Here is a 71,047-nt window from a genome sequence, read left to right on the forward strand (position 1 = left end):
GAACCAAATATTAAAATAGTTAAATATTCTTAAAATGGTAGCAAAGATATGTATTTTAAATTTTAACTTTAAATTTTTTTACTATTTTTTAATTTTGTTGACATTGGCGTTGCGGATGCTGAGGACGAGGAGTTCCGGATTGGAATGAAATACAGTTCTAGAAAGTCGGTCGTCGCAGCAATTAGAAGTTTCACTATTGCTAAAGGAGTTGACTATGAGGTGTACGAGTCTGAGCCACAGATGTTCTATGCAAAATGCAAGATGTACGGGCGTGGATGTGACTGGCTTATCCGAGCAAGCTTGATACGGAAAAAAGGTTGTTAGGAGATACGAAGATACAACGGTAGGCACACGTGCACGATGGGAACGATTTCATAAGATCATTCTAAGTTGGACTCAGATACAGTTGCTGATGCTATAAGGCCATTGGTCGAGACGGACCCGTCAATCAAGGTGAATCTATAATTGCGGAAGTCCAGTCAAGGTTCAACTATACCATTAGTTACCGAAAGGCTTGGTTGGCAAAGCAGAAGTCCATAGCCAACGTTTTCGGTGGTTGGGATGATTCTTACCAAGCCTTGCCATGGTGGCTCTCGGTCATGGTGTAGAAGATTCCTGGTTCAGTTGTCCAAATAGAAACACGACCACTGTACAACGGGAATGAGGAGGCGCAAGGTGTAAAAATACTTCAACGTGTATTTTGAAGTTTCAATCCATGCATTAGGGCATTCAGGCATTGCAAGCCCCTAGTTCAGGTTGACGACACACACCTATACGAAAAATACAAAGGTACACTTCTAGTTGCTGTTGCACAAGATGGGAACCAGAACATTGTGCCTATCGCATTGTGCCTATCGCATTCTGTCCATCCACTGACAGGCTCTCCATCAATGGGTAGGCCGAATATATTAGCGACATCTTCTAATGTCACTGTAACCTCACCGATCGGCAATACAAAGGTATGGGTCTCAGGCCTCCACCTTTCAACCAAAGCAGCTAATATGTGGTAAAATCCTCTTATGACTCCAATTCTAGAGACGTGGTATAATCCCGTGGCGCGTAAGTAGTTCTCTACCATCGGATTCCACGTCTGTGACGGATCCAGTTTACGCACCAACAAATTCCTGTTAGGCTGCATCAACAAAGATATCTGTTACATTAATTAAATAATAATCCTTATAAATATATTAATAAACATTCACATATTTATTTTAATATCTTATTTATTAAAATATTCAACATACCTTATCTATTTATTTATTTATTTATTAAAAATTTAAATTCTTTATTTATTATAATATTTATTTATTAATAAACGTATTCTTTTAATATTCATAACAACAAAAATTAAAAAATATTAAAAAATTACATATTATAAAAACTATTATAATATTATTAAATATTTGTAAAATATTTATAAAATATTACGAAGGAAGGAGTAGCAGAAATTATTTTTGTTAAGGTTTATTTCATAAAAATTATTATAATATTATTAAATGTTTATAAAATATTTATAAAATATACACAATAATAATATTTTCATTACAAAATATATATATATTAAAAAATATAAATACATATAAAATATAAATACATTTTAAACACAGAAAAAAATTAAAATTTACTAACTTACATAAATGGGATGATCCAAATAGTTGATAATATGCTCTTCAGGCGTCAAATAATTACGTATCATTTTTTTTAACTCTTAAACTAAAACTTTTTTCTTTTTACCGTATAAACTTAGCTCACTAATACTCACTACTACTCCTCAATACTAATCACTATCACTCACATTCTCCTACACAGATACACTTCTTTCTTACCTTCTCTCTTGTTTTCTGTTTTATGTTTGAAGCGTAGCCATGGGAGAAGAAGAGTGAGCAATATATATGCATGATGGAGGACACTTGCGCTGGTTCTCGGAGGAGGGGGTCTGCCCCTGCATGTAGGCAGGCCTGCACCACGCCCCCCACGTGCTGAGTCAGCAGCATTAGAACTCTGCGGCGTCACGGTCTTGGAAGCACCTCGCCACGGGTGGTGACTCACCACGCCCCTAGCGTGTTGAATGAGCGCACGCCACGTCGCTCTCTAGCTAATGCACCACGCCCCTAGCGTGTTGAGGGTGACCTCCACTCTCCGGTAATTCTTCTCCTTAGCCAATATCTGGCCAAAACATCACCCATACAAGCATAACAAAAATAATTTCTGTATTAAAGGAGAAGAAATTATTAACGCAATTTTTTTAATTAAAAAAAAAAGAAGTTAGAGCTCAAAAAAGAGGTAGTTATCTGTTACAATTGTCTTTTACTCAAAAACTTAAGTGGACCCCACATTGGCAGCAATGAAATCCAATCAAGTGTCAACAAAGTAAACTCCTTCTTCTTCCTTCTTCATTCTTCAGAATCCCCAATTTCCCAGAACCCTAAAATTTCTCTCTCTCAACACTTCGAATTTCACAACCCAACTGTCCCAATTAACAGTTGTCCCAACCTCCTCTTATCCCCAAAATTCCATCTTCTCTTTTTTTTTGTGACTAAAAAAGTAAAAACCCTTATTTTTTAATTATTATTATTATTATTATTCCCAAATCGAACCAAACAAAATTTCAAAAAATAAACCCTCCAAAAATAGAAAAGACAAAGCCAAAAAAATAAAAATGGCATCTAAGACGCTTCTTCCGATATCTATGAAGAACAAAAGGGGTGCAATTGCTTTGGATCATTCACCTCCATTTTCCATTTCTTCAATTCCAAGTCGCACTCATTCTTCTCCTTATTCTTCTTCTTCTTCTTCATCTGTTAATGCAACGACAATAATGGTGGTGAAAGGAATTGAAACCGATGACGCTGCTGCAAGGCTCCTTCAACGTTCTTCATCAGCATCTTCTTCTTCTTCTTTAGATGACGTCACCAACGTAAAGACCGTTATGCCCTCCAAGCCAAACATTCCAAAGGCGTCGAGCTTCAACAACGGTGGTCAGAAGAGGAGAAGGCGCAATGCGAGTGAGGATTCGTTTCCTTCGATCTCCGATGGTGGTGGTGGTGGCAATGGCAAGGGAAATGGAAATGAAATCAGAACCGTCGATGGTGATCGTCGCGGTGGTGGTGGTGGTGGTAGAAAGTTTTCGTCTTCTTCAATTGGTGAGGAAGTTAGGCATGTTGCATCTGAAACATTTCTATTGACAAGGCTTTTCTTGACGATGCTGGCATACCTTGGGTATGATTCTCAAATCTTAATCTAATCTATTGTTTTGTTTGTGTGTGTTTTTCTTTCGTTATATGTAGAATTTGCATTGAAAAGGACTTGAATTTTGATGAATTGTCTATGGATGTGGTTTATGAGTTGAAGAAATGGCGATAATTTGAAAGAAAAAATGATATAGTAGCTGATCCTGTTGGTCATATGTGGAACCATAAACATTTTAAGTCCAATGATTGAAAGGGATTTAAGATTTTAATGGTTTGTTGGTTGGCATTGTTAATGATAGGATGTGGTGATGGTGGCGTCTGATTGATGTAGATAGGTTTCCCTTGGTGAGAAAAGCCATTGTGCTTGTTTCTCTGTTATATGTTGCAATTGCTATCTAAAGGGTATGGAATTATATCACTAAATGTGTGTCCATGTCAATGAATTGATCTAGTGGATTTGTGTCCATGTGTTGAACAAAAAATCAAAAAAGAAAAAGGAAAATTGGCATGATGTTTAAGCATTTTGTCTCCATGATTTGGGAGTTTGTATACTTGGAAGCATATATGCAGGAAAACTGAGATTTGGAACTGTGAGATTTCCATAAACTAAGTTTTCGAGGCTTGTATTATCATATGGAGTACCAAGGCAGAACTAGAGTATTGATTAGCGTTATAAACTTTTTATAATTTGCATGATTGGTTTTTGTCTTGTTCGCTTATTTTCAGTAGGTTATGGTATTCATAAGTTCACACTTCACAGGTTCTGCTTAGAATGAGTGATTATTGTGCAGTTCCATTGACTTAGTAGTTCATACTTGTTAGGAATTATAATATTGTGAATTGATAGCTAACAAGTTATGGTTAAAATGCTAGGTTGAGACTTGAGAGTTTAACTAATTACCTATATTTTGTAATGTTTGTTTGACATAGATATTTTAAAATAACAAGTTTTCGATGCATTCTGATTTGCTATTTTTATTCAGGATAGGCTACAAATGGATCATACAATTCCTTGCACTTGGTTGTTATGCAGTTATGATTTTCCCAGGAGTTATTCAAGGTTTAAATTCAGTAATATATATATATACTTGTTTGAATGCATTAGTATGTCTCATAATGATCATCATTGGAGCATAAGTGTTTTTTCTTTTGTTTTTAGTTGGTTATTACTATTTCTTCTCCAGTCAGATACGCAGAAGCATAGTATACGGAGATAAACCACGAAATCGGTATGCTATTTATCCCCCCCCCCCCCCCCCCCCCTTTTGCATTTGTAAATTTCAATAAGTGATGTAAGTTTTATTAATTATTTTTGTTATCTTTTACAGGCTTGACTTGTATTTACCAAAAAATAGCAATGGTCCAAAACCAGTTGTCGCATTTATTACTGGTGGAGCCTGGATTATTGGGTATGTGATGTTCATGCTCCATTTAAATATTGACTAAACTGTTTAATCTCTAAGTTATTGAATTCTACTAATTTTATGGTTTCTTCTTGGAAGGGTTCATGTGTTTAGATTGTTATATACACCAACTCATTTCTTTCAAGTTTTGATGTTCTTGTATTTTTGCAGCTACAAAGCATGGGGTTCTCTTCTAGGAAAACAGTTATCAGAGAGAGATATCATTGTGGCATGCATTGATTACAGGTGATGGATTAATCTTTCGAAGTTATCTCCTCCATTTCTTTTTTCTTTTCCAGTAATGCAGTTGCTTTAATGGCTACTAATTTATCATACATTATCCAATGATTCAATAGCTTTTTCATGATATACCAAGATTCTGTAGGACCTGCTATAACTTGGTATTAATTGTAGAACATTGTGTGTTATTCATTATGATGAAAATAATTGGCCTTTCCAGAAATTAGTTATATGCTTGTAATGGTTCCTGAATTCTATGTGAACTCTTCTATGTTGTTCTTCTTTTTGGAGAAAACTATGTTACGCCTTAACACAACATCATGCTTGCTATGTCTTCATTCTTCCTGTTTCACTGTTACCTGACATATCATTTTACTTGCAGAAATTTTCCTCAGGGAACCATGAGCGATATGCTAGCCGATGCTTCCGAAGGAATCTCATTTGTGTGCAATCACATTGCAGAATATGGTGGTGACCCTAACAGGTTAGTGTTAAATAATTCCAAAGTTCGTTCAAAGTTACTGGATTGGTTCCAGCAACTCTTGAGGGTTGAGGCGCTTCTCCACAGCGAGTTGTATGCTTTATGATATATAATTTACCTAATGACATAAATGGTTAAATGCATTTTTCATGGCTCTTTTTCTGTATAGAATTTACCTAATGGGGCAGTCAGCTGGGGCGCATATTGCCGCATGTGCAATTGTGGAGCAGGCAATCAAAGAGGCCGCCAAAGAAGAGGGTATTTCCTGGAGTCTTTCTCGGATCAAGGCTTATTTTGGATTGTCCGGCGGGTATGTACTTTTATAAAATCATTATTATAAACAAAGATTAGTGTTTGTCATTCATCAACACAGCACACTATGTCGAATCATTGTTGGCTTTGTATTATTCATTGTCTTATTCAGTCCTTTCTTTCTTCCCTCTGCTTAAACGCCATGATCTTCAATAAATTCAGTACTAAGATTTGCATCATTGATCTTTTTTGTTTATTTTTTATTTTCTACATTAAACAGGTATAATGTGTTTAATCTGGTAGATCATTTCCATAACAGAGGTCTCTATCGTTCCATATTTTTAAGGTATGTACTTAATTAGTTTTCAAGTGAGTTAAAATGTTTAACATGAACCCCTCTGCTTTTGTTATGTTAGAGATTCGAATGATGCCTTTTATGTTGCAGCATAATGGAAGGAGAGGAAGGCCTACGACGCTTTTCACCAGAAGTAATGGTTCAAGATCCAAACATGGCAAATGCTGTTTCTTTGCTACCTCCTATTGTTCTTTTTCATGGCACTGGAGATTATTCGATACCATCAGATGCCAGGTTTGAGCTTGAGCCTTTTTCAAAAGGTGTTTTAAGTTTGCGAGCTATTAGAGACATACAAATTCAACAGCAGCCATCGAATTCGCGAGATATGCTATATGTTACAACTCTTTTTTATGTTTGATAACGGACTAATTCGATCGAATTAAAAGAATTGTAATGCTGTATGAAGCTCATTTAAAAGAAAAAGCTAAAAATTGATTTTCGGGCAAAATAAGATGATCCATACACACCCTTAATCACTACTTGTTTGCTTCTTTTGAGTTATGAAATTGAGTATTTTCTTTCTGAATTTGCTATTGTTTTTCACAGTACATCATTTGCTGAAACTCTTAAAAAACTTGGAGTCAAAGCTGAAGCAATTCTCTATGAAGGGAAGACTCATACAGATGTGTTTCTTCAGGTAACTGACTGGTCGAGTCCACCTTTCGGCATTTTCACAGACAAGCTTTGCCAAGTATTTTCCTTCAGTTTCCAAGATAACCATTTATGTGATCTGCTTCTGATCTGTACCTTTCAGGATCCGATGAGAGGTGGCACGGATGCCATGTTCGAAGATCTTGTCAGCTACATTCATGCTAACGATCCTGATGCACGCGCCAAAGATGCCTTGGCTCCTCCAAGGAGACGCCTCGTACCCGAATTCATGTTGAAATTGGCTCATATTGTTAGTCCTTTCTAGCTAGCAAACATTCATTTGATTAGTTTGTGTTTTCATTTTGTTTTTATTTCTAATGTTTCCTGTTTTCAGGATTTTGTGAAGGAAAAAAATGATTGTTTTCTGTTTTCACTCTTGTTTTCTCTTTTTTCTTCACAAAATTCTAAAAGCAGAAAATATTAAAAATAAAAATAGAAAACGAAAACGCAAGCCGAATGCACAACTTCCATAGTTGATTTTGTTCTCCCTTCTTTTGTAAATAACCATTGTTATGACAACCTAGGTTGTTTCTCAATTAGATAGGATTAGCTCCCTATTGGTTTCAAGATTATTGAAACCCCCAAATATGAAATAGTTGAGGGAAGATTTCTATAATTCTATCTTGTAACTTTAATCCAAATCATAGTTATCATTTTGAGGATTTAATATTTTGTTTCACTAACTGAATCAAATCTTTGAAGTGTTGTGTCTACTCATACCCTAATTTGAATAATGTTTTTTGATTTGTAATATATTATCATGTAAATTAAAAGAGCCAATGAGCTATTTTTTTTACATATATGAAGTGAGATATCATATTATATTAACTTAGGCTTGTTTAAGTGAAGTTCATATTTTATTTAATGAAAAATATTAAATGAATCATGCATAATATTTTGTAACTAAATTAGAATGATGCAATGACTACATCATAAGTACCTAAATCAATTATCATTCTTCACCTACCAAGATAGCACCCATGAAGAGTTCCAAAACTATAAGCAACAAGAAACTTGAACGATAAAATAAACTAAAATCATCAACCAAAATATACTGCTTTAGGCAACTGAGATGAAATTGTGACAAATCAGCAACCAAAATAATAAAAAAGAAAAAGATTTTGGGGGGGGGGGGGAGGGGAGAGAATATCATTTAGTAATTATTATAGAATGTATATTGTTGAATTATATATTAATATTTTGATGGTGAAAACTCAGGTGCATCAACTTTATGTGAAGTTAATAGTTGAAAGACGTTAAATGATTTGACTGATTTGACTAAATTTTTATTTAACGGCTTTCAGTTATTAGATTTACGTGAAGTTAATTGTACTTGAGTTTCCACTTATTTTGACTATTATATTCATTTTCTGTTAAAGAAAAAAAAGTATGGACGTTGCTAGGAGTTTATGCAATTATATTATTATTTTTATTTTTGAAATAACTTGTTGGATTGAACTATTGAATTATTGCAAATTGTTAATACAATCTACATCATTACTTTTTTAATTAAATAGTGTTTTTTGTGAAAAATAAAAAATATTGACTATTATAAAAGCACACTGTATGTATAATCTTCATGTGTCCAAATTTCAATTAAGATTGAAATGTGTTATTAGGGGTGTATATGGGGCGGGTCACATCGGATTTGGCTTAATCCAGACTTGACCCGAAATATAGATTGGGCCTAATTTTTAGACCTTAACCTGATTTTAGACTCGATGAAACCTATACATTTTCGAGTCGGGTGAAAATCGGGTAAAAACCGGGTCTTTAACATGTAAAAATCACCTAATTTCCGACCATTATTTCACAATTTACATAGTAAAATTCACTTAAAAAAATATAACAAGAACCAACCATTCTCTAAAATTAAAGCATAACCATAATCAATACTAATATTGTCTAATAATACCAAATATTTAAATCAATACAAATAATACAATATTATGCATTAGTCTAAAGTCTTATGCATTTTAAACATAAAACATTAACTTATAATCTTATAATGACTAATAACACAAAATATTAAGGTTTACAATATTTAAATTCCACATAAGAATTACCATCATCTATCACTAATAACACAAAATATTAAATGTGTATGATGACCGGGCCACCGGGTCGAGTTCGGGTGACCCGAACTATGACACGGACCCGACCCGAAATAATGACCGGATCTATTTTTGAGACTCTTATCCGACCCTAAACCTAATAAAATCACACTAAATTAGCCCCTAAAACGTTTGGGGCCGGACCGAGTCTTCGGATCGAGACGGGTCATGTACACCCCTATGTGTTATAGTCAACCTCTAAGCCAATTAATTTCAAATTAATGATCTTATTTGGCTTATGACAAAATTGCACTATTGAAATTTCCAAGCAATATGAGTTCTTTAATTTAATCCCAATCAAATATCATAATTTAGAAACAACAATGCAAAAAACATCATTATTATTGTCTCCTATACCACCTAATTGCTTCCAATGCAATCAATGGCATAGAGCACTAAAAATGTAACAAGATTTAAAAAAAAAAAAAGCATAGCTTCACCAATAAATTTTGTTGATCCTTTTTTGTTTCTACCCTTAGCATAGTGAGTCACTCATGCAAACAAAACCACGTGTACTTGTTTTATATGCTAAGCATGCATAGTGGAGCAAATTATGAGGCTACCAACAGTGCATCAAAGTTTGTCTTGCCAACTTCTTTTCCCATGTTCACATTAGGTATTTTCATTACATCTACACCTCTCTAAGTTCTAAATCTTCCTAATAGAATGAGACATCTTAGGTAATTGATATTAGTATAAGTGGTAAAACCTTGAAGGGATTTAGAAAGTTAGGGAGGATATCTGAAGAAAAAAGGAATTTTTGTTGTTGTGTCTATTAGGCTTTGTTCGTTTATAAACAGAAGACACTGAAATATAAATACAGAGATATAAAATTATATTTGACAAGTGAAATATGAACAAAGATATTATTTTAAGATACTGAATTAGTATATTTTATGTCTTTTCTGATAGAAATAATATAAGATATTGAACACAGTGACACAAATTATTTTTTATTTTTTCTTTTATCATCACTATCAAATTTTATAATTATATTCGTACAAAGAAGAATTATAAGATGTGCTAGACATGAGGAGGGTTGGTTTAAAGCAACTTTTTTCTTATGAAACAAAATCCAATACCTTGTGTTTATTTGATGCAATCTATCACACTCTATAAGCTAAGATATGCTGAATTGCTCATTGTGTGTGAACATTCTAGCTAGATAGCAATGGACTTTATGATTATATATGTTGAATATCATATATTCAGAAATCACAACCACCCCACTAGTGCAAAATTAGGCCCCATTTAAAGCCTTTAACTACACTATATATACATGCTTCTCCTAAGCCTCAATTCAATGTACTAATATCAAACTAAGCTAGTGAGTGAGTGAGTGATAATACTATATATTGAAATTATGGAGTCATCAATGATTAGTAGAGCTACAATTGTGACATTGATGGTGTTGTTATTAACATCAAATAATTATAAGAATGTAGAGAGTGCTGGAGAGTGTGGAAGGACACCAATAGGGTCAGCAGCTGCAAGCTTAAGTCCTTGTTTGGGTGCAACAAAAGATGTAAGGGCAAAAGTGCCACCAGCATGTTGTGCTAGGGTTTCTGCTTTGCTTAGAACCTCTCCAAGATGTCTTTGTGCTGTGCTCTTGTCACCATTGGCCAAACAGGCTAAGATCAACCCTGCCACTGCCATTACTGTCCCTAAGAGGTGCAACATTAGGAACAGGCCTGTTGGAAAGAAATGTGGAAGTAAGTTTTTTTTTTTTTTAATTTGATGAAATTTATTAATGAAATTCAATGAATTTTTTAATTTTATTTTTAAAAAGGGTAGAGTATATTTTTTGTCCTTGAAGTTTAGCAAAAGTTTTAAAAATATCCTTAAGTTTTATTTTGTTTCAATTTTGTCCCAAAAATTTTCGATTTATATCAAATATACCCTCGACGGCTAAATTTTCAAAAAATTTAAGACCAATCTAACAATAATGCATGGAAATTATTCTTGATTTGTTTGTGTTGAGGATTGTTCTTATGAAATTGTTGTTGATTAGTCTTAAATTTTTGAAAAATTAGCGGTCAGGGATATATTTGATGCAAATCGAAAACTTTTGGGACAAAATGAAATTTAGGGGTATTTTTGAAACTTTTATCAAACTTCAAAAATAAAAAATATACTTTACTCTTTTAAAAATATATTTTTTTTAGAAATTTTGATGTGAGAAACTTTCAGAGTCAGTATTTTTTAATATTTTTTGTCATCATTTGATCAGTATAAATACTAAATTGTCTATATATAACAAATCAATTTTATTAATTCATATATGCAAATTTTAAAAAATATGAGTACAAACTATATTGATTTATGTATGTAAGTTCTGATAAATATAGGTACAAATTATATGTTTTTTATGTAAATTAAAATTTCTATAAATATAGATATAAATTATTGCTAATTAAGTGCTAACAAAAAATATAATATTTGCCCGCCATATAGTATTATTGTTTTGATAATAACATATTTGTTACTTTTTTGTAATTATATTTCATAAAATATAACACTAAACATTATTATTGTATAGATAATATAAAGTTATAAACTCTTATAAAGAAGACTGAGGTGAGATTAATGTTAATTTGATAATATAAAAAGGAATTACGATAAATTTTACAAAATCTTAAGAAAAATTAGTGTACGAATATTCCTAAAAATTTGTATGCTGGATCATAATTATGAAATAAATCTTAAACATCTTATTTGGTAATTTAAATAATAGTCATACATTTTTAGTTGTTATATAGGATGTTGTATGAAACAAAAATTCTGTTACCTATTAATGCTTAATTAATAAGAAAGCATGCATGGAAGCAAGATACTATTACCTATTATTTAATTACATATTTCAATAGATTAATGATTAAATATATGTTTGATATTAATATTATGATGATATAGCTTTCTACATAAAGTATTGATTTGTTCCACTTGTAAATTACTGTAGTAGCAGAAATTTTGATTTGTTAAATGTGTTGGATTTTCATTATTCTACACAAACATTATATGTGTGCAAATTTTACAAGTTGATTTAAAAATTAAAAAAAAAAAAGTAATATACTTATTAACTGTCTGACACTGGCATAAAATAATATATGGGATAGATGCTGATAATTATATATTCTCTGAACACTCATATTGCTTTGGAAAATAGTTAAAATAATTAACTAACATATTCTCCTTTTTATTTGCAGGATACACTCTTCCTTAAAAGTAAGTATCATCCTGAGAGAATAATTATTAATATTATATATGATTATGCAGTATTTAGAAGACTATAGAGATCAATAATAAGTGGTGTATAATGTCATATATATGACACTATATCAACTAGGGAGGGTATTATTGCCAAGACCTGAGAGTATTTGTATTACATGGTTGGATGTTTAATGTGTCTTGTTTGTTATAATTAATATGTAATGTTTAGTATTTACTGGTATCTTGTTGAAAAATGTTATATATGTACCATTTCTTCGAATAAATTAAATTTATATTGCATAAGTTTTTTTTCTTTTATTTATTGAACTTCCATTAATTAATTTTTTACTCTCCTAAATAAGTATAATTTGAGTTAATATTTAATTTGATTTTTAAATTTACATACAAATTTTAATTCTTAAAATTTTAATTATTTTTATTTAATTTTAAAATTTTATAAATTCACATTAATATATGAGATAATTTTTAACATATAAATATTAATGGAGTACAAATATAAACGGTCAGATATCACATTAAAACTTGTAAAATTGTGTAGTTTTAGTTTTAGTATTTAAATAGCCTCAAACAGTCTCGTATTATTTATTTTGGGAGAAAATATTTTAATAAACATAATTTTCAATGTTGTTTTGGGACTATTTGAGTGCTAGAACTAAAATAATATTTTATAGAGTTCAACATGGTATTTGATTGTTTAGGTCTTCCATTAACGTTTGTCATAAAAAAAATTTTTAAGGACTTATATGAATCATGTTTGTAAAATTTGGAGACTAAAGAAACGTAATTGAAATTTTAGGAATTAAATTGAAATTGGTTGGGAACAAATTAAGAGTTTGTTTGGAAGGTTAGGAATTATAATTCACTCAACAGTTGATTTTTTTTGTTTCGGAACAATTAAAAATGGGAATTGGATCTTCTTAATTTTTTTTCTCACTTGAGAGGATAAAATACGATCTCTCGCTATTAATTTTATAAGTTAGACCAAAAAAAATATCAAAGAAAATTTTTAAAAAGTCTTAGATTACATTTTACTTCCTCAGTTAAAAAATAATTGAGAGGATTTATTCTCGTAAAAATAAATTATTTAAATTCATTTGAAAATTTTAATTTTCATTGTTCCTTTTTTGTAAATCAAATCAAAAAAGATTTGATTTTTAAATCAATTCTCACACTTTTCAAATTTAAATTCCATTCTATTAATCATAATTTTGAAAATTGAACTAGATTGGTTGGTTCAACTAAATTAACCGAAAATTGATCACTAAACCAATTTAATCAGGCTCATAAATTGTCTGACAAAAAATTGGTCAAAGAACCGAAAGTTAATCGATGAACTGTCAGAATCGGCCAAATCTTAAGAAAGATTTCCGGTTTGATGTTCTCCTCCAAACGGTGCCATTTACACCTTTTGGGGAAAAAAACACTAAATCCCCAATGCATCCCCAGCCCCAGCCCCACTCTTGTGTCCTCTCCTCTCTGAAACTGAAAAACAAAAGGGAAAATTAAAAATTGAAAAAACAAAGAACCTAGTCTCGCAGCCCCGCAGGCGTTGCCTGTAGAACCTCCGGCGCCGTCCTAGGAAGCTCCCTTGCCATCGTGGGAAGCTCTCTCGCCGTCTTATGGAAGTTCTGTGGCCATCGTCGCCTCCTCTATTCGAACACTCTCTCTTTCTGTGTTCGCCGGTGTTGCGGTTACTCCCCTTCCTCTTGATTGCTTTCACCTTCCTATATTCTAAAAAGAAGAAGAGCCTTTCTCACTGCCATAATTCAAAGCATTTATTTTCATTGTCTTCCTCTTCGATAAGTCTCAGCTGCATATCCATAGACTCTAATCTAATGCTTGATCTCGTATAGATTCGCATAAACAAATTAGTTAGGGAGAACCAACACACGCAAGTATTATTTATTAGTGATTTGGGTGGGTTTCGTGAAAAATAGATTAAGTGAAAAATAATGGTTAAGATGAGAGATTCGGGGTAAGTAAACTTGTGAGGAAAAACACTTCTATTAATGGCAGATAAGCAATACAAGAACTAATGATGAGAAAGAGAAGTGGAGAACAAGTGTTGAGACCTCCACTAATGTCACAAGAGGATGAATGAGCTTTGTTTAAAGTGGACAGGGGTTGGTTAATGGTTGTTGAGCGTTTTGGTGGAACACCAGAATGCCAGTTTTTACTCGTGAAGGTGGTGAATGAAATGAAGAACAATGAGAGAAAATTTGGGGAGAGGAAAAGATGAGTTTTTTAGCTTCTCATCTTCAGAAGTAAGAAAGGTCTAGAAGAAGGTGAAAGTGAAAAGTGAAGGTGAAAGTCTGGTTGAAGGTATGTGAAGAAGAAGATGATCGTAATGGTAATGGTGCTTTACAGAGGTGGCTTGAGGTCCTTTTTATGGTGTAAAACCATGATAAAGAGGAAATCTATTGTCCAATGGTTTTTAATCTAATAGTTGGTTTACTGGTTTTTCCAAAATATCTTTAGGTATTTATGTCACCTCAAATCTTGTCAACTAAAAAAGGTAGGAAGTTGATTCTCCCACGTTAAACTAAAGCTTCTGACATGTGACATTAGTGAAGGGACATCTAGTTTGATTTTCTTTTAACTAGATGACACCTTTACACTCCAAATCCAACCAATCCACTTTCACCAATATAGTTCCCACTGAAGAGAAATTCAACTCCTCAATGTGTTCTTTTGGGTTCCATCCTTTTAGCCCAATACCTTTAGGAGGAACTTAACTCTTTTTTTACCATGTTTGTATGTCATTATAAAAATTAATTATGTACAAAAAATGTTTATATTTTTTAGTACACAATCATAAGCCCCCATGCAGTCTTTGAGGGTACAAAGTATTCCCTCAAGCTGCATTGAACTTTTTTGTACTCAACAGAACAAGAATAATTTAAATTTTTTTTGGTTAACATACTATAACTCTAAAGAATCAAATATCCCTCTTTTATTCATTTTTTTGTCATAATAAAATATGTATTTGTAAATATTATGATATTCAAATATAAATATTTCTGTATAATATTAATATAATTATGTACTCATAAAAAATAAATAAAAGAATATTTTTGTACAAATATTTTAAATAAAATAAAATAAATATATTCATAATTTATTTGTATATACGTATGTATTTATTCTTAAAAGTAGTGTATGTGTGTACATAATATTATTATTATTTATTTATTTATACATATATATATATATATACATATATTTTTTTATGGAAAAAAGAGGGATGATTTGATTTAATATAATAATTTAATATATAAGAAAATAAGAAGGGGAGAAACTCTAATTCTTTTAATTGGACGCGTTTTTAAATTTGAATACCTGGATTTGGAGAGACACATAAGAAGGGGAGAACCCCTGGGAGGATAGGGGAGAGCGTGTTCCTCATCATCTCTGCTAGGACATTTTTTTACACAGCAGTATTTTTCCAGTATCATCACTACTATTACCACCACCATCTAAACCCTCTGTCTTCTTCAACAATTGGGAGTTTTTCTTAGGGCAAAGGACACTCCCATATTCAACGTTGCTCTGTCTTCTCACTCTGTCTTCTTACTTGGTAAGACTCTTTTTCTTCTTTTCTTGCTTTTGTCTTCGGTCTTGCTCCCTTTTTTGTCATATAATGTGTACTCCTATTTTCTTGTATGAGATTCTGGCACCTGAAGATCTACTATTGTATATTTGATAATTTTTTTGTACTGTTCTGAACTTTTGTTACTCTGAACTCGTGTCTGAACTCTGATAATCATTATGTACTCTTTGTTACTCTGAACCCTTATTATTATGTTCTCTGCCTTTGTTCTTTGTTTTTTTGTTTCATTTGAGAAGTTATTTTCTTGACATGCGATGCTCTTTGGCTTTTTCAGAATTTTTTGAGTGTTCTGTAATATTCTCCTTTATATTTTGAACATTTTTGTCGTTGGTATTTGTGTGATATTGATGTTCACTCTATTTTGTTGTTGCTGTTCTCCCTCTTTCCCGTCTTTTAGGAATTGTTTCTTTTTGTTGTCATGCCTCGTGTGAAACTTGTTGAGATAGTGGATAGTGACCCAGAGGGCTCTGGTAATAGTTTGGGTACTGACTCTTCTGTGAATGATATGGACGATGTTCCTCAAGAATATGCAATTGGATTTTCTGAATCTATCCCCCAACCTTGGGTTAAACCATCAGATAAGAGGGCTACTTTTGTGGATCCTCCTCCGATGAAGAAACCTTTTTTGGACCCTCTTTCTTTTGCCTTATTATCAGGTATGGATAAAACTATGAAATCCGACTTTGATTCTTCAGATTGTAGAGTTTTGGGTGAATTTGTTGAGAAGCCTTCATATCAAGTGGGTTATCCTCTACTTTGTTCTCGGTTGAAGCGCCAAGAATTTCCATGGACGTCTTTTAAATCTGAGGCAGCTACTCATATGAATAAGGTTTGGCAAAAGTGGGTGTTCACAGTATTATTTGAGGAGGGTGGTAATTTTGTGAGGAGATTAGAATTAGCTGGTGTTGCCGAGGCTATTCGCACATCTGCATGTTGGTTGTTCTCTACCATCTATCATCATAATTTATTTTTATAATTTCTTTACCTTGTTGCTATATATTGAAGAAGCACTAATTGATTTCTTCTTGGCAGGCTTGAATGTTCAACGAAATGGATATGATATGAGTTTACTTTGGCAGAGGTGGTGTTCTCAGACTCATACTTTTCTGACTTCTTGGGGTGAGTTTTCACCCACTTTGGAAGATGTTGTGGTTCTTCTTCAGCTGCCGGTGTTTGGTAGTGTGGATCTCACTCTTCTTCGCCCAGATTCTGATATGCTTAAGCTTGCGAGACATCTTCAAATGAGTTTAAGTGATGCTGGTCGATATGCAAAAGAGTTGTCCATGAGTAGGCGTGTTAAGAAATCTTCCTCTAAGGATAAGCATCCAAAGACTCGTGGGTCCTCGAAAGGAAAAGAGGTGGTTGGCGACAAGCAAGATCACAGGAAGAAGAAGATTACGATAAAGTATTCTTACTCTAATTGGTCTCGTTATTTTTTGGTGATTTCCTCAATGGTGAGTTTGTCCCCGCTCCTGCTGTTCTTTCAGATCTTAAGGAAGCTGCTTTTGTTGCTTATTGGTTAAGTAAATATGTATTTTTGGGACTGACGGATGAGTGTATGAGCCATGGGGTGTTTCTTTTAGCCTGCATGATTACTAGAGGAGAACGTTTACCATTGGCTCCTCTGTATCTCGGCAGCTTATATACGCGGCTTGATTAATTTTTCCAACAACTCAAGATTGCTCATGGTCGCTTTCCATTTTTGGCTTTCATTGACGAAATATTTCTTCAACTCTTTCTTTTTTGAGCGGTTCTCTCTGTTTGCTCCCACCCATGAGCCCCCTACACATTCTTCCAGATAAGAAGGCAAGTCCTCGTGCTTGGATTTGGGGTTCAGCTCATCCTTCGAAATCTTTGGAGGATGTTATTGATTTGGAGGAAAATTTTTGTTTACGCCCGTACGTAATCTCTTACCAGCCTAATGCATCGGCTATTCATCGTATATATTCTGCTTGTCTTGAACATGACCGCAATAATATTTCCACCGGCAAGGATGGGGTTTATGACTTTTGGATTTTGTGTACTTCTCCAACCCCCTTCCTGGCTTGATTGTTATGGATAGGGATTTTCACTGTGGAGCTTTGATCTGTCCAGTGATCTACCGTCCTGATAGGGTAAGTCGCCAACTAGGGTGGGACCAGGATCTAAAAAATGTGGAGCATATTTTTTCTCCACCGAAAAATTTAATGAAAAAGGTTCTGTTTCAAGAAGAACTCCCAGAGTACAATCCTTTCTTGGTTGTTCCTCTTGACAGGGAAGGGGGAGTTACAATGGAGTATGTGGATTACCTTATGCGTATGAAGGAGCATATTAGGCAATATGAGGGTACATCCGTCCCTGATGTCAGATCATTTGTCCCGGTTTTGATCAAGGATCCATATTTCATGACTGGCAACCTTTCTCGACCATTACAAGTAATATTTACTCTTTGCTGATTCTTATTTTTTGTTTCTTCATTTTTTTTGTCTCTCTCTCTCCTCTTTGTGTATTTGACTGCTGTATCTTTTGTACTGGTGTTTTGTAGACTTGAATGCTAGGTGTTATAGACATCTACATTCTTCAAAAAGAAAACCTGATGATTTAGTTGTTACTGCTGAAGTGGTCAAGCGCAGTAAAGTGGAGAGTTCAAATGTTGAGGTTGCAAAGAGGTCTCTTGAAAGATCACTTGGGCCTTCCGTTGATGCTACGCCTTCACCAATTTCCACTGGCTCAGGGATTTCTCCTTCTTCAACAGCAAAAGCTAAAGGTTCTTCTACCGCTTCTTGCTTTGTTAAGTCATCACAGTCTCCTGGTAAGGCTGGGGTTAGCTTATCTACTAGTGTTGTGAAGTGTAGGTTCCATCGTCTTTTGGGTAAAATAAAAACAATTCCAAATGCACCTTCTGATCCGGTAAATGTAGGCGATGAGAGCTCTCAAGAAAGGGTCAGTAGGGACTCTCCTAATTCGTTTATTGTTGGCGACGTCCCTGACAAGGGTACTACCCAAGGAGTTATGCGAGATGGCCCACGAGTAATAGCAAGTTCTAAGAGTAATGTTAACATTGAGCCTGGTGTTACCTGCCAAGGGGATCCTACTAGACATGTTGTTACTCCCATTCGAACGGTATTTCCTGATGCAGGTACATCTGTTCTCATGCTGTTTCTGAGTCCACCTTTCAAGCTTCGAACATTTCTGATATCACAAAGGAACCTTTAGCTAGTGCTTCTTCTGGTGTGTTCCATTGTATTTCTTTTCATTTGTCAGGCGTGCCAGCATTTTATAAGTTCCTGATAAAAAAAAAGGTTGTTTTGCTTTTCAGTTTCGGTCCGCGATGAGTTTGAGCATTTCAATGGCAATGCGAAGAACTTGTTATCGGAGATTGCATCCCGGGCTTCTTTCTTCTTGCTTCCAAATGACCTAAACTGCCTTTTCAAGAAGCTTGGGTACCAAGCTTTTCTGGACACATGTGATTTCTTTACTTCACACTCCCTTGCAAACTTGTGGGGTGCTCATCGGAATATGGTAGAAAATCATCTAAATAACCTTAAGTTATTTAAATTTAGTGGTCGTTGGCTTGAAAATCTTTCTGCTAAATTGGAGCCTTCACCTAGGGTCTCTGATCTTGCTAGAGAAGAATTGTTGTCTACAGAGTATCACGTTCTTTCTTCTGATGTTTCTGCTCTTCAAGAAAAGGTTAACAAGCTTACATCTGAACGGAACACCATAAAGGCTAGGTTAGCCAGCATCAGCCTGGAGCGAGAGCAATTGGCCAAGCATAAAGAGGCTGCTTCTTCTGTGATTTTCTTACAGTGATATTTTGTGGCTGTGACATTTTTTCAGCATTTTATTTTATAAAATTTGTAACACTTTGACATTATTTTTTTTTTGCTACCTCTATGACTTTCATTGTACACCTCTTTTTGGGTGTTATGCTTCCCCTTTTTTTTTTATAATATGCATACTCCTCCAGGGGTTTTGTCTGCTCGTGTGATCATTTTATTTTGGATACACACAATCTTTTTTTTTTTGCAGGGGGAGGGTATGATTCTAAGAAGAGCAGGATTATCTACTGCTATTTTTTTTCTGTTTCTTTTTTTAGGCAAAGAAAATGAAGGTACCCAGATCTCTCTTACCCTATTTATGCTCTCTCTTTTTTAGGAGCTTGGAGGGTGGGGCACTTCACTTTTCAGAAATATTTTGTACTGCAAATTTCTTAAGATGCATCATTCATAACTTTTGAGTGTATGATTTCTAATGCAGTTTTTTCGTGCATTGCAAGATGCTTGCAGAATAATATAACATAAACATTGGCTCTTGATAACGAAGCCTTTTGGAATTAAAATTCTAACTACTAAAGCTGAAATTAAGCATAGTACTTCTTGACATACTTGAAATTGATGGGGCCAGTGGTTGTTTCATGATCTGGGTCTAGCTGGATACAGTGTCCGTTGGGGTGTACTTCAAAAATAATGTAAGGACTCTCCCATTTAGGATCAACATCTGGCAGGAGAAAATCATCCTTAGGGCAAGCTTTGTTTAGATCTCTAAAATCCACACAGCACCGGATCTGCCAATTCTTCTTTTTCACCAGCACTATGTTGGCTAACCAATAGGGGTGTTGTATTGGTTTGACGAATTTGGTTGCGAGTAACTTTTCGATTTCTTTCTTTACTTGAGCTTCTATTTCATTGGAGAATTTTCTAGGAGCTTGCTTGACAGGAGTTGCTCCTTTCCTCACAGCTAAATTGTGGGTTACCAGGTTTGGATCTAACCCCGGTATTTCATCACAGTTCCAAGCAAACACATCTATGAACTATGTTAATAGTGCTATCAAATCTCTTTTCTCCTTCTCCCCTAGAGCTTTGCACACGAACAAAGGCCTCGGGTGTTCTTCAGTCCCTAAATTAATCTTTTCCAACTCTTCCTCCTTCTGTTTTACTTTATCTTGGAGTTGGAGATGGGTATTTTCTATGTTGCTTTGCAGATGTTCTTTTTCTTGTACACTTAGGATGTCGGGGCCAGGGGAGTTCTGGTAATTTTTCTCCGCTAGACCCCCGAGTTCCTATAGGATACACTACCGATATCCTCCACCTGGGAGAATTTTCTTATGAAGCCCTAGGTCTTCGATTGCTGTTGCTCGTTTTTTGGTGTTTTCTTTTGGTGCTTCCTCTATCAGGGTGTTCTTCCGTACTGCTTTTTGTATGGGTGTTCCGATGGCGCATTTCTGCACAGGCCTTATTTTGTTAACCCTTGGTAACGCAAGCTCTTCATAAAAACTCGCATCCACTAAATGTGCTTCTCCTGCATCAAAGGGTGTTACAGTGGTTGAGATGCTAATATTCTTCCCTCTCCAGCTAGACTTTATGCATTGATGCCAACTTGAAGGAACGCACCGATGTAAATGAATCCATGGACGTCCCAGTAGGATGTGGTAGCTAGAGCTTCCATCCACCACATGAAACTTATTATTGGTCTTTATGGGACCAACTTCCAAGACAACATTAACACACCCTCTAGATTTCACACCCGCTCCATTAAAAGCATTGAGCCCTACTTGAGTAGGCCTTATCTGATCAGCAGAACCTCCCATTTCTAGAAATATATGAGTGGGTATGATATTTACTCCCGATCCAGCATCCACCAAGGCCCTTCTAACCTTCATGCCTTCTACCACTGCTTCCACGTACAATGATTTATTATGGTAGAACTCCCCATTGAATGAGTCAGGGTCCCGAAACACTAGGGCGTTTGCATGGGCCTTTGCTAATCTTGTGAGCGGAGCGTTGACGCCCCCAAAACTTTTTTCATGCTTCTGAATGACTCCTATTAGAGCTCTAGCCACCTCTTTCTGAATGTGGGGTTCCAAGCCAAGTTGGTTGAACATGATTCTATAACCTCGAGACTTCAAAAGACCTCTTGTCAACGTGTCTTCATCCAAAGACTCCTTCATGGTATCCTTCATGGTGACCATCTCTTCTGCTTCATCTACAATCTCTGTTAGCATTATCTCTCCTTCAATGCCTATCATTCCAACATCATGTTGAGGAAAAGGAGTGCTTTTTACACCTTCTTGGTTTTGTTCTCCAATTAGGAGTATCTTTCCTTCCTTCACTTGCCTATGAAACATCGTATTCACCACATAACAATAAGTCAACCCATGGCTCTTATTGCGGTGGACCATGCAATATCATGGATCTCTCAAGTCTTCAGGTGTTGGTGGCTCTCTATCTGTTCTGGGGTTTAATGTTCCATCCTTAAACCATCCATTTACGACAACCATGGCCTGAGCTCTAGAGAGAGGTAGTGGGGGTGGGAGACTGTTTCTCTTTGCACCCCTAGAATAGGAACTCCTTCTGCCCCTGCCATCAGCAGCACACACTTTCAGAGGAGAAACTTTTTTATATCTCCTTCCATTGCGCTTCATTGCCTCGGTTATGTCAGATACTCTCTTTAAGAGCTCAGAGAAAGTGTTTATGTTACTCATAGAAAGATAAATTTGGGATCCATCTTCCACATTTCTAATACACTCGTATACCAATTGTGGCTCTAGGAGAGTGTCTATACAAAGTAAAGCTTGATCTCTGTACCTCTTGACGAACGCTACTAATCCTTCTTCTTGTCTTTGTTTCACTCTCCCCAGATCCATGATGTGCATGGAGGGTTCCTCTTCCAGGAACTTGTTGCAGAACTCCGTCACTAATTGCTCCCATGTGTTGATGCTACTGGCTTTCAACTTGAAATACCATGTGAACGTCCTTTCTGTTAGTGATTTTGAGAACTCCTCGATCTTGAGCTCCTGGTGATTCCTGAACACCCCGAGATCATCCAAGAATGATAGGATGTGTTCTTTGGCACTTCCATTACCATCAAAATTACGAAAGGTAGGTGGTTGGTACCCCTTAGAGTATGATTTTGCCAAAATATGATGCTCGAATGGTGGACTTATCTCCCAAGTAGGTTCACTTGCTTCTTCTTTGCCCTTTAGAATACGTGCCAACTCCCTGCGAGTGACTGGGGTGTTCTTGTCTTCCTCCATATTCTCCTAGTTCGCGAATGGAGGCGGTGAGGGAGTTATATACCTCGTTTGATCTCTAGCCATCATTTCTGTGATCAAAGCTTGCATCTTTGTTTGGTTGTCTATCATATAGTTGTACACATGAGCAGGGATGGTTACATGAGTGTGCATGCCAGCAGTACCTCCAGCATGGGGTGTGAAGAAATAAGCTCCTTCTCCTGCTGCACCCAGATTCTGCTGCTCCATGTGTTCTTCTTCATGGTTGTTCTCGTCCTCATCTTTAGGTGATCCTAAGTTGAGATTGAGGTTCCGAGGAGTTGTTGAACATCGCCTAGGTGGTCGATTCTACCCAAGATGAGTATTGCTAGACTCAGCCATTACGTCGAAGTGTTCCTCCCCAGTGGAATCGCCAGATAATTTGGGTGGATTTTGTGAAAAATAGATTAAGTGAAAAATAATTGTTAAGATGAGAGATTTGGGGTAAGTAAACTTGTGAGGAAAAATACTTCTATTAATGGCAGATAAGCAATACAATAACTAATGATGAGAAAGAGAGGTGGAGAACAAGTGTTGAGACCTCCACTAATGTCACAAGAGGATGAATGAGCTTTGTTTAAAGTGGACAGGGGTTGGTTAATGGTTGTTGAGCGTTTTGGTGGAACACCAGAATGCCAGTTTTTACTCGTGAAGGTGGTGAATGAAATGAAGAATAATGAGAGAAAATTTGGGGAGAGAAAAAGATGGGTTTTTTAACTTCTCAGCTTCATAAGTAAGAAAGGTCTAGAAGAAGGTAAAAGTGAAAAGTGAAGGTGAAAGTCTGGTTGAAGGTCTGTGAAGAAGAAGATGATCGTAATGGTAATGGTGCTTTACAGAGGTGGCTTGAGGTCCTTTTTATAGTGTAAAACCATGATGAAGATGAAATCTATTGTCCAATGGTTTTTAATCTGATATTTGGTTTACTGCTTTTTCCAAAATATCTTTAGGTATTTGTGTCACCTCAAGTCTTGTCAACTGAAAAAGTAGGAAGTTGATTCTCCCACGTTAAACTAAAGCTCCTGACATGTGACATTAGTGAAGGGACATCTAGTTTGGTTTTCTTTTAACTAGATGACACCTTTACACTCCAAATCCAACCAATCCACTTCCACCAATATAGTTCCTACTGAAGAGAAATTCAACTCCTCAAGGTGTTCTTTTGGGTTCCATCCTTTTAGCCCAATACCTTTAGGAGGAACATAACTCTTTTTTTACCATGTTTGTAGGTCATTATAAAAATTAATTATGTACAAAAATGTTTATATTTTTTAGTACACAATCAATTAGTAACCTTTGAAATCCCACATGGATTAATGCAGCACAGAACCCAATGTTTATACGAATTCTGACAGGATTGTTTAATCGCCAAGTTGGATAGTGCTAACTTGTAACCCGAGTAGAGGCACTAAGGTTATGGAACATGGTTGCCTATGCTTGGTTGGGTTGGTGGCTACACCATGTTGGCTTGCCCACTCTAAATTAAGAGTTGAGTCATGATTAGTTGAAAATTTGTTTGTTGATGTTTTTTTTTGATAATAGAACATTATGTGTTTGTCACTATGTGCATTTTAGTTGTTTTTAGTGATGAATTTTAATGTTTGAAGTTGTTTGTAAATTTTTAATATTAAATTATGCATAATTTATTATATGAAATTGTGAAAATTTAAATTTTGTTAAGTTAGAAATTATTGAATTTATATATTTAAAATTATATATAAGTTTTTTAATAATTTTATTCAATATTTAATTAAATTAGTTGAACCAATAAATTATTGAATCAGTGACTTTATTGATTTATTAACCAATTCGGTTTTCGCAACCTTACTATTAATATATTATAGTCATTCCAAACTATGAAATTGAATTTCAAACAAAAATAATTTTTTTTTAAAAGAAATAATTTTTTTTCTCATGTTAAATGGTTTTAAACAAATTCTAAGTATTCTCTTAGAGCATCTCCAATGAAAAAGCCTTGTTACTATTTAGTCAGAGAAAAAAAGAATTGGACCGTTGGAGGGAACTAAAGAGAGTTCCTTCACTTTTTTTTCAAGAAGAGAGAGAGAAGAGGGAGTCCCTCTGAATGGGACTCCCATTAATTAATATACAATTGTCAAGTGACAACTAAATAAAAAATAAATAATTATATAAAATATTAATTAATTAAATAATTATATTAATTAATTAAATAATTATATTATATAATTAAATAATAATTAATTTAATAATATAGAGTTTAATTATATTTTTCTTTGTATTAAGTAATTTAACAAATTAGTGTAACCTCGAATTATTTATTGTGTATTATTGTTATATATGAATTTATTTAATATTAATATCTTTTAATAGTGAATTATTTTTAAATTTAAATATTTAAATTACATTATTAAAAAAATTAAATACGTTAATTACAAGTATTTTAATTAATTAATTAAGTGAGCTACAACAGAGACTAAAGTTAGTTCCTCTTAATGGAGAAGAGAGAGATGTTTTGAGTTCCTATTTATTATTTATGACGCAAAAGCTGATGTGGAGTTACTTTTTATGACAGGTGAGCCATAAACAGGAATTGGGATGAGTTTCCTACTGGAGATGGTCTTAGAGCAACTCAAATGGTAATTATTCTAAGTTCCTCCTCTGACATAAGAGCAACTCCAGTGGTTATGTTTTAGAGTCCCTATTACTGTGGCGTGTCAGAGAAAAAGGAAATCAGCCGTTGGAGTAAGATGAGAAGGAGGTCCTTCTATTGGATCGAGAACAGAGAATCCCTCTAAATAGGGACTCTTGTTGTCCAATAATAACTTGCCACTTGGCAAGTTATTTAAAAAATAAATAATTATATAAAATTTTAATTAATTAAATAATTATATTAAATAATTAAATAATAATTAATTCAGTAATAATTATAATAATTAAATATATTAAATAATTATATTTTTATTTAATTAAAAATTTATATTAATAATTTAAATAATTAAATTTTATTTAATTAAAAATTTATATTAATTATTTATATCATAATTAATATTAAATATTATTTATATTTATATTATTATATTAAATTAGTCGTTGTAAAATTAGCCGTTAGAAATTAGTAGTTACTATGTTACTGTTATTATTAATAAATTAATATTTTGTTACTCTATATATACCACTTAGATACACTTTTATTCTCACACTCTTTATTATATTAATTTCAAGTATTTTAATTAATTAATTAAGTGGGACCATAATAGGGACTAAAGTTAGTTCCTCCTAATGGAGAAGAGAGAGATGTTTTGAGTTCCTATTTACTGTTTATGACGCAAAAGCTGATGTAGAGTTACTTTTTATGACAAATGGGCCATAAACAGAAACTGGGATGAGTTCTCTATTGGAGATGGTCTAAGGACACTTTTGTCCGTTGGAGTACAAACTCAAATGAATTCCTTCACATGGATCAATAACTCTCAGCCCCAACAAAAATTTGACATGTGGAATGTCAATAAAGAAAAGTTAAAATATATATATATATATATAATGATAATTGTATTGTATGCATATATATTATAACGGCTGGTATTACATATAAATGAATTAAAAAATGTTACATATCAATAAATTAAAATATATATTACATACATATTATATGTATGTTAATTAATTTTGTAAATTAGTTTAATTATATTTTTTATATTAAATAATTTTATAAATTAATTTAAATTAATTAATAATTATAATAATTAAATAGACAACAACATAAATAGTTAAAAGAAAATTTGATTAAATATATATGACAATTTTATAATGTTTGTTGTCAATCATAAAATTTAACTATATTTTTTTTATATTAAGTAATTTTATAAATTAATGTAATCTCAAATTATATATTGTGTATTATTATAATATATAATTTTTTTAATATTAATATCTTTTAATAATAAATTATTTTTTAATTTATAAATTTAATTAATATTATTAAAAAAATAATAGTTATATTAATTTTAATTTTTTTAATTAATTAATTAAGTGAAACCACAACAAAGATTTAAAGTTAGTTCTCCCTTTCCTTTTAAGTTCTAATGGAAAGGAGAGAGATATTTTGAATTTATATTTATTGTTTATGACGCAAAAATGACAGGTGAATTATAAATAGGAATTGGAACCGTTTCTACTGAAAATGGTCTTAGTAAAATTTATAAAATGACAAAAATACCCTGATCCCATGTCAAATCCCGGGTTCCTGACTCCGTTGTAACATGCTACGCACATCTCCGGCCACCGCACCCTTTGCACTCTCTCCGCACCTCAAAATCGCACCACCTCCGCTTCCTCCGTCCGCCGTCATACCCTTCTTTTGTTGAAGTTCCTCACAGGAGACGTTCCATTCCAGATCTAAGCCACCATCACCGGAATCGCATTCATTCACCCAACACTGATGAATCCGCTGCTGCTGTCTTTAACAATTTGAAACTCTAAAGACGCAACATCGACTTCCTCTCACGGTTTGTTGAGATTTGAATTGATTTTTCAAATTTGTGTTTTGAAACCCTTTTTGCAAACTAGATTTTGTAGAAACCCTCAATTTATGTGGGTGTTGTTCTGTCTTGTGTAAAGGAGATTTTTGGTTATGTCATTAGAAGGCTTGTAGAAATTCCAATAAGAGTAATAGATAAGTGTAAGAAAATCCTGAGATAGTCATGTTGAAATTATTTCAATGCAGTGATTTATATGTATTTTGTGCAAAGCTTTATGTTGAAATTATATGCGAGTGCGAGTGATAGGAACAAATTTAGACCATTAGATCTTGCATGAATGACCAAGAAAGCTATATGTACAACCCTAGTCTAAGATCTGAGCTATTTTACTTGAAGAACGTGGAGGATTGAAATTCTAGAATTTTTTGGTGAAGGTAATTAATTTTGTTTGTGTACTAAAATGCTACAGGATTTTCATGGGAATCAGTAAAACGGAAGTTAACCTGAGGAGGTTGCTTGCAGCTGCACCTCAGCAACAAAACCAGGCAAAACTTGTTCATGTAAGTTTGAAGGAAATAAGCCTCCACTCTTTAATTTTACTAATATTGAGGTTGTGTTTATCTCAGTAAGCTTGTAAGTTGTAATTGTCTTTAGTTTTCTTGAAATATACTTTTAGTTTCTTGCTGACTCTGGAAAGTGGTAAAATGTAAAATGATCATTTGTTGACTTTGCAGTATGTTGCTACCTTGCGGGAACAATTGGAACAATTGGCTGAAGAGAAGACACCAGAAGGCTTACCGAGGTAATGCACTACATTTGCTTTGCAATTTCTTATACTTAAGAGTCTTAGACATAAGTGAGACAAAGTAACTTCATTGTCTATTCATGAGTCAGAACATCATTTTTCCCCCTTTCATGTCCTTCACTTGGGTTTAAATATAGGAATACCAGAACTTGCTGAAATTCTAAGGATTAGATGGAAGGAGACTAGATATAATATATTTAGTATTCAATACTTCTTTCTTTACTAATATTCATGACCAAGAATGAGTGTGGCCCAATATTGTGCCTAGCATAATAAGACGCCTTATACAATAGTAATCTAAATGACTCACTTTGAACATTGTTTATGTTTAAAAGTAAAACTGGTAATTTATTATTAATAAAAGCTACTATATTCCTGATACATTTATGTGTTCCTTTTACTGAATATTGTGGATTAGTGTTTGTGTCTGACTCTGGTCATGTAGGATTTCAAAGGCTACAATAAATGAGTATTCAGTGAAGATTGAGGCCATTGCATCCAAACTGGTTAACTCTGAGGTGTGTATTTCTAATCTCTTATTTTACTTCAGGGAGATATTGGACTGAAAAAATCTTGGACGCTACGTATAAAGTTCCTTTTTTGTGTTCCAACAAAAGATGGAAATTCAAACTATATGAAGATGGAATTTGCGCATTTGAATTTTTGATAAAGAAAGGAATTCTCATTTTCACTTTGGTTCTAATTTCTAGATTTCTGAATAATTTAACTATGCTCTATAATTACTACCTACTCAGCTAAATAAACACCAACGGCTTTTTTGAACAATGGTGAAAATCAAAATACATAGTATGTGAAAAGTGTATATAAACACTTCATTGCTTGAATTTCATTACTTGGTTGGAATGAATCATGTGGCAGCAAAATGAGCTCCTTTTGATTTGTTTACCATTCTTCTGTATATCCTATTTTATCTTGGTGGAATAGGCAGATTGTCATATTAACCACTTGACATTGCTACTCTTTTACTCAGCCTGATGTACAAGAATCTGATAACAACTTTGAAAGGACCACTGATAAAGAAAACCGCTCTGAAATAGAGGCCAAAAAGCAAATTCCTCTTTCTCCTTCTTCTGGATTAAGAAGAAGATCTGTGTAAGCCCCACAGTGCCTTCTTGCAGCCATATATGTTTGTAGGTTGTTTTATTGTTACTTATCTTTATTCATCGAACAGACCTGCCCCAAGTTCTGAAGATAGACCACATGAGCCTGCCGAGACTGGTCACTCCCCTGTAAAATTGGATGCCGCGGCTCATGCACACATTGAAAAGCACAGGTATTGCTTAATTAGGTTGTAATTTAAAATTTGTTATGTTGGATTTTGGTATTGCGGTTTGGGGAGTCCATAACCTTTACACCTTTTCACTCAAAGTCTATGTTATGTTGTTGTATATTCCTTAATTTTTTTAATTAATCTTCCTTTTATTCTTTGCAGAAAGTTGCAAGAGGATTTGACTGATGAGATGGTTGTGCTGGCAAAGCAACTTAAAGAGAGTAGCCTCATGATGAATCAATCTCTGCAAAATACTGAAAAGGTCTAATTTTCACATATTCAGTTTAGTCTGAGTTTTATAACCGTTAATTAAATTGATCATTTTCTCACCAATCTAGTTAACAGAATGCTACCATTGCATATAGTTGATGTACTATTGTTTGTGGTTTGGGTTGCAGATACTCGACTCGACTGAGAAAGCCATCGAGCATAGCTTGGCAAGCACCGGCCGCGCCAATGTGCGAGCAACAGCAATATTCTCAGAGAGTTCCAAGACTTCTTGCTTCACTTGGCTGCTCCTGTTTGTAATGACTTGTGTATTTGTCATGGTTATACTTCTAATCCGTGTCACTTAATATATGAAAATGACTATACATTATACCTTCCCTAAAATGTAAAGTTCCTTTTCTCCAGGACATCATGAACTTGTTATATATTTGTACTTGTTAGTCTCTCTGCTTAGTAAATGATTGAACAATGTTTTATTTTTTTAAATATCTCACATATTTAAGTCAATTCAATTTTGGTTTATGATTTTCAGTCAGTTAAACGTTTTGATGTGTTACTATAAAAAATATTTTATATACACTAAAAATTAGGCACTAAATTGATCACTATTTATTTATGTATATTTATACATATTGATTTACATAATTTTTTAATTAAATAATTAGTTACTAAAATAATAAAATACGTAATAATAAAATAATGAAATTTGTGACAGATTGATAGTTAAATTTGCTTATAGTAGTATAATAAAAATGTTTTATGAAATATTAAATATGTATTTTTATACACAATAGTTGATTAATACTTAAGCTATCATATTTTGTAAATTATCTATTATTGAAATATTTTTAACGTAGAACGCCTATAATTCAGGCCAATAATGTATGGAATTCGATTTTTCTTTAAATAATTAGAATTTGGCACTCATTTCGGTACATTTAGATTGAGAAAAAATCATTTTTCTTATTTAAATGAGGAGACAAGAAATATATTATTTGAATATATAAAGGTAAATAGAAAATATAAATATGCTATAGAATCAACAAATTTTTTTAATATAATTTGAGTTAGATATACGTGTGATTTTAAATCAATTCTCCAATCATGTGATTAAAAAAAATTAGGATACTATTTGAATAAATTATATTTTATATTAATGACTAATTTTGGTATAAATATAACATAGTCGTTAACTTGTTATTCATACCATTGTCCTGTTAAAGGCGCCACTGTGCAGAGAGAAGTTGGTTGATTCGTTGAGGGAAGAAATATGAGAGTGAGACTGAGACGCTTCTCTTCTTCACCATCACCTCCCAAACACACACTATCTTCTTCTTCTTCTGCGAGTCAACCCTCAAATTCTCCACCCATTGATCACTCTTACATCGCTCGCATACTTTCCAGAACCGATTGGGCTTTGTTGCTCAAACACGAATTCTCCAAAAACAAGGTATCTTTACTCAACCCTCGTTTTGTTGTAAGCATTTTTCAGAATCAAGATAACCCTTTACACTCCATAAGGTTCTACACGTGGGTTTCTGCTGTAAACCCCTCTTTGGCAAATAATCAAACACTTCATAGGGTATTAGGGAACACTCTTTATAGGAATGGCCCTGTTGTTTTGTCTGCTGATTTGATTAAGGATGTTTCTGATTCCGGTTTCCGGGTGTCCGAGGAATTGTTGTGTGTCTTGTTTTGGAGTTGGGGTAGGCTTGGTTTGGCCAAATATTGTGGTGATGTTTTTGGGCAAATTTCATTCTTGGGGATTAGCCCTAGTACTAGATTGTATAATGCACTAATTGATGCATTGGTGAAGTCGAATTCGATTGATCAGGCTTATTTGAGGTTCCAGCAGATGTCGGCGGATAATTGCACCCCAGATCGGATCACTTACAATATCCTCATTCATGGTGTATGCCAGAAGGGGGTGGTGGATGAGGCGCTTCGATTGATCAGGCAAATGAAGGATAGGGGGCATTTCCCTAATGTTTTCACCTATACAATACTAGTTGATGGGTTTTGTAATGCAAGGAGGGTTGATGAAGCCTTCCGAGTTCTTCATACGATGAAGGAGAGTCGAGTTAGTGCAAATGAGGCCACGGTTAGGACGTTAGTACATGGGATTTTTCGATGTATAGAGGATACAAGTAAGGCACTTGAATTATTATCTGATTTTCTTGAAAGGGAGCCTACCCATTTTAAGTTAGGTTGTGATACCATTTTGTATTGCCTGACAAATAAGTCGACGGCGAACAATGTAATTGTGTTTTTGAGGAAAGTGCTAGCAAGAGGCTATGTCCCTGGAAGTTCCATTGTCAATGTCATAATGGTTTGTTTGGTAAAAGGAGCAAATCTTAAAGATACTTGTGAGATGTTTGAAAGTTTCAGAAAACTAGGTTTGAAGCCGGGGGTTGATTCTTATCTTTCACTTCTTGAAGCCTTATACAAGGACGGACAGAGCGAGGAAGGGGATAGAATCTTTGATCAAATGACTGTGGATGGTCTTATTTCGAGTGTTTATGTGTATAACATGATTATTGATTGCTACTGCCGAGCCAAAATGATGGATCGTGCATCAGCGATTTTTAGAGACATGCAGCTTAAGGGATTCACCCCAAACCTTGTGACATTCAATACCCTCATTAATGGCCATTGCAAGGATGGAGCTATAGCCAAGGCACAAGAGCTGCTGGAGATGCTCTTGAAAACTGGACTCAAACCCGATATCATTACTTTTAGTTCTATAATTGATGGACTTTGTCGAATAAACAGGACTGGGGAGGCTTTTGAATGTTTTAATGAGATGATTGAGTGGGGCATCAATCCAAATGCCATTGTTTACAATATATTGATCCGGTCTTTATGTGCCATTGGGGATGTTTCGAGATCAACAAAACTTCTAAGAAGAATGCAAGAGGAAGGAATAAGCCCTGACACATACTCCTATAATGCTTTGATTCAAATTTTTTGTAGGATGAATGACAGTAAGAAAGCCGAAAAACTGTTTGTTTCGATGTCAAGATCTGGCTTAAATCCCGATAGTTACACATACAGTGCTTTTATAGAAACACTGTTGGAGTCCGGGAGATTAGAGGAAGCGAAGAAGATGTTTTACTCGATGGAGGCAAATGGTTGTCCTCCTGATTCTTATGTATGTAATTTAATTATTAAAAAACTGGTTCAGCAAGACTGCTTCGAAGACGCAAAAAACATTGCAGAAAAATGCAGACAGAAAGGAATGTCCTTGAATCCTGTGTTCAATTCATAGAGTCGGTTTTTCGCCAAGTTTCTGAGATGCTGCTATTGTTGAGCATTCTACATGGAATGTATTATTGCCAGACAGGTACCTTCTTGATACTCTTTCGATTATTTGTTAAGAAAATAAAATGATCAAATCAATTGAAGTAGGAAGGGTGAATTAACTTGATAACTAAATAGAATCTATTTGGATTTTGGTGATATCTTTGTTAGCAACCTAAAATGTTAATAGGAGCTTATATGTTTAACATTTATTCTAACATAATCTAAAAAAAGTTTTGGAACTAATTTGGAGTTTTACTTTTTAAATTGAGTTTTAGGGAGGTTATACTGATCTTGTTTGAAAATGCTGGGTTTAAGATGGATCTTCATTTTCTTTTATAGAGAGTTTTATATATAAATGGTATAAACACAAATATGATTATGATTGGACATTGTGGCAATATGTGATTCATATAGTCGACCCTACCTAGTTCGACAAAGCTTATTGGTTGTTATTTAAGTTTATATTGTTTGAGAGAACATTTGAGGGAAACCATGGAGCTAATCTAATTTGTTTATATATCTATTATACATATTGTTACCCCTTAACAACAGATTGAGATTTTTTTTTTTATATTTTTATTGTTATTGCAACTTGATTAGATATGCTTTAACGGTTAAATTTTCTCTCAGCTTTAAATCTGCTGGACTGAAATTGGATTGTGATATTACTAAAATTCTTGGTTTTGAGGATTATGAATGAAACTTTGCCTTTTCTTGAAGCAGCTTGAGCTTAGAAAATGGAAATTACAGAGATTAGGTAAGCTTTTAAAATCATGATATTGTTAAACTTAAACTTATAATCTGCTCGAAAATATAACATGTAAATTGTAACCTCTTAATTTAAAAGGTGTAGCGGCCATTAACACTCTAATTAAGTAAACTAATGATGATTTTTTTTTTAAATATGCTCTAGTGCAGAAATTTTGATTAAAGAAAATGTTAAAATAAAGTGAATAAGAATATTGCTTCCACAGTAGCATCGGCCAGTAAACGCATGTGAAATTTATTATTCCAATAAAGTCATTGTAATTAATTAGGGTCAATTTTATGGATATGGAGCTTGTATGTGAGCTTTTCATTGATATGGAGTTAAGGTGGGTTAGACATGTATGTGGGGCAGAATTTTGGCAGGTTTTGGGAGAAGGATTCGGACGGTCCGAGTTCTTTGTTTGTGACTTTGTTAAACCGGAAGACGCACGGTCCGAGTCGTGGTGGGGGGAAAATGGTTTGTTGAGGAGAAATCGGACCCTGCGAGATGGCATAGGAGAAGCAGAACACGCACGGTCCGAGTTGCGTGCATCGATTGGATTCGGACCGTCCGTTTTGGCTAGGGATGGCAGAACCGGTTTATGAAAACGCATGGTCCGATTTGGTTGCTTAGTATATTTTTGAATGAAGTTAACCTAGTCGGATGGTCCGAGTTGAGTATAGAGTCTATATAAAAGTGTGCAACGAGTTAGTGTTAGGTTACCCTTCTTCTTCCCCTTCTTATGCGCCGCTTCCTTCCTCTGTTTCGTTCTTCTGGATCTCTTATATGCTTGTTCAAAATCAAAGAAGTATGTAGTTAGTGTTATGTTTTTTTTTTGTGAGTAGGAGAAATGAGTGATAGAGTACTAATAAAAGTGTATTATTTTGGTCAAATTTTATTACAAACATCTGAAGGAGTAAAATTTATTTGTGAAAATCCAATAGATGTTGTTATTCCTTTTATCATTTCCTTTGAAGAACTCAAAGGTTTGATCTGTGAAAAGATTGATTCTGAGAGGGCAAAAAAAATATCCTGTGTTCTATACAGATATCCCGTACCGGTATTTGGTGGGTTTGTCCAATTTCAAACAAGATATGTGACGGACGAAGCGAGCATGCAGGAGATGTTTTCAATGTATATTGAAAACCGGGCGCAGATCTCGTTTATCGAGTTGTATGTTGAGTTTGAACAATTTGAGGCAGACCGAAACATTCTACGGGAAGATTATAATAGTGACAGTGAAGAAGAGTTCGAAAGCAACTACGAATGTGTTGGTGCAGATGGAGATGAAGATCATGGTGAGGAAAATATGGATCCAGATGTGACAGAGGTGGCAGATGCACTCGCAAACGATATGCCGTTTGGGGAGCCTTCATTCATGCGAGTTCTGGACTTGGAAGCCATGCATGTTCCGGAGTTTCCGGAATATATGACTGCAGGTACGTTAATAAAAAATAATTGTCTTTTTTATTTATTTATTGAATTATTTATGAATGAATTATTATTTATTACCCATTATTTAAGCATGCGTTGATGTCATGTATGTGTTAGACATTGAACCGGTTGACCTGATCCTATGTAAAAAAAAAAAATAAAAAATAGTAGGAAGTTAAAAAAATAAAAGTCAACATATGTGTTCAGTAATGTTTGAAACATATAACGTTATTTTAAACGAATATAGAACATAGAATTTAATATTTTATTATTATTTACGTTAGGGTCGGATTTATGTCATACTTGATGCAGTTAATATTGATTTTGTATGGTTTTGAAATATATATGTATTTATTGAAATTTTTCCCGATGCTTGTTGTCCTGGCAGAAGTTCCTATTGTCGCAGATGGTGAATTTGCTGTTGGGATGGAGTTTAGTTCCCGGGAAGCTGTTATTAAGGCAATAAAAGAGTATACCATACGACGAAGCGTAGATTACCGGGTGTATGAGTCTGAGCCTTTGACATTTTATGCCAAGTGTACGCAGTATGGGTCAGGGTGTGATTGGCTTATCAGGGTTAGTCTGATCAGCAGGAAGTATTGTTGGGTTATAAGGAGGTATAACGGTAGTCACACTTGTACCAGAGCCACCATTTCACAGGATCATGCGAAGCTGGACTCCATCACAATTGCAGAAGCAATAAAGCCATTGGTTGAAGCTGATCCCTCCTTAAAGGTAAAGTCCGTTATAGCAGAAGTGCAATCGAAGTTTAACTATACTGTTAGTTATCGGAAAGCATGGTTGGCTAAGCAAAGGGCTGTAGAAAAAATATTTGGAGGTTGGGAGGCATCGTACGAAGCGTTGCCTATATGGTTTCAGGCCATGTGTCATAAGGAGCCATCAGCTGTTGTCCATTTTGAGACTATGCCTGCATACCAAGGCGATGACTTGATTGGTCATATTTGGGTACTGCATAGAGTATTTTGGAGTTATTACCCCTGTATCAGGGCATTCAGACATTGTAAGCCAGTTGTCTAGGTGGACGGGACTCACTTGTACGGAAAGTATAAGGGTTGTCTCCTAGTCGCAGTTTCACAGGATGGCAACAACAACATCGTCCCAATTGCGTTTGCTATTGTCGAGGGAGAGACTTCTGATGCGTGGCATTTTTTCCTTAGTAACTTGCGTCAACATGTTGTCACTCGGGATGGTGTGGGACTAATATCCGACCGACACGAATCCATCAATGCAGCTGTGGAACGGAGTAACGGAGCCTGGTCACCTCCTAGAGCTTTTTATATGTTCTGCATCAGGCATATAGAGTCGAATTTTCTGCGGAAATTCAAGGCACCGTACCTCCAAAAATTGGTCGTCAACATTGGTAATAATTTACTAAATTTAAGTAACTTATTAAGAGTAGTTAAATATTAATATTTGTGTTCGACTTTTATAATTTTTATTTTTTTTTCCTATCCTCTAGGATATTCCAGGACGGTGCGGGAGTATGAAGTGCGTTACCAGCGATTACGGGAACGGGGGGAAGCGTATACCAACTGGTTAAATCGAATTCCTCGCGAACAGTACGCATTGGCGTTTGATGGTGGATACCGATGGGGTCACATGACAACGAATCTAGTGGAATGCATCAATTCAGTGTTGAAGGGTGCACGCAATCTTTCTATTACTGCTCTTGTCAAGGCAACATTCTACAGGCTAAACGAGCTTTTCACCAGAAAAAGAGCAGAGGCGGAAGCGCGGATTAATGCTGGCCATGTGTTCTCCGAAGTCGTGACCTCGAAGTTGCATGCAAACCAACTTGCATCAGGAAACATACAGGTCAGTTGCTTTGACCGGCAGAATGAGGTCTTCGAGGTGCGTGAGATGCCAAGCGGACTGGAGTTTGCAGTCGATCTACGCGCCCTTCGATGTGACTGTGGTGAGTTCCAGGTGGACCGGATCCCATGCAGACATGTGTTCGCATGTTGCGCAAACCAGCGACTGGATTGGAAGCTATATGTACATGATGTGTATAAGATGGACCAAGTTCGGCGGGTGTACCGAGCAAGATTTAGGCCACTAGGTAACCCGACGACGTGGCCTGCGTACAACGGTCCTCGCTACGTACCGAATCCGTATCTGAGACGTGTCTCGAAAGGGCGCCCCAGGATGACGCGCTTCTTGAATGAGATGGACACGCGAATGTTACGTCGTCCTAGGCGATGTACGCTATGTGGAGCTGAGGGACACAGTCGTAGTAGATGCCGTCAGTCAGCTGGTAGAACTGCCGACGGAGATGCTCAGTAGGTTCATATTGTGGTAGGTGTAGAACGTCACTATTATGTCATGGGTTGTCATTTTGAGGTAACTTGACCTGATATGTGTAACATTATGTAATGTTTTTCTGATGCTTTTATGTTAAAACGGTTTTTGTCTTCTAATGTTTTCCTTAATGAACCGGCCGGTCTAAGTGCACAGGTCTTCCAACTAAACCGGCCGGTCTAAGTGCACAGGTCTTCCAAGTAAACCGGCCTGTCCGGTGCAATCTGATTTTATGAATGAACCGGCCGGTCCGGTTCAATCTGATTTGATGAATGAACCGGCCGGTCCGGTTCAATCTTATTTATGAATGAACCGGCCGGTACAGTTCAATCTGATTTTATGAATGAACCGGCTGGTCCTGTTCAATCTGATATAATGATTGAACCGACCGGTCCGGTTCAATCCGATTTTATGAATGAACCGGCCGGTCCGGTTCACTCTGATGTTATGAATGAACCGGCCGGTTCGGTTCAATCCGATTTTATGAATGAACCGGCCGGTCCGGTTCACTCTGATGTTATGAATGAACCGGCCGGTCCGGTTCAATCCGATTTTATGAATGAACTGGCCGGTCCGGTTCACTCTGATGTTATGAATGAATCGGCCTTTCCGGTGCAATCTGATTTTATGAATGAGCCGGCCTTTCTGGTGCAATCTGAATGTATAAATGAACCGGCCGGTCCGGTGCAACCTGATTGTATGAATGAACAACAATAATGCGTACATATACAACACCTGTACCTTAATGCGTACTCAATAACAACAATACCTGAATAGTGTCCGTAGTGCATAAATACTCTAAACATACAACATAAATGTAGTGCGTACATACTCTAAACATACAACATAAATACAACATGGTCCACGTGATTACTACTTAAATAAATAAGTTACAACACAACTACTTTCTCATGGCCCACTTCACATCCTTGACTAAATTCTTGCATTTCTTGGCCGCCTTTTTGAAGACAGATGGAGTGTAGCGACTAGCACTGCGACGTGGTGGATCAATCCTCAGATTGTAACCTTTGGAGGTTTCATCTGGAGTGCGTGCATGACCTGTATAGAATTTATAAAAAATAATTAAATTATGCGCAGCAGGTAATCACAGCAAGACATAAACCACGTAAGATTTACTAAAAGTAAAAAATAGATGCCAGTTATGAACAAAAAATAAAAAAGTAATGGAACATGTAAAGTAGAATACATAACATAATACCATCATTACGAGATTCCTCATCCTCGTCGAACTCATCTATTTCATCGTCATCATGATCCTCCTCGTCATCCGGGTCATCTACTAGATACGCATCTGTCTCCCTCTCGAGTGTGTTAGCATCTTCTTCAATGAGTCCCATGGATACACGGTTAGGATTCTGGCTAAAAAAAGCTCCGCGTCCGTCATCACTCCTACTAGAGTCAACCGACACAAACCCCCCAGAAGCAACCGATGATGTATGGCCCGGATACCTCGCATCCAATGAATACCTACCAGCCATGAAGTCAGGCTGTTGGCCATATTGTGGTAGTCCAGGATCTGCAGACATCAACCCAAGCAACTGGCTAAAAGAACCTCCTTCTCCTGTTTCAAATTGTGAGGTACCCCAATATTGTTGACTGATTGGAACTGATGGGGGGAACTGTATTTGAGGTACATAATAGCTTGAGGACTGAGGTTGTTCTTCTGGAATCGGGGTTGGAGGTAATATATGCGGCGAATGTGGCTCTTCTACTTGATTGTCAGCATCCATATCCTGACTACCCTCATCGGTATCCTGATTATCCTCATCCAAATCCTGATCACCTTCCTCCATATCCTGATCACCTTCATCATTATCTTGACCCACAAGATTTGACAAGTTCAAGTGGTCCCCATATTTTGATCGGTACCAATGCATGTAACTATCAAGTAGATCATGTGAAGGCATCGGAAGCTCAGATAGAATGTAGTTATACCTGTTTGACCAATGCATCACCCATTTTGAATGACTCGGTTCCGTGGCCCAATTAAGATTCTTAGGACCCTTCAGGGTTTCTCCATGCGCCTTCTCTAGATTCCGCTCCTGACTAGGTAGTCCCTGAACCAAACCAAACTGTCGCCTAAATCTATCGGTAGCATGCCACTCGACACATTCAAATGATACCAACGGAACTGTAGCACTCCAAACCACCGACTGCATGTAAATTTCAGGAGGAATGATGTTCGGATCCACCCGATCCACAGCATAAGCAACCCAAACAAACTGAAAAAAAAATAAAGGAACCTCAACATAACAGTCCACAAAGCCAATTACAAAGACAATGCTGTATAATTATGTCTCAGACCCTAAACATAAAACTAATACTACTTTCATTAAAACATACCTGCCCTTCCTGAAGTTCATCAAATGACTTCCTAAAGTGAGCTAACTTCATATATCTAAATCGTCGGTCACCACGCTCCCAGTTCCGCCACCTATTATGATACATTCAATTACCTCAACTACCATTACATGAATCATAAATATCAACATACGGGTACATTCTAACAAATTATTACCTGTTTGCTAGTGGAAAACTTCGAGGTTCCCTAGGTAGCGGCGATAGGTATGGCAGCCTGATCCAAGCCCAACAGAGTAGAAGTGTTAGTGGACCATCTATTTCCTTGCAGTTAAAACGGGATGCCCGGCATAATGCCCTGTAGAGATGTGCCAGGCATGCCGCTCCCCAACTATACTGACCAATACTACCAAAATTACGTAGCAAGGGTAGAAATTTCCAATGCACTCCTGCCCCAGACTTATCCCCAAACAAGATCGTCCCAATCAACAACATAATATGGCACCTCACATACCTCTGTATACTGATATCATCAATCAACTGTAAATTTTCTTTTAAATCACGCAGCCAGGTAAGTTTTATGCAACTAGATCTACAGTCAGACATACGCGGTGCAACTCCAAATTGAAGCAAACACTCCGCCTCCAACGCTTCAAAACTGCTCATTGTCATTCCTGTGACCGGAAGACCATCTGTGGGAAGACCAAGAATCATAGCTACATCTTCAAGTGTCACAGCACATTCACCAATGGGAAGGTGGAACGTATGTGTCTCTGGGTGCCAACGTTCAATTAGAGCATTTACCAATGCTTTCTGACACTGCACTATCCCAATCTGTGATGCATGATAGAACCCGGTAATTCGCAGATGATCCTCCACCCTTTCGTTGTACCGATCCGGAGGAAGTGGATGGTTACATGTCAACATTCTTGATTTCTACAAAAAAAAACATAACAAATTACTAATCAAATTATTAAGAATTGCTAACTTACCATCATAAATTTATTGACTGCATCCTTATACAACTAATTCTCGTAACTTCTAAATTTAACTAGTTAATCCTCAAAAGTATTCATAACTGCTAATGAAACTCATTACAAATACATATATTCCTAATCATAAATCTCAACAATATTTACAACATCCACAATAATATCGAACATTAATTAATTACTCTTTTGTTAAAAATGTTTTCCCCTGCAATACAAAATATTAATAAATCCGTATATGCCATCATTCATATTCTAACAACGCTAATAATTAACTTGCTAATAATAATTACTACAATTAAAATTATTTAAATTTTCTCATAAAGAAATATCTAACATGGCTTAATTAAAAAAACCTTTCTAATCAACTCAGCATTAACACTTTACCACAATAATAATAACATCTAACCAAAATTGATAACAGTTACACTTAATTTCTTAAAAACACATTTAACATTGGCTTACAAATAATAATTATACTACAATTAAATAAATTTATTAAAAATTTACATTATGTACTACTTACTACTACAACCAAAAACACAAAATTAAAGAACAACAACAACATAACCATAACAAATTTTCTTATCATGATATATATAATTAATAATCTGTAAAAAAATATTTACATAGAACCTAACAAATATTTCAAAATTAGTCATAACCATTCTATTTATATTCTTCAACTACATATCTCTAACAACTACATAATCATAACAAATTTTCTAATCATGATTTATATAATTATTAATCTGTAAAATAATTTTAAACAAATCTAACAAACAATGAAAAATAAGTCATACTCATTCCATTTATGTTTTTCAAATGCATGTCTAACAACAATATAATCATAAAAAAAATTTTAACCATCATAAATATAATTATTAATCTGTTCAAAATATTTTAAAATAATCTAACTAATACTAATAAATTAGTCATAATCATTATATTTATATTCTTCAACTGTGTATCTAACAACAATCATAATATTGAAATTCTATATTTTAATAATAATTATAACTATAAAAAAATTTAAAAATTCAAAAAATTCAAAAAATACTTACATAATCAGGATCACTGAGATAGTGAATAATATGAAGCTCAGATCGATCAACATCTTTAATTTTTGATTTTTTCCCCATTAATGTTGCTCCTCCACCATGCAAAGTTCAGAGAAATGAAGAAGATGGCTTTGAGGGAGAAAGGTTGGTGGGAGTGAAGTGTGGATTCGGATGGTAAGGGAGCAGGGTTTCTCTTTCTACGTTTATGATGGCTACCGATTAGGGACTCAACGGGGAAGCGCCGCGTGTCCATTCCAGCCATGGACTCGGACCGTGCGACTACACAAACCCAAATCGGACGGTCCGTGAGGCGCGCCATCTCGGAGGGTCCGAGTCCCTCACCATCGTCATCCCCATACACTGGACTCGGACCGTGCGTTTTGTGGCTTAAACTCGGAGGGTCCGAGTCCCAGTCCCCCTGACACCACAACCTGGTTACACACCAGCCACCCCCATATCCTTGTGATACCCCAGCACCAGTACAATATGTAAATTAAAAAGCGTAATTAAATCCTCTCGTAAAATATTCGACTAATACACCTAGTTAGTGGTTAAAGAATTGAAATACATTTCATATTGATTAATCTGGCCTTGATAGAAATGAACGAATGCATACCTAATCTTTGTTGTAGCTTTTGTCAAAGTTAAATGGGTGGTTAGGTAAAAGCCTAGAAGGACTTTATTGAGAAAGGGAATGAGTGATAAGGATAATGTTTACAACAAAATATATTCTTTGTCATCTTGTCTCGTGAGTTGTAACATTTTGGTAACATTTGGTGACATGCAATAAATTGCTCTCAAGGTAGTTCTGCTAGTTAAGTACGAACTATAAATCTAAGTTACAGAATTTACATTCATCGAAGTTAATGACATCAAAGAAACCAAACTACAAAAATAGATTCAATATTTTAATTCAATGTTCAGAAGCTGTTATCATAAAATTAATATTCAGAGTTTAGTGCTTTGTATCATTATAAGGGGAAAGGATCCGGTAACTTCCTCTACACATAAGTAGAATAATACTTTAATATTACATATTCAAATCTTTTTATAAATAAAGTCTAATCAAGTTAAACAATAGAATTTGAAGTAATGCTACCTGTTCATATTCTGGCCCAAATAATAAGTCAGGCTTAAATTAAACTAAAAGGCCCAATTTAGAAGATTGGCCTTCCCCGCCAATCCGGCCTCCACAAAGAGGTCGGAGTCAACACGAGCAGGCGCTTAAACACTTGTCTAAGTGAATAATTGCCTCCATAAATCTCTTTCTCACTTCTAGAAGAGAGATCTTAACAACCCTAAGATAAGAGGACTGTTATTCACCATCAGAAGTAGAACTACTTCAACAGTAATTATTGGCTCAGCTCCTATAAATACCTGACAAACTCAGATACCTTTAAATTCTAATACTCTAAACCTACTTAACCCCTTGCTAACTTAGGCATCGAAGTGTCTTGCAAATATCACCCCCCATTTATTCAAAAACATACGTACAACTAGGACGGCCGTTCCCGAACGTGAACGAGTCGGAGACCACCATCCTTTAACATTTGGGCCTTTCATTCGAGCAAAATCATTCGGTTTCAGATAAGCCCCGAAACACTACCCATAACTAATTTTTGTTAATGTTAAACCAACTTGGTTAGACTTGATTAACAAAAACACTTGAATGTAACATTATTCATATAAGTAAATAAATTAATTAAAAAATAAGGGGAAGAACTTGAAAAGAAAAGAAAACCAAATTTATGTCATAAACGCAGGTGACAGGAGCAATCTACTTTGACCCTAAGCAATAATGACCTAAATTTGGTGTTAAAAGAATCTTCCAAGCCACATTATTGTTCGCGTGAAACCACTTTCCCACCTACAAATAAAAATTTAATGGCAATGGGTCACCAAATATGCTTGAACCAAGAATGATGCAGCTATACTACAAATATGGTAAAAATATATTTCTGCACCATGTCAAGGGCTTGCAACTATTCTTGAGGCCTTATAAATTATAATAAATCTAATCTATCCATTTTATCATATACTTTTCCTAAGAACCATTGGCAATATGCCACTATACTCAATTTAAAGTTTAAAGCAACTTTAAGCAAACAACAGTATTCAACATGCATAGGGTGTTCTGATGTCATTTAAATGCATCAAACAAACATGTAACTCGGAATCAACAAAAACAAAATGAAAATTCAAGGTGAAATATCTACAGTATATTCTATGGGTCAAAAATACCCAGGAGCCTATGATGATAGATACCAGATTGCTAACCCATTGTTTCTAAAACTAATTAGATTTGCTGCATTCTGTTCATCCATCATTGCCAACCACTAGTATCATCCCTGTACAAGCTTTGAACTTACATTATATACAATGACAAAAACAGGTTAGCAAAGCCGAACTACTTCCTAGAATTGGGTGGTGACAAGATCTGCAAATATTTTGCCAAAAACCAGGTATCGAAGAATAAATGATGGCAGCAACAACTGAGTATAATTTCAGATTTGTTCCAGTTAAGCAGAGGAACACTATTTCCTGATCTTCACCACGCAGAAAAGGCCATGAATTGGCCAACAGAAGTTAGATAAAACCATTATGTAATATAGCTATTACGCAATTTACGGTACCCTAAGGGTTCATAAGCAAGCCCTCCAATGGTTCCGCAAATCTGGGTACATTGAACCCTTCTGAAAATCAAGCTAAGTCTGCAAACAAATACAAGAATGAGTCGGTGAGTATCTATTACTAAGCCTAGTGCAAAGTACATGTGCAATCTAAACTCGGTTAGTTAATTAAACACAAAGGCCAGAGACAAATAGATACAAATATTATGAACAATGTTAAAAACAATAAACCGACCCAGTTACCTGACAATTTTATAAATTATGCATTTCAGAGTTAAGTTGGGTTGCTGGATTATCCAATGATTAAACCCACTTAAACCCTTTTTTTCATTTTTAAGTACATTGACCTACCAAATATATGAAAATAACAATCCAGGATCCAGAGTTCCTATCGTGTAGAGCTCAATAATAGAACCTAATGAAAGAGAAGGATGTAGAACTTATTCACTTGTGTAAAGCTTGGTAGACATGGTCAAAATATTGTTACCCTAGAAAGTAGAATACTGTGTGTTTTAATAGTCCCTTTTTCAAAATGTCTAAATACATTAATTTTTTAATGAATCCAAAAAAGTGAAGTTGACACTTAAGGAAGATTTGGTAAAGCTTGTGCTTTTCGAAAGTTGCCTATCCTTTTTTTTTTTTCAAAAGTCGTAAGAGTTATGTTTGCTAAAACAAAATAAAAGTAGTTTTTAAAAAGCCTAAGTTACAACAATAGTGTTTGGTGAGATCACTTTTAAAGTTTAAAATAATTATAATAGACATAAATATAATAAAGAATAAGAATATATTTGGTTATTCATTAATATATAAATTTATATTAAAATTTTTAATTTTGAAAATCACGGTTTAACTTTGAAAAGTAACACAAGCACAAGAATTTTTTTGTTTTACAAAGTGTTTAACTTACACTTTTGAAAAGTTCATAAAGGTGCCAAGATTTATAACAAAGGCATGCCAGGGTAGAATAACTCCATTTTTCTACTTTTTTTTTTCTATTTCGTTCATTTGTATCTTTGAGAAGGATGCCAACAACGACCACATATATGTTGCGCCGCTAGAAAAGAAACCACCTATTAAGTATGGCTTGGGGCCTCCTTGGACACCAAAGCCCAAAAGAAGACTCTTCTGCAGTGGCATGCATGCATTTCTACTAATCAATTTAAATTTTAAGAGAATTGATTCACAATGGCATCTTTCCAAGGAGAATGTCTCTATCAAAGCAATTTCTACTAGCATTAAAAAGGAATAATAGTTAGTGGTCCATTCAAGCATTTTTTCAGTATGAATAGGTCCTATACAAACACAAATGTATCCAACCTTTCCTGGCAGGAAAAGCATAGTTTGTTGTATTTTATAGAATGCCAAGTTAGGTTTGACTCAAATTCCTAGTTTGATAGTTAATGGTAATATCCAAGTGTGGGTTGTGTCAAGCAATGAATTTTCTAAGAGCTTCAATTGTCAAGTAAAGGCCTAATATTGGTTTATAAAAACCTACTCATTATTTGATAAGCCAAACACGTTCTTGTTGGCTACACATATGTATATTAAGAAACTTGTTATGATAAAGAGGGTTATGTTGGGAAGAGAGACAGACTATATGGACAATGGTAATATAGTAAAGCTCTTCACAAATTACTAACAAACTAAGTTAGATAATTAAACAATCTAGGCACAGAATGATTACCAAATCAGAAAATCACCAGATACTAAAATCACATCAACATGAATATGGGAATTCAAAACACAAAATGAGGGTATAATTACACGAACCATTTTGCAAAGGAACCGAATGAAAAGTCAGTACTCAGTAAGGGACATTTGGCTATGTGAAACAAGTTTTAAGGGGATATTCAGTAAAATAGCACCCATGGAAAGCAGATGAAAGTAATTATGAACTGCATAATATGTTAATATAACAGTGAGCAACCATAGTCATAATGGGTTTGCATTTCGCAACGCAGACTGCAATAAGATACTCAAAAGACAACAAGGTCAGGTCAGTCATCACCCTCACTGTAATATGTTTCCAACATCCAAGGTGTTTGAAAACAACACAATACTAATATGATATTCCAATAAGTCACTATCATATGGAATTATGGATTATGGTATTAAGTCAACAGTTTGCAATGGAAACTGCACAGAGAATGGATATGCAGATGACATAATCTAGTGAAAGAAAATGGTTAAAACAGACGAGTTACACATTATAAGATGGCTTTACCTCAGTGAAACAATGCCTGAAACTCAGCTTCAGCAAAACAAGAAGGGCTTGAATCTTACGAATTCACCCATTACATATGGAGAGCTTGCCTGTCCACTCATCAGCTACCCCATAATCAAGGCTGAGCTCTCTCAGTGGAGGGATATTCTCCATTGCAAACAGCATAAGGTGAGGGAACATCAAATTGTTGTGATCATACAGAACAAATTGAACCATAACATTTGGACTTGAACTATGGCTCATATAGCAAGCAACGTTTCGAACTGTTGACACATCCAGAGAAAAATCCAAAGGAGGAATTGACGGATAAGATGGACGCACATAGTCCGAGTTTACCTGAGACAAATCACCCCATTCTGCCCACCTTTCAGAAAACCGATTAGGATATATCAACGAGTCACCATTCATCGTCAAAAGCTGTGCTTGCTCCCTAGTCAAAACAACCCCTGCATACTCACAGATAAAAGCACCAGCTTGAATAAGGTCCAAGGACCTTACTCCCCAACCTGTCTGCTTCGACCTAAAAACCTCCAACCTGTTCTTCACCCCATTCTGTGACACACGGTTCCTACATTGAGGTGGACAACTGCAAAAAGGGCCACACTCAAAAATCAAAGGCTTCCCCCTCACAAGGATCCCCTGCTGATTATAAGGAAAATCGCCTCCATTCTTCATACTGCAAAAGCATCCATCCGTACAACCGTCGATACAATCACACCCAGTAGCAGTCCCGCTCTGATGAAACACAAATGGAGGGAAAACAGTTGTCGGAAGATAATCAAAACAAAGCGGCTCCTTACTATCATCAATGTCATTAAAGAGCCGAACCGCAACCTTCTCCTTCTTATTGGAAATATCAACAGAAAGACAATACATTGGTTGAAAATCCACTCCACTTTTCCTAATACTCCTAGCTTCTTTAAGAATAGCACTACCCATCTTAGGCTGCCCTTCAACCCTAACAAGCTTATACTTATAAACACCAAAACCGGACTTTCCAACATCAAACCAGCACTCGGATATCCTATATAAACCATCATAGACATAAATCTTACCGGATTTCGCAGCGGCTCCCTCATACTTCATCCCTCTAATCACTCTAACCTCAATATTATGATACATACTCCTCTCCAATGCCAGGTTCCCACTCTCCAACTTCTGGTGTGTGGCTTGCCTCACGGAATTCATGGCCTGCCCGCCTTGTCCAGTGTAGATTATGACATCTCCTTCGTCCATATCATCCTCGTAGCCACCGGAGACAATAACACTCGTTGCAATTGGCTCATTGTTGGGGCTCATGGAAGCTGCCAGGTAATCAATGCCAGCCTGGATCTGACCGTGCAATCCAAGGACACACAATTCCATCCGAAAGAGGAACACGTCGCCAACATACACACCGGGAATCGCCCCGACGATTCGCTTATCGCGGTTCAGCCAAAGATCCTTTATCCTCATCATCTGCGCCGCACGAATATCCCCTCTTTGCCGCATCCGCCGCGCCATCTTCGCATCAGCTTCGCCCCTGTTGACTGTTTCCGTCTGGTTATAGCCGGCGCCATTGTCAGTCGCCGATTGTTGTTCCCCAGCGGATTCAGGAGCTGGAACGGCAACAGAGACGGTGGTTTCAGCTGAGGAAGAACATTCAACGGTGGATTCAGATCCAGCGAACGGTTCATCGGCGGCAATAGTAACAGCGTCAGCGACGGTGGCGGCGGCAGCGGCAGCTCTCCTCTCCTCCTCGGCGGCGGCAGCTCTCTTCTCGGCAGCTCTTTTCTCCTCCTGGACGCGCTTCTCTTCCTCGATGGTGCAGAGAGCGCGGATCGAGTCGTAGATCATTCTCGTTCGCCTCACGACCTCACGGAAATGAAGCTGCTCGTGAAGGCTGAGTTCGGAGACTCTCACTAGCTCCTTCTTCTTGCTCACGCGCTTCGAAGGAGCCGCGACGGTCAACGACGAAGATGGCGGAACGGGAACCAAGGCGCGTGAATCCGCTTCGGGCGTTGCCTCAGCTTCAGCTTCAGCCTCAGCCTCAGGTTGGGAATTAGAAGCAGAAGCATAGGAAAGAGAATCCTGAAAATTCGGCTGCGACTGTGACTGTGATTGTGGCGTCATGGGTTCCGGAACGGCGTCGTTTTGGAAGAGAGTATCAGAGAAAGCTGTACGGAAGAGCTGAGAGACTCGGAAGAAGTGGTTGTAGAGCTCGGAGTCTTCATGTTCTTCTGGAGAACCAGACGCGAATGGTGGCGCGTGTAACTCAAACTCGTTGTTGTTAGGTTGTGGTTGTTGTTGGTGAGGGAACCAGTGAGGGTATTGTTGGGAATTATTAGAAAAGAAGAAATCGTCGAGAGGCTCTGGTTTTGGAACTAGTAACGGCGTTTGTGTTGGTTGTAACGGTGGTGAATGAGGGTGTGGGTTGTTGCTTGGGGTTTGGAGTGAGAGAAGAGAATCCATCGTTTGAAACGGGAAAAGAAATGAAATGTTTTAAGTGAACGAGAAATTGGAGGCATTTTATTAAAGTTCTTGTTTCTCTTGGGAAGAAGAGAAAGAAAGAAATGAAGGAAGGAAGGAAGACCTGAGAATGAGTTATGAGACGGTTTTTTTTTTTTTTTTTAGTAAAGAGGAAAGAGTGTGAGTGACGAAATAGTGATGATGATGAGACAAATGGAGTTGGAGTCGCCACTTCACCTCAGAATTGGAGTTATTGAGGAAAGAGAATTTGCAAAAAAAAAAAAAAAAAATTACTAATTGCCACTACTCTTGCTTGTTTTCTCTTAATTATTGGTGTTATCAACAAATACGATGTATTAAAGATATATGTTAAGATTATAAAAAAAATTAATTTTTAAAATATTAGTTTTGTATTTATTAAAAAATATTTAAAATATTTTATTATATGTATTTAAAATATATATTAATGAAATTTTATATTAAATAGATTTTTTCTAGTGAGACGGTATTAATTTTTTTATTTCTTAGCATAAAAAATTGAAGAGTTGTTTGGTTTATATTTTTATTTTGGTACATTATATAAAATATAAAAGGAAAAAGATAATGGAAAATAAGGTATTATTATACTTAATTTTTAATTCACAAAATTTTAAAACACGGAAAATTATTAAAATAGTATTAAAAATTGATACTACTGATACAAATTATTTTGAAAAACACGACAACATATAAGTATTCAAGCAATTTTAAAATATGATAGAAATAATAAAAATTTATATTATTATAAGTGATAAATAATTTTTATATGTAGCAAAAAAATTGCGTATTTTTTCTGAATTTTTATTTTAAAAATAGAATAAAATTCAATCTCTATTTTTATTTAAAAAAAAAGTTGCAATCACTCATAAAATAAATTGCAATAATAAATTTATTTGTGTAAAATATCTAATTTTAAGAATAAAAATATCTCATTTTTTAATTATACTTAAAAAAATTATCAAAGCTTAATTTCTAATTTTTTAAAAAATTATATTTAATATATAATTATTTTTATCGTCATGCTCTTCGAGTAATTTTAGACAAATAGTAGAACTTAATGATATATTCTTATATAATATATGAAATGATTTGATCTATTAAATTTGAATAAATAAAAATAAAATATAAATAAATAACATAGGAAAAAAATGTTTTTTCATAGGGTAAATAACAATATACCTTAATTTTAGTAGATTATTTAATCAATATCAAATCTATTTATATTTTTTCCTTTTTCAAAAAAAAACTTTAACAAAAATCCTAATAAAATGCTCTTGATATAATATCTTATTTTGGATCCGAGTAGATCTTCTCAATTTTCATTTATAATTGATAAATTTAAATGTGATTTTTAACAAACTAATTAGTTAATAAAATTTTAATATAATAATTTAATTATTTATCAAATAATATAAAATAAAATTTAATTATTTTATATTTTCATGTTGTTATTTAGAATATTATTTTAATATAATTTTTTAATATTATAAAAATTTTATTACATGATAATTGATTGTATAAATAAAAAATTATAATTTTTGTATATATATTTTATATTTTTTAAAATAAAAAATTATGTTTGTTATTTAAAATATTATATATTTAAAATTATTTATTTATTTATTTAAGTACTAGTGATATTTAGTATATTTTATATTTATTAGATTCTATCAATATATTTTTTATAGTAATTTTTTATTTATATTTGATGAAATTTAATAATTTATAAAAATATAACACATCTAAATATCTACTATATATAAAATTATTGTGCTTATTTTAGATATACTCACAAAAAATTTCTATTTTTATTATACAATTCTTTTATTTAAATGTGTTGTGTGGTCCTACTTAAAACTCTAACAGTGAGAAATTATGAATTTTTTATTTTAATAAATTAAATAAATATCTTATTTATTAAAATAAATAATTTTAAAAATTATTATAAAAATACGTAAATTTTTTTATTTCGTTTATATTATAAATGAGATAATTTTGTATGTATCTCGTTTATATTTACAGTGTAAACAAGTAAATAAGATATAAAAATTAAAAACACACATCTATTTTATTTACATTATAAACGAGATATATGTATTTATAAATGTAAAAATATAAATTTTTAAAATAATAAAAAATATCAATAATTTAAATAAATTCTTAAAAATAGAACGTTTTAAATAATAAAAAAGATAAATCATTTTAAATAATAAAAAAAATCAACAATTTTAAAATAATAAAAAAAATAGACGTTTTTAATTAATTAATTAATAAACAATTGAACTTACGTAATTTAAAATTGTCAATTTAAAATTAACTTATTTTTATTATTTTTAAAATAAAACAAAACACTTCATGTAGTCATGCGGTAATGTCTATTTTGACCCAACAACTTCACTTCTTCAAAATAAAACTCCCTCATGCCTATTTTAATGCAACCACTGCCGTCTTCATCACCACTATAAAATAAAATTCCACTGATTTTAAATTATATATATATATATATATTAATTAAGCAGTACATAAAAAATTTAAAATTTTGTTAGTTAAAAATTAAATATCAATTAAAAATTTAATAAATAAATTATATCTCAATTAAAAAATTGATTTAAATTAATTTAATATAAATCTTAATAAAAAATCCTCAGTAAATAAAAGTAGTGGAAGAAGCCGTTACTAGAAAAAGTAGTAAAAAAAAAAAGTAACAATGTTAAAGGTGGATAGTTAAAAAAAAATAACCGTATTAATAGTGGCCAGTTATCAAAAAAAATAGTGAAAGAAGCAATAGTGTTAAGAGTGAGTAGTTAAAAAAAAAATCGAATTAATAGTGAACAGTTTAACAGTGCTATTTATATGCTTTCAGTTATTTCAAACAGTTGAAAAAGTAAACATATTAATAGTGTTCTTTCTTAAAATTGCCCCATCTTTTTTATTATATAAGACCGTTTATCTTTTATATTATTTAAAAAGTCTTCTTTTTAAGAATTTAGTCTAATTTAAATTATTAATATTTTTTATTATTTTAAAAAAATATTTTTATATTTATAAATACATATATTTTGTTTACACTGTAAATAAGATAATTTTTTATATATTTCATTTACACTATAAATAAAATATATAAAAATTTAAAAAAATACATTTATCTTATTTAAGAACTGTACATAAAAAATTATCTTATTTACTTTATAAACAAAATAAAAAAAACTGACATATTTTTGTAAAAATTTTTAAAATTATTTATTTTAATAAATAAAATATTTATTTAATTTATTAAAATAAAAAATTCAAATTATAGGCAATTTTTTAGTTAATTTTGTTTTATAGTTGACAAAGTCAAGTGTAATTTGTAGGATAAAATATTTTTTTAATATTTATTATTTTTTAAAAATATTTTTAACGTTTAATTATATTTAATTGTGTTTCTAATGTTTATAATTTGTGTCATATTAATTCTAAATGTTAATTTTATGTAAAATTTTAACGATAAAATTAAAAATTTTTAAGAATACTTTTGATATAAATAAAAAAATTAAAAATATAATTTAATAAAAATATTAAAAACAGAATTAAATAAAATTAAATATTAAAATATTTAAAAAATAAAAAATATTAAAAATAAAAATATACTTTATTTGTAATTTTTTATTATCCGACTCCATATTTACATGTGTTGTGTTTTGGTCCCATTTAAAATCTTACATTAAAAATTATCCTTGAGAACGTCAATATTGAGAGAATTCATATACATATATAATGTGACTTTTATCATAGGATTCTTTTATTCATCTGTATTGTTTTGGCCTCACTTAAGAATCTTACAAAGAGAAATTGTACTTGAGAATATCAATATGGGAAAAAAAAATTAACGATGGAAGATAATACTCTAAAGTAACGTTATTTAACTTTAATATTTATAATTTTATCTACATAATATTTATAATTATATATTTATTATATTTAATATTATATATTTATTTTTGTCATAATTAATAAATATAAATAAAAATCAACAAAAAATAAATTATGATTAATTTTGACTTTTAATATTTTTAAAATATTAAAAAAATTCATTCTCATAATATTTTATTTATCTTTTTTAATGATAATATTTTTTTAGTTAATTCTTATAAAAAATCTATTTTTTTGGTAACCTATTAAGTTGTCAATTTTGAGAAGTTATAACACGTGTGAGAACTATAACACGTGTTAGATAAACGAGGATGTGAGATAAACAAGAAGAAGCTGTGATATAACACCTGTGAGATAAACGTGTGTATGATGCGCATATTTCTTGGGGAAAATGAACAGATAAACATGTGATCTGACCGCAAGAAATTGGGTTATAATCAAAGTCGTGAGAATCGAACCGATTAATAAATTGATAGAGTGACTGATTTATTAGTTGAGTGGTTCGATTAAAATTTAACTGGAGTTCAACCAATTTAATTAAATATTAAATAAAATTATTAAAAATTAAACATATAATTTTAAATATTAAAAAAATATAACTAATCATTAATAAAATTATTTCAAAAAATTTAATAAAACACCATTAACTATTATCTATCAAAATTTAACAAAACTATTTACCACAAATTTCATATCAATTGGACTAGGACAAATCACATATTATAGTCCATACTAACATTGTTTTAAGCAAGTATTTCATGGTTACAAAGGGTCTTTATGGATACTCCAATCTCAGTTGACAACAAAACCACTACAGCTATATTCCAATACAAAGACATCTTAAATACTGATCCCTTCTATTCCTCAACTTCAACTTCCTGCTACAAATAACTCAGCTTTTGCACAGAATCTCAACAAAAAATTCAGAAGCCTAAACTCTGATCAATACCCTACTCTTGTTCCTCTCAAAGTTGATAGAAACTTCGTCTACACTAGTAAAACTCAGCAAATTCCACAAACTCCACAGTAAAACTTAAATCAGCAAACTCTCTAGTAAAATCAGCAAATCCCACAGAAAATTATGAACAAAATTAACTCAGTCAACCCCACAATAAAACTAAACCAGTAATCAATAACCTCAACAAACAATTACTAAACCAGCAAACAATAACCTCAGCAACCAAATCATGAATAGAATAACAAATAAATTAATAACCTCAGCAAACACTTACTAAACCAGCAAACAATAACCTCAGCAACAAAATCATGAATAGAATAACTAATAAATTAATAACCTTAACAAACAAGTACTAACCCAGCAAAAAAATCATGAACACTTGAACAGAAAATCAGAACAGAAAAAAATAACCTCAGCAAACAATAACCTCAGCAAAAAAATCATGAACGCCTGAACAGAAAATCAGAACAGAAAAAAACATAGAACAGAGCAAGAAGCAGATGCCGAAGAGATGGCTGCGAAGTGCGAAACATGGGAAAGAGTATTACTTACCGGCGGCGAGCAACGGCGACGACAGAGGACGTGACACCGGCGAACACAGAGAAGGCGAGCTTCGCGATGACAACGACGCGGTGGGGCTGCGGTTGTCAAACCCGTCGCTGTGGTTGCTGCGGGATGCGGTGGCAGCGGGCTACGGTGGCGGCGCGATTGGTGGCTGCACGATTCTCAGAGAAGAGAGGAGAGATGAGTTTGTGAAGAAGATGGTTATGGCCTTACGGGGATTGATTTAGGTCTTTAGGGTTCAGACTTCAGTTTTGCCGTTTTTCACTTTTTTTAAGGATAAAACGACGCCGTTTGAAGGGTTTATTTTCGAACCGAAAACCCTCAAAAAAACCGAACAGTTCTATCGGTTCACTTGTTAACCACCGGTTCTATAACCAATTTTTTGCCAGACGATTTATAGGTTCACCCGAACAAGCTTGGTGACTGGTTTCTGGTTAACCGGGTTGAACCGGCCAGTTCGGTTCGATTTTCAAACTATGGTTATAACACGTGAGCAGTGATGGAGCCACGTTAAAAGAAAAGGGGACAATGGTCCTCTTAAAATTAATAGTTTGTATATGTAAATTTCTAATTTTTTAGTTTGATCCTTTATAATTGTTAATTTTTTTAACTTACATTTTTTATGTTGGCTCCTTCCAAAAAAATTTCTAATTTCGCTCCTACATATGAGATAAACGTTTCTTACAGAAAATGAGCAAATAAACGTGTGACTTGACCGTAAGAAATTGGACTATAACACACATGAGATAAATGTGTGTATGGTGCCCATGTTTCTTGCAGGGAGCTGGGCTATAACACGTGTGAGATAAACGTGTTTGACCTGACCACGAGAAACTAGGTTATAATACGTGTGAGATTAACGTTTCTTGTAGGAAAGGAGCAAATAAACATGTGTCCGCGCACGTTTCTTGCAGGGAATGAGCAAATAAACGTGTGATCTGACCGCAAGAAGCTGGGCTATAACGCATGTGAGATAAACGTGTGTAATTGTGTATGGTGCACACGCGTTTCTTGAAGGGAACGTTGTTGGTATTGCACATGTGAGTGGGGTGCAAACTTTTCGTGACCTGCGAGATTCTATGACCTGCAAGAAGAGCTTTATAGAAGGTGTAGGCTTAGTTTGGTAAAACTTTTATTTTTCAAAAGCAGCTTATAAAAGCTAATTTTTAAAAGATGACCTTTTAAAAGTGGTAACATTTATATTTGGTAAATCAAATTAAAAAGGTTTAATTACTCTGTTGGTCCCTATAGTTTCGCGAAATTTTCAATTAGGTTCCTATACTTCTTTTCCTTTTAATTGAGTCCCTGCACCAATTTTTTTTTTTTAAATTAGGACCCTCTTGGTAGTAATTGGCTTAATTGTATAGGGACCCAACTAAAAAAAATTGGTGCAGGACTCAAATAAAAGGAAAAAAAAGTGTAGGGACTCAATTAAAAAAAATTAGTGCAAGGACTCAATTAAAAGGAAAAAAAGTATAGGGACCTAATTAAAAATTTCGCGAAACTATAGGGACCAACAAAGTAATTAAACCAATTAAAAATAGCTTTCAATAAACACAAGTAACATCAATTACCTTTAGTAAAATAGCTTTTAAAATTTAAAAATACTATAATAGACATAAATGTAAGCATTAAATTTGAAAATTAGTTAACATATGAGGTTATACTAGACTTTCAAATTTTAAAAAGTACAAGCCAACTTTGAAAAACTCTATCTTAGGTGTTTTCAAAAGTACCTCGATCTTTTAAAAGCTGCAAGCACAAGCACGTGGTCTTTTTTATTTATCAAACTTAAAATAAAGAGCTTTGAGCTTTTAAAAAGCACAAGCACCTCTTCGAAAAGTTTTACCAAATCAAGCCATAGACCGCAAGAAGCTGGGTATAACATGTGTTGTAGAACCAGGTGGGACTCTATTTCTCCAGCTTTCATGACTTCCCATGACCTCCGAGAAAGGCTTGACGGAGACACGCATGTGTGATGCATAGTTCGTGTAGTTGTCCCCAGCCCAACCAAACCATGTATAAATCCATCTTTCTTCTTTTTTGCAGTGTGCTGCATGGTTCCTTCGCATAAATGTGAGCTTCAAATTAAGAGTATAGTAGTGTGTTGAGAGTTTTAATTGCGAGAATAAGATTGATATAGCGAAAGTAATATATATTTTATTTGTAATAATATTAAAGGTGGGTAAAGTTATTAGTGTTTAAAGTGTGCTTTTAGTAAAAAATGGTACGAAATTTAATCTTTTACATGAAAAATATATTGTTGCACATTTAAGTAATTCTCAATATCTAAGTTATTATCTTGTCAAATTATTTATATTCATGTAAGTAATGACATATATATATTTGTATATTTATTTTCGTATTTTATTTTAAATAAATTTGAGAAAGTTTTTTTACTATTTTTGCATGTAAAAATGTTGATAGACTTTATTAAGTATCAAATTGTATATACTATTTGAATAATTTTTCAAATATATGTATCCTAAATATTAACATTAGTAGCCTATAATTAGTGTTGTGGATCTAGCTGGGATTTTGCTTCTTCTGTTTTTATTGCTTTCCGTAACTTGCGAGTAGAGCTTGTTGGAGACACGTGTGTGTCATGCACAGTGCATGTAGATGTCCCCCACTCAGCTAAACTGTGTATAAATCTTACCTTCCTTTTTTTACGCAGTGTGTATTTTTCTTTCGTATAAATGTGAGCTTTAATATTAAGAGTGTATTAATGCAGTACTGCAAGAGTGTAGTAGCCTAGTGAGAGCTTAAATTGTGAGAATAAGAGTGATTTAATAAGGGTAATATATATTTTATTTGTCATAATATTAAAGGTGGATGAAGTTATTAGTGTTTAAAGTGTGCTTTTAGTAAAATAATGGTACTAAGATAAACTTTTTAAAGAGAACTTATTGTTGCACATTTAAATAATCTTCAATATGTAAGTTATTATCTTGTCAAATTATTTATATTTATGTAAGTAACGACATATTTGTATATTTATTTCGGTATATTATTTTTAATAAATTTGAGAATTTTTTTACTATTTTTGCATGTTAATATAGATACACTACATTAAATATTAAATTGTATATACTATTAGAATATTTTTTTAAATATATGTATCCTAAATGTTAACATTAGTAGGTCATAACACGTGTTGTGGGGCCAATTCGACCTTTGCTTCTCCAGCTTTAATTGCTTTTCATGACCTGCGAGAAGCGTTTGAGAGACACACGCGTGCATCATGCATAGTCCGTGTAGCTGTTCCCCATCCAGCCAAACCTTGTATAAATCCTACCTTCCTTCTTTTATGCAGTGTGCATTTTTTTCGCATAAATGTGAACTTTAATATTAAGAATGTATTAATGGAGTATTGTGAGAGTGTAGTAATGTGGTGAGAGTTTTAATTGTGAGAATAAAAATGATATAGTAAGGATAATATATTTTATTTGTGATAATATTAAAGGTAGGAGAAATTATTAGTGTTTAAAGTATACTTTTAGTAAAAAATGTACGAAATTTAACCTTTTTCATGAGAATATATTGTTGCACATTTAAGTAATTTTCAATATGTAAGTAATTATCTTGTCAAATTATTTATATTCATGTAAGCAATGACATACATATCTGTATATTTATTTTCGTATTTTTTTAAATAAATTTGAGAAAAATTTTTACTATTTTTGCATGTAAATGTTGATACGCTATATGAAGTATCAAATCGTATATATTAGAATAGTTTTCCAAATATATGTATCCTCAATATTAATATTAGTGAAGCCAATGAGTTATAGCTCAAATGACATAGTCTCTTCATACTCATCTAAGAGGTGACGGGTTTGAGTCTTTCTATCTTTGGTTAAAAAAATATTAACATTTGTGGACTATAACACGTGTTGTGGGGCCAGCTCAGGTTCTACTTCGCCTGCTTTCATTGCTTCTTGGAACCTACGAGAAGAGCTTGATGGAGATACGCGTGCGTCATTCACACTGCGTGTAGTTGTCTCCCATCCAGCCAAACTACATATAAATTTTACCTTTCTTCTTTTTCGCAATGTGCATTCTTCCTTCGTATAAATTAGAGTTTTAATATTAAAAATGTATTAGTGCAGTATTGTGAGAGTATAGTAGTGTGGTGAGAGTTATAATTTTGAGAATAAGAATGATATAATCAGGATAACATATATTTCATTTGTTAATATTAAAGATGTGTAAAGTTTTTAGTGTTTGAAGTATGCTTCTAATAAAAAATGATACAAAATTTAAGTTTTTAAAGAAAACATATTATCGAACATTTAAGTAATGCTCAATAGTTATTATCTTGTCAAATTATTTATATTCATGTAAGTAATTACATGCATATTTATATATTTATTTTAGTATTTTATTTTAAATAATTTTGAGAGATGTTTTTACTGTTTTTGCATATACACTATATTAAGTATCAAATCGTATATATTAAGAATAATTTTCCAAACATGTGTATCTTAAATATTAATATTAGTGGACTATAACACATGTTGGGGCCAGCTCGGACTCTACTTTGTTTTCATTGCTTTTCGAAACCTACAAGAGCTTGATGTAGACACACGTGCGTCATGTATAGTCTGTATAGCTGTCTCCTACCCAGCCAAACTGTGTATAAATATCACCTTCTTTCGCATAAAAGTGAGCTTTAATATTAAGAGTATATTAGTACAGTACTGTGAGAATGTAGTAGTGTGGTGAGAATCTTAATTGTGAGAATAAGAATGATATAGTGAGAGTAATATATATTTTATTTGTGATAATACTAAAAGTGGATGAATTTATTAGTATTTAAAGTGTACTTTTAGTAAAAAAATGATACGAAAATTAACTTTTTGAAGAGAACATATTGTGGCATATTTTAGTAATCCTCAATATGTAAGTTATTATCTTGTCAAATTATTTATATTCATGTAAGTAATGACATACATATTTGTATATTTATTTTCGTATTTTGTTTTAAATGAATTTGAGAAATTTTTTTTACTATTTTTGCATGTTAGTGTTGATCCACAATATTAAATATCAGATCACATATATTATTAGAATAATTTTCAAATATATGTATCTTAAATATTAATGTTAGTGAACTATATAACACGAGTTGTGGGGGCGAACTCGAGCTCTACTTCTCCTACTTTTATTGCATCTCAGAATCTACAAGAAGAGCTTGATGGAAACACGTGTGCATCATGCACAGTGCGTGTAGCTATCTTCAACCCAACTAAACCGTGTATGAATTTTACCTTCTTTCTTTTACGCAGTGTGCATTCTTCCTTCGTATAAATGTGAGCTTTAATATTAAGAATGTAGTAGTATAATACGTTGAGAGTGTAGTAGTGTGTTGAAAATTTTAATTGCTAGAATAAGATTGATATAGTGAGGACAATGACGGATCTAGAAAATTTTAATAATGGGATGAAATATATATAACATGATAATCATTTTTATAATAAAAATATTACATTTATATAAAAAATTAGCTATTAAATTATCTACTATAAATTTGTGTATAAATAAATATATTATTTAACTTATTTTTAATGTGTATTTTATATTTTAAAATTCGTAGTTTAAGATTTATTCTGTACAAGTGATTATTTTACGTATACGTAGCATAATTGTTGTTATAATTATATTTTGTTATTGTAAAATATCATTAGATTTTAAAATATCTAATTATGAATTAAAATACTAAAATAGTAATTTAAATAATAACATATAATTTAAAATTTAATTTTTGATATTTCATATTTTGTAACCTTGATAATATAATCAAAATATCTTTTTTTTGTATATGTCGTTAAACGATCATTTAAAACTCAATTTTTATACAATTATCTCTTGATGATATTCATAGTTAAAAAAGTTCATTCAATTAGTGTAGTTATTATGAAAAAAATTAAAGCTAATTTTAAAAGAACAAACACAAATGGATAGATATTATTCTTTCGAGTTGATTTCTAAGAAAGAACACCAATCTTATATAAATTTAAAAATTGATCGTTATAATGAACATCTAATATGAAGTTCTCAGATTGACTATTAAGTGTCAAAAGTTGAATAAAAAATTATTATAGGGTCAAATTTAATAATTTAGTGGAGGCAAATAAATATTATTATTATATACTACTCAATAAAATTTCAAATTGTAGTGGGACTGCTTGCTCCCACACCCATAGGAGTAGATTCATCCCTGGGTGAGGGTAATATATATTTTATTTGTGATAGTATTAAAGGTGGATGAAGTTATTAGTGTTTAAAGTGTGTTTTTAGTAAAAAATAGTACGAAATTTCGCTTTTTCATGAGAAGATATTGTTGCACATTTAAATAATTCTCAATATTAAGTTATTATTTTGTCAAATTATTTATATTCATGTAAATAATGGCATATTTGTATATTTATTTTGTATTTTATTTTTAAAAAATTTGATATTTTTAATTATTTTTGCATATTAATATTGATACACTATATTAAGTTTCAAATCGTATATATTATTAGAATATTTTTTCAAATATATGTAGCCTAAATATTAACATTAGTGTGCTTTTTTAATTTTATTTTTATATTAAAATAACTATTTTTAATTTTAATAACTAACTAATTGGTTTCTATTTATTATATTGTTATATATTATATGTATTTATTGAAAAAAAATCTTAATAAATATCATATAATCATAAAAAGAATAATTATATTGTAATTAATAAAAATATTTGATATTTTTATTTACGCATATTTAATAACATTCATATTTATATTAATAATAATGCATAATAAATATATAATTAGTTTAAACATAAGTGAATATAAAATTAAAATAATATCTAACAAGTTTTTTGTATATTTTTACTATATAATTAATAATTATCATATAAAATAATAAGGATTAGCATAGTTTAGTGGTAAAAGGAGTATTTAGTAACAAAGAAGACTTAGGTTCAAACCAATGTTCTGAAAATCGGTTCGAACCGGTCGATCGAACCAGTTGAACCGCGAACTGATGAGTATTACGGTTTGTTATATATCAAAACCGAGAAAAATGAAAACTGGTATTGAACCGTTAAACCAGCCGGTAACCGGTCGGTCAAACCGAACCGGAATCCGACCGATTTTTATATTTTGCCGAAAAACCTCAAACGCAACGTTTAGCATTCAGTAACCCTCCACAACCCTTACCACTACCAGTTCCTATTACCAACCCTCACTCACTCCAAGTCAAGAAACGGCGCAACAACATGATAGGCAAAATTGTGATTTACTCTTTTCATAACTTGAACAATTCTTAGCAATGGCTCTAAGAACTTGGTGCACACTACTATGGTTCACTCACATTCTTCACAACTTCGCACAACTAACCAGCAAGTGCACTGGGTCATCAAAGTAATAAACCTTACGTGAGTAAGGGTCGAATCCCACGGAGATTGTTGGTATGAAGCAAGCTATGGTCATCTTGTAAATCTCAGTCAGGCTGATTCAAATGGTTATAATGATTTTCGAAAATTATGATAAATAAAGCATAAAATAAAGATAGAGATACTTATGTAAATCATTGGTAGGAATTTCAGATAAGTGTATGGAGATGCTGTGTTCCTTCTGAATCTCTGCTTTCCTACTGTTTTCATCCAATCCTTCTTACTCCTTTCCATGGCAAGCTGTATGTAGGGCATCACCGTTATCAATGGCTACTTCCCATCCTCTCAGTGAAAATGGTTCAAATGCTCTTGTCACAGCACGGCTAATCATCTGTCGGTTCTCGATCATGTCAGAATAGAATCCATTGATTCTTTTGCGTCTATCACTACGCCCAACAATCACGAGTTTGAAGCTCGTCACAGTCATTCAATCCCTAAATTCTACTCGGAATACCACAGACAAGGTTTAGACTTTTCGGATTCTCAAGAATGGCCGCCAATAATTCTAGCTTATACCACGAATATTCTGATTAAGGAATCTAAGAGATATTCACTCGTTCTAAGGTAGAACGGAAGTGGTTGTCAGTCACGCGTTCATAGGTGAGAATGATGATGAGTGTCACGGATCATCACATCTATCATGTTAAAGTGCAACGAATATCTTAGAACAAGAATAAGCTGAATTAAATAGAAAATAGTAGTAATTGCATTAAAACTCGAGGTACAGCAGAGCTCCACACCCTTAATCTATGGTGTGTAGAAACTCCACCATTGAAAATACATAAGTGATGGTCCAGGCATGGCCGAATGGCCAGCCCCCAAATGTGATCAAAGATGTAAAATCCCAGATGTCTAATACAATAGTAAAAGGTCCTATTTATACTAAACTAGTTACTAGGGTTTACAAAAATAAGTCTAAATGCAGAAATCCACTTCCGGGGTCCACTTTGGTGTGTGCTTGGGCTGAGCTTGAGCTTTTCACGTTCAGAGGCTTCTTTTGGAGTTAAACGCCAAGTTGTAACGTGTTTTTGGCATTTAATGCTGGTTTGTGACGTGTTTCTAGCGTTTTACTCCAGAATGCAGCATGAAACTGGCATTGAACGCCAGTTTGCATCATCTAAACTCGAATAAAGTATAAACTATTATATATTGATGGAAAGCCCTGGATGTCTACTTTCCAACGCAGTTGAGGGCGCGCGATTTGGAGTTTTGTAACTCCAGAAAATCCATTTCGAGTGCAGGGAGGTCAGAATCCAACAGCATCAGCAATCCTTTTTCAGCCTGAATTAGATTTTTGCTCAGGTCCCTCAATTTCAGCCATAAAATACCTGAAATCATAGAAAAAACACACAAACTCATAGTAAAGTCCAGAAATGTGAATTTTGCATAAAAACTAATAAAAACATCCCTAAAAGTAGCTAGATCCTACTAAAAACTACCTAAAAACAATGCCAAAAAGCGTATAAATTATCCGCTCATCACAACACACCCTCCGTCGTCCCTCCCATCACTTTCAAGCTGGCCGCCGGAGAGCTCAATCCCTCCCTTTCATTCAGCCGCCAGACTGCTCCTGACGCCGTCGCCGATTGGAGCTTCGAAGTTCCCTTGGTCCCTCACTCAGCTAACGTCTCAAACTCAAGCACAGTCGCCATCGTGAAGCTCTGTTCCACTGTCACCGGTGCCATCTCTGTTCCTGCCTCCGTCATCATCTCTGTTCCTGCCTCCGTTGTCAGCTCTGTTCCTGCCTCCGTTGTCAGCTCTGTTCCTGACTTCCTGCCTTCGTCGCCAGCTTTGTTGCTACCTCCTCGCCAGCTCTGTTCTTCACTTGTTCTAGGTATTTTACTAATTTTTTTACAATAATTGTTAAATAATTATTGTTGAATAATCTGTGAGGTTGAATAATTGTTGACTGATATGTGAATTACTCTTTAGAATAATAGATTAAATAATTGTTGAATAATTATTCTTAATCAATTTGTGAACCTTGTTGTTGTTATTAAGTTGAATAATTGTTGTTAGTTAGTCTGGAAACCACTAAATCATGATGTTGTTAATGGGTTGAATAATTATTGATTAATTTTGTTTTCGACGGATTCCACTCGTAATCCAGCATGATCACCCGAGAAGCTGCCGTTAAACTAATGCCTTCGGCACAAGCTGTAATCGAAGCAAGGAGTATCTTTGAAACTCCACCAGGTTCCTCAAACTTATCCATCACTCTGTCACGCTTGAAGAGCTCTAGTTCCCCGGTTAACATGAGAATTTCCTACTCTTTTTTCCATTTGAAGAACAACTCAAAATATTCTATAAATAACTTCACTGGTGCAATGTTGTGGCAGAAGATGAGGATCTTCTCCTTCTAGACCACACGATAGATAAGGCTCATAACAAATTTTACCTTAGACCTCATCTTCAAATCAAACTTGCATTTCGCTAGCTCTCTCAGTTGATCAACCAAGGATGTATGGACCCAAGAGTTATCAAAAGCTCTAACTAGAGGATATCCATTGCACTTTTGCATTTTTTTGTGTGCAGTCTCTTCAATATCTCATGCTGCATATCGGTTGTGTTCATTAACAAAGTATAAATTTGCAAACCGGGTAGGTCGTCTGAGCTACTACCTTCATAAACATCTATAAAACCATTTGTTGAATTTCTCAACATGTATAAAATTTGATGATTGATGATAAACATGGATGCTGGTATTTTATGTTTGATTTGTTGTTTATGTTATTTGACTTTTGAGTTTGTATTTAAATGAGAATATGAGATCATAACATTCTGGTTTATGTAGTACTTTTAATTTAGATGATATTTTAATTTATATTAGACTATAATTATTTTTTAGTGTGTTTATTTATATTTTATTTGTTATTTTATTATAAAATGGTTTTTTCGGTTCAACCACGGTTGAACTGGTTAAACTTATAAACCATTAAACCAGTTGCTAGAGCGGTTCAATGACCGGTTTAGTTTTCAAAACCTTGGTTCAAATCTTATCTTTATAAATTTTGAAATTTTAACCGATTTTTACCGATTTTTGCCAAGTTTGACCAGTTCTTATCGGTTTTCAGTCTTAAACAGACTTAGAACTGGATCTGACCGGTTGAGAATCCGATACACTAGTTTTTTGGTCGAATTGCTCGGTCCAGTATGGTTCTGATAACTATGCATCAAATAAGAAAATTAGAAAAGAGTTACTATTTTTTTTGTGACAAAAATTATGAATGGCGTAATAAGTGTTATGAGTTATGAGTGGGATAATGATGTGTGTAACAGGTGTTGTAAGTATAATTTGTGTATGATGCAGGTGTTGTGCGTTATGAGTGAGACAATGATGAGATACACGTGTGTATGGTGCCTAACAAGTGTTGTGAGTTATGAGTGGGATAGTGACGTGCGTAACAAGTGTTGTGAGTATAAACGTGTATATGGTGTGTAGACCACGAGAAGCTGGGCTATATCAGGTGTTGTGAGTGAGACAATAATAAGATAAACATGTGTATGATGTGCATAATTTCTTGTAGAGAATGAGCACCTAACATCTGTAAACCACGAGAAGCTGGGCTGTAACACGTGTTATAAGGCCAGGTGAAACTCCGCTAACTATGCATTAAATAAGAAAATTAGAAAAGAGTTATTATTTTTTCCATGACAGAAATTATGAGTGGCATAATGGTGAGATTAATGTGTGTATTTGTGACGAGATAAACGTGTGTACGGTGCATAAATCACGATAAGATGGGCTATAACAAGTGTTGTAAGTTATGAGTGGGACAATGATGAGATAAACGTGTGTATCAGGTGTTGTGAGTTATGAGTGAGACAATGATGTGTGTAACAGGTATATTAAATTATGACTAAACCAGACCAGTTGAGAGTTCGGTTCACTGATTTTTCAGTCCAGTACGGTTCTGATAACTATGCATCAAATAAGAAAATTAGAAAAGAGTTACTATTTTTTCTATGACAGAAATTATGAGTGGCATAGTGATGAGGTAAACATGTGTATGAGTGACGAGATAAACATGTGTATGGTGCGTAAACCGCGAGAAGCTGTACTATAACAAGTATTGTGAGTTATGAGTGGGACAATTATAAGATAAACATGTATATGGTGCGTAATATGTATTGTGAGTTGTGAGTGGGACAGTGATGTGCATAATAGGTGTTGTGAGTTATGAGTGCGCAACAGGTGTTGTGAGTTATGAGTGGGACAATAATGTGCGTTATGAGTGGGATGGTGTTGTGCATATGTGAGTATAAACGTGTGTATGGTGGGTAGATGATGATTGGATTTTTGATGGTTTAAAATTTACAAATGAATTCTCGTTGCAAGTATAGTTTCTAAACCAATCACTAATCCTTTCATACAAAAAGTTGTTTGTCACTAAAACAAACCCCTAAAATTTATAAACCGAAGTATTCAAACCTCGGGTCGTTTTCCCTAGGAATTACAATAAAGTGTCTTGTTATTGGGGTAGAATTATTTTGGGGTTTTGGATAGGAAGCATGAAAAGTAAATGGTAATGAAAATAAACTAACAACTAACAAGCTCTTGGCAAGATGTGAGAACTAGAAATCCTATCCTAGTTACCTTTTCTCAATTGTGATAATAATTGTTCATTACTCCCACTTAGTTAACCTCTAACCATGGAGGAAAGTCAAGTGGATGAATCAATTTGATTTCTCAAGTCCTAATCAACTCCCAAAGGAATGACTAGCTTTAGAGTCATTCAAATCAATTAGCAACTTCTAATTATCAATCAACAAAGGAATTAAATAACTCAAGAGTCACTAATTACTCTACCTAGGCCAAGAGAAACAAAACCTACACTAAAATCCAAACAAGCATTTTATCAAACACTTGGTAGGCATAAAAGGAAAACATAGTAAATCAACAACAAGAATGAAATCTAACAACAATCAAATGTAAAGAATTAACAACAACAATTAAAGGGAACAAGATCTACATGAATTATCTCTTATTGAATTGAAAGAAAATGGAGGAAACAAAAGTAGATCTACAACAAAACACAAGAACAACATAAAGGAAATTGCAACAAAAGAATAGAGGAAGATGAATGTAACAACTAGAAATTAAGAGGATAGAAGTAGAAGAAGATGAATCTAAAATATAGATCTAAGAACTAAACCTAATCCTAATTCTAGAGAGAAGTGAGAGCTTCTCTCTCTAGAAACTAACTCTAACTACTAATCTTCTAACTAAAACTATCTATCTAATGATCTCCAATTAGTCTATGGATGTGAATGTCTATGGATGTGAATGTCTGTTAATCCCCTTCAATCCTTGGCTCTTATATGCATTTTGGCGCCAAAGTTGGTTGTTGAAACCTTCCGAAATCGCCAGGCACGTGTTGCCTTAATGAAGTCATGTGCGATCATCGACGCGTGCGCGCACGGTACGCGTGCGCGTCCTTGGCCGATTCCGCAATGTGCGCGCGAGCGCCTTGTGCGCGTACGCGTGCATGGCTGACTTTGCTTCTTTGACTTTTTATGCTTCTCTCCACTTGCATGCTTCCTTCCCTGCTTCCTTTGATCCATACCTAGCCTACTCCAATCCTGAAATTACTAGCAAACATATCAAGGCATCTTATGGAATCAAAGAGGAACTAGAATTCATCAAAATGAGGCTTAAAAAGCATGTTTTTACACTTAAGCACAAATATGGGAGAGATAACAAAACCATGCTAATTCATAGGCTAAATGTGACAAAAAGGTTATCAAAATGCTCTAAATTCAATACAAAACAAACCGTCAAATTGGGGTTTGTCAACCTCCCCACACTTAAACCTTAGCATGTCCTCATGCTAAAATAAGAAGGAACTAAGGGGTATGACATTGAATGCAACTAAACTACATGAATCCTATCTAAAGGCAACTATCTAAAGCAATTGGAAATGCTTAGTTCAAACAAATCAATTCCCAAGAGACATGCATAAGCACAAGAGCTAGGCATATAGGAACTAAGTCCAAACCACAATTGTATTGAATTGTCATAAAGAGTTCAAACTTGCAAGAATATAGACAATAGAGGTGAATACATGTAATTGAACTTTTGAACCCTCACCGGATGTGTATCCGCTCTATTCACTCAAGTGTTTAAGGGTTAATTCACTCAATTCTCTTCTAATCATGTTTTCCAAAATTTGATTTTCTTCTAACAATCAACACTTATTCAATGCATGCATACATTCATCATGAGGTCTTTCATTTAGGTTGTAATGGGGTTAGGGTCAAGGTAGGATCATTTATGGTTAAGTGGACTAGGATTTGAATCTTTGATTAGCATAGATTTTCCCACTAACCTACATAATGACCTATACAAATTCAAACTATTCTAACCACCCATTCTTCACTTTTTCTTACATACTCATGCATACTTATTTGATTCATAACACCTATGCATTGATTCCTTTTTATTGACTTCACTTTGGGGCATTTTGTCCCCTCTTTATTATATATATATTTTTTTCTTTTTTATCATCATATTTTTTTCTTTTTTTTTCTTTATATATTTTTTTCTTTTTCTTCCTTCAAACTAAATACAAGAACATCAATGCATAAGGTCTCTACATTTAATCAATACATGAATATGTACCCAATTCCTAAACATGAAAGTGTACTACCCCTTTTATCCTATCCAATGTTCCCAAGCCTCACCAACTTGAATAATAAACACTCTCACTAGCCTGGGCTAATCAAAGATCCAAACAAGGACTTTTCATTGGTTTTCCGCCTTGGACTTGTAATGAGCTAAATTGAGAATAAGTTGGTTAAGCATAGGCTCAAAATTGGCTAACAATGGAGAATAAAAGGTTGGCTATTTGGGTAAGTGGCTAATGAAATAATGGCCTCAATCATATAAATGCATAAATACAAGAGATAAATGGACATATAGAATCAAGCAAATCAAGGGTCACAATCATAGAAAGAGAGCAATTTCACACAAGAATGGAAAATTAGTGGTTATAAAATGTAACCACATCAATAGGCTCAAGTCTCACAAGCTTGTATTCTTAGTTCAATACATGCTTCACAAGGTATGAAATTCAAGCAAGTTTCACCAAAAATTTTTTTCTTCCAATCAATTGGGTTAATGCCCTACAATTAAACTTCTTGAAAAATCTCAATGTTTGTCTAAGCATTGTTGTGATTGAAAAATCCAAAAATTTCCTTAGTTCACCCTTTCCTTTTTCACTTAAAACCAATTTCTTATGCAAAAAGGGGTGACTAAGTATTTGCAATTCAAAGTATGATTTCTAATCACAACTACAAACTAAAAACAAAGATAAACAAAATGTATAAAGAAGAATCCAACTAAAAGTACGGAATCTATCATCCAAAACATCTAAAAATATCCAAAAGCATCAAAATATCTAAAATCCAAAATAAGCAATAAAAGTATCCAAAGCAAACTAGAAATGCATCAAAATATATACAAAGATGTGCAAAATAAGATAACTAGGCCGAAAAGTTCACCGGTTCCCATATAATGCTACCGGTGCCCTCCCCACACTTAAAATCAAGCATCGTCCTCGATGCTAAACCGGAGGATCAGTGGGAGGTACAACGATAGGCTCTGGCTCTGGCTGTGGCTGTGGGACCGGCTCCTCATGAGTATGTGGTGGCTCTGTAGTGTCAGGGGCATCCTGCTGAACTGGTGCCTCCGCATCCTCCTCCTGATGATCCTGCTCATCGGAGGCCGGAGAATCGGGAAGCGGAGGTAGCTCAGCACCCAGAGAAATAAGTGCCTGGTCCATCCGATCTAAACGGCGTCTGACATGGCGTCTCTCGCGCTCTAAAAACCGGAAAAGACGCTGGACCAGGAGATAGGTAGGCTCAGGTGCTGCTGGTGGATCTGTAGATGATGAGGGAGCTGCGGCTGTAGAGGATGATGGGGCAGCTGTAGGGGCTGATGGTGAAGGTGTCCCCATGATAGCTCTAGCCCTAGAGCAGCGTCTAGCAGGTGGTCTCTCGTGCACCCAACCACCCCAAGGAATGGTAACCTCCCTGTCATCTGCATCAGGGGGTGGTGGTCGAACATCATCGTCCAGCCATGGGACCTCAGCTAGGGCAGCCATACTCGTGACCAAAGTAGGAAATGGGAGTAGGCCACGAATATGCGACCGCCACATGCACTGTCTGATAAGTCTAGGGAAAGAAACATCCTTCCCCTCCATGACGCATCCAATCAGCAGGAGCATCTCCATGGGGATCTCAGAGAAGTGTGTAGTAGGCAGGACGTAGTGGGCGAAGATCATCTGCCAAGTCCTGGCCTCCCTAGTCAAATGAGTAAACAACATCCCCTTAGGCTTGGTGTTGCCCGCATCCATAACCCATGTAGCATCTGGTATCCCAATCACGCGCCTAAGCGCCTCATAATCAAAGGTCATGGTATGGATGGCTATCTCTGCCTGCTGATGGGCACACAGGTCATCCGAAATGTGTCGGCAATGTAATGCCTCCCCAATAGCAGTCTCGGTGATCATAATCTCTCTACCCCGCACCTGAACCGAATCCAAGGTCGGCCGGAAGAAGTTGCAGTAGAATTCCTTTACCCAAGATATATTTATATCCCCCAAGTCCCGGTCAACAAAGTCGATACCCAGCTCAAGGATCCGACCGGTGATGGATCGTCTCACATCATTAGGTAGAAGTAACTTCTTCTCAATGTTCAGCTTTGTAGTTCGATATCTAGAAAACCGGAGCTCACAGTAGAGATTGGGGAATTTGTCTGGATTGGTAGAAGGCAACTGCTAATTTTCTCTTTCCTCATCATTCAATGGATTCTTAGCATAATGCTTGTAGATGGAAGGAATAGAAGGTGTAGAGAGTTTTCTTTTCTTGGAAGCAGTGGCTATAGCTTTTCCTTTATCCGACATCCTGAGAAATATGATAGAGTATGTAAAACATTTAGCATGTAACAAAGAAGGCATGTTCAGGATACAATTGTCAAAGAACCATCATGATGTTGCAATGAATATGCAAAAGTGAACAAGTAAACCAAGAAAACAAGCTTCATTAAAGTCAACAACCCATATTCAAAAGGCAATAATATCACCATATTTTTGAAAGAATTGTTAAAGAGAGTTAAAGGTGAGTGGAAGTTAGATGGTTAAAGGAATTAGTGAGTAAGAAAAGTAGGTTAGTGATATGATGATATATAGGCTCAATTAAACGAGAAGTTGCGGTTCATGTTCACAATGATTGTGCAAATCCGGGAAGTCAAGAAGGAAACGGAAATTTGCCCAAAACTGAAAAGAACAAAATGAAACTAATTTCCTTGAAAATCGGG

The 71,047-nt window shown here is 34.1% G+C and overlaps 9 protein-coding genes across 13 annotated transcripts in view; 5 read left to right on the forward strand and 4 right to left on the reverse strand.

Moving 5' to 3' along the window:
* Window positions 1-465, forward strand: part of LOC130975200 (uncharacterized) — a 1,187-nt gene extending 722 nt beyond the window's left edge. Inside the window, exons 2-3 of the mRNA XM_057900024.1 lie at window positions 156-316; window positions 401-465. Of these exons, the coding sequence (XP_057756007.1) occupies window positions 156-316; window positions 401-465 (226 nt within the window). The remainder of the gene's footprint in view (window positions 1-155; window positions 317-400) is intronic.
* Window positions 466-2,404: 1,939 nt separating this feature from the next.
* LOC130947259 (isoprenylcysteine alpha-carbonyl methylesterase ICME) lies at window positions 2,405-7,290 on the forward strand. The gene is made up of 11 exons (XM_057875926.1): window positions 2,405-3,219; window positions 4,175-4,251; window positions 4,351-4,420; window positions 4,520-4,600; window positions 4,766-4,840; window positions 5,217-5,318; window positions 5,485-5,625; window positions 5,848-5,913; window positions 6,013-6,156; window positions 6,469-6,559; window positions 6,677-7,290. Exons 1-11 carry the CDS (start codon window positions 2,660-2,662, stop codon window positions 6,836-6,838), a joined length of 1,569 nt encoding a protein of 522 aa, XP_057731909.1. The 5' UTR covers window positions 2,405-2,659; the 3' UTR covers window positions 6,839-7,290.
* Window positions 7,291-9,982: 2,692 nt separating this feature from the next.
* On the forward strand, window positions 9,983-12,215 carry LOC130937569 (non-specific lipid transfer protein GPI-anchored 15). Its single transcript, XM_057867090.1, has 2 exons — window positions 9,983-10,399; window positions 11,894-12,215. Exons 1-2 carry the CDS (start codon window positions 10,051-10,053, stop codon window positions 11,908-11,910), a joined length of 366 nt encoding a protein of 121 aa, XP_057723073.1. The 5' UTR covers window positions 9,983-10,050; the 3' UTR covers window positions 11,911-12,215.
* Window positions 12,216-21,694: 9,479 nt separating this feature from the next.
* On the reverse strand, window positions 21,695-22,543 carry LOC130975208 (uncharacterized). The gene has a single exon (XM_057900029.1). It carries the CDS (start codon window positions 22,541-22,543, stop codon window positions 21,695-21,697), a length of 849 nt encoding a protein of 282 aa, XP_057756012.1.
* Window positions 22,544-26,730: 4,187 nt separating this feature from the next.
* LOC130961389 (uncharacterized) lies at window positions 26,731-29,822 on the forward strand. Its single transcript, XM_057887252.1, has 8 exons — window positions 26,731-27,039; window positions 27,482-27,572; window positions 27,747-27,814; window positions 28,263-28,335; window positions 28,809-28,930; window positions 29,010-29,111; window positions 29,271-29,370; window positions 29,507-29,822. The coding sequence occupies exons 2-8, from the start codon at window positions 27,489-27,491 to the stop codon at window positions 29,681-29,683; spliced, it is 726 nt and encodes a 241-aa protein (XP_057743235.1). The 5' UTR covers window positions 26,731-27,039; window positions 27,482-27,488; the 3' UTR covers window positions 29,684-29,822.
* A 736-nt stretch (window positions 29,823-30,558) lies between these two features.
* On the forward strand, window positions 30,559-37,452 carry LOC130940499 (putative pentatricopeptide repeat-containing protein At3g16890, mitochondrial). 5 transcript variants are annotated; one of them, XM_057868676.1, is made up of 5 exons: window positions 32,641-32,679; window positions 33,270-33,396; window positions 34,435-34,826; window positions 35,210-36,202; window positions 36,302-37,452. In XM_057868676.1, the coding sequence occupies exons 2-4, from the start codon at window positions 33,377-33,379 to the stop codon at window positions 35,857-35,859; spliced, it is 1,062 nt and encodes a 353-aa protein (XP_057724659.1). In that variant the 5' UTR covers window positions 32,641-32,679; window positions 33,270-33,376; the 3' UTR covers window positions 35,860-36,202; window positions 36,302-37,452. The 5 variants fall into 5 exon arrangements, with proteins under 5 accessions (XP_057724651.1, XP_057724633.1, XP_057724643.1 ...); XM_057868668.1 differs by lacking the exons at window positions 34,435-34,826; window positions 35,210-36,202; window positions 36,302-37,452 and adding an exon at window positions 30,559-30,786 and having other exon boundaries at window positions 31,153-32,679; window positions 33,270-33,363; XM_057868650.1 differs by lacking the exons at window positions 33,270-33,396; window positions 35,210-36,202; window positions 36,302-37,452 and having other exon boundaries at window positions 30,559-32,679; window positions 34,435-34,644.
* A 462-nt stretch (window positions 37,453-37,914) lies between these two features.
* On the reverse strand, window positions 37,915-39,097 carry LOC130940524 (uncharacterized). Its single transcript, XM_057868689.1, has 2 exons — window positions 38,360-39,097; window positions 37,915-38,199 (listed from the first exon to the last, which is right to left on the reverse strand). The coding sequence occupies exons 1-2, from the start codon at window positions 39,066-39,068 to the stop codon at window positions 38,042-38,044; spliced, it is 867 nt and encodes a 288-aa protein (XP_057724672.1). The 5' UTR covers window positions 39,069-39,097; the 3' UTR covers window positions 37,915-38,041.
* LOC130975213 (serine/threonine-protein phosphatase 7 long form homolog) lies at window positions 39,091-41,590 on the reverse strand. Its single transcript, XM_057900035.1, has 5 exons — window positions 41,513-41,590; window positions 39,680-40,395; window positions 39,505-39,595; window positions 39,186-39,383; window positions 39,091-39,096 (listed from the first exon to the last, which is right to left on the reverse strand). Exons 1-5 carry the CDS (start codon window positions 41,588-41,590, stop codon window positions 39,091-39,093), a joined length of 1,089 nt encoding a protein of 362 aa, XP_057756018.1.
* Window positions 41,591-43,682: 2,092 nt separating this feature from the next.
* On the reverse strand, window positions 43,683-48,987 carry LOC130940491 (histone-lysine N-methyltransferase family member SUVH9-like). Its single transcript, XM_057868629.1, has 2 exons — window positions 46,364-48,987; window positions 43,683-44,220 (listed from the first exon to the last, which is right to left on the reverse strand). Exon 1 carries the CDS (start codon window positions 48,812-48,814, stop codon window positions 46,427-46,429), a length of 2,388 nt encoding a protein of 795 aa, XP_057724612.1. The 5' UTR covers window positions 48,815-48,987; the 3' UTR covers window positions 43,683-44,220; window positions 46,364-46,426.
* Window positions 48,988-71,047: the final 22,060 nt, after the last annotated feature.

Source organism: Arachis stenosperma, chromosome 1 (assembly GCF_014773155.1).
Source record: "Arachis stenosperma cultivar V10309 chromosome 1, arast.V10309.gnm1.PFL2, whole genome shotgun sequence".
Taxonomy (NCBI): Eukaryota; Viridiplantae; Streptophyta; class Magnoliopsida; order Fabales; family Fabaceae; genus Arachis; species Arachis stenosperma.

Coding starts and splice junctions, on each gene's coding strand:
- LOC130940524 (XM_057868689.1), bottom strand. CDS start 39,068: ATGCCTTCACATGATCTACTTGATAGTTACATGCATTGGTACCGATCA. Junction 38,200..38,359: donor TGAGGAATCTCGTAATGATG/GTATTATGTTAT, acceptor AATTCTATACAG/GTCATGCACGCACTCCAGAT.
- LOC130940499 (XM_057868650.1), top strand. CDS start 30,607: ATGAGAGTGAGACTGAGACGCTTCTCTTCTTCACCATCACCTCCCAAA.
- LOC130947259 (XM_057875926.1), top strand. CDS start 2,660: ATGGCATCTAAGACGCTTCTTCCGATATCTATGAAGAACAAAAGGGGT. Junction 5,319..5,484: donor TATGGTGGTGACCCTAACAG/GTTAGTGTTAAA, acceptor TTTTCTGTATAG/AATTTACCTAATGGGGCAGT. Junction 5,914..6,012: donor TATCGTTCCATATTTTTAAG/GTATGTACTTAA, acceptor TTTATGTTGCAG/CATAATGGAAGGAGAGGAAG.
- LOC130975213 (XM_057900035.1), bottom strand. CDS start 41,590: ATGGGGAAAAAATCAAAAATTAAAGATGTTGATCGATCTGAGCTTCAT. Junction 40,396..41,512: donor ATCTCAGTGATCCTGATTAT/GTAAGTATTTTT, acceptor TTTTTTTTGTAG/AAATCAAGAATGTTGACATG. Junction 39,596..39,679: donor AGTTTTCCACTAGCAAACAG/GTAATAATTTGT, acceptor GTATCATAATAG/GTGGCGGAACTGGGAGCGTG.
- LOC130937569 (XM_057867090.1), top strand. CDS start 10,051: ATGGAGTCATCAATGATTAGTAGAGCTACAATTGTGACATTGATGGTG.
- LOC130940491 (XM_057868629.1), bottom strand. CDS start 48,814: ATGGATTCTCTTCTCTCACTCCAAACCCCAAGCAACAACCCACACCCT.
- LOC130975208 (XM_057900029.1), bottom strand. CDS start 22,543: ATGGAGGAAGACAAGAACACCCCAGTCACTCGCAGGGAGTTGGCACGT.
- LOC130961389 (XM_057887252.1), top strand. CDS start 27,489: ATGGGAATCAGTAAAACGGAAGTTAACCTGAGGAGGTTGCTTGCAGCT. Junction 27,573..27,746: donor ACCAGGCAAAACTTGTTCAT/GTAAGTTTGAAG, acceptor TTGACTTTGCAG/TATGTTGCTACCTTGCGGGA. Junction 27,815..28,262: donor ACACCAGAAGGCTTACCGAG/GTAATGCACTAC, acceptor CTGGTCATGTAG/GATTTCAAAGGCTACAATAA.